This window comes from Salmo trutta, chromosome 31, assembly GCF_901001165.1.
Source record: "Salmo trutta chromosome 31, fSalTru1.1, whole genome shotgun sequence".
In the NCBI taxonomy this organism is placed as follows: domain Eukaryota; kingdom Metazoa; phylum Chordata; class Actinopteri; order Salmoniformes; family Salmonidae; genus Salmo; species Salmo trutta.
Window position 1 is genome coordinate 33,774,502 of NC_042987.1, and position 62,089 is coordinate 33,836,590.

At 43.8% G+C, this 62,089-nt stretch overlaps 2 protein-coding genes across 3 annotated transcripts; both read left to right on the top strand.

The window, feature by feature from the left end:
• Positions 1-13,454: 13,454 nt before the first annotated feature.
• On the top strand, positions 13,455-18,735 carry LOC115169262 (calcium-activated potassium channel subunit beta-2-like). The gene is made up of 5 exons (XM_029724723.1): positions 13,455-13,554; positions 15,812-15,940; positions 16,157-16,327; positions 16,731-16,926; positions 17,873-18,735. Exons 1-5 carry the CDS (start codon positions 13,544-13,546, stop codon positions 18,155-18,157), a joined length of 792 nt encoding a protein of 263 aa, XP_029580583.1. The 5' UTR covers positions 13,455-13,543; the 3' UTR covers positions 18,158-18,735.
• A 10,925-nt stretch (positions 18,736-29,660) lies between these two features.
• LOC115170061 (phosphatidylinositol 4,5-bisphosphate 3-kinase catalytic subunit alpha isoform) lies at positions 29,661-51,276 on the top strand. 2 transcript variants are annotated; one of them, XM_029726304.1, is made up of 21 exons: positions 29,661-29,965; positions 30,885-31,295; positions 31,485-31,694; positions 32,154-32,404; positions 32,817-33,062; positions 36,903-36,988; positions 37,335-37,440; positions 37,917-38,069; positions 38,422-38,556; positions 38,919-39,043; positions 39,267-39,348; positions 39,566-39,730; positions 42,582-42,685; positions 43,364-43,535; positions 43,772-43,878; positions 44,067-44,188; positions 44,527-44,605; positions 45,378-45,548; positions 45,949-46,066; positions 46,716-46,867; positions 47,156-47,426. In XM_029726304.1, exons 2-21 carry the CDS (start codon positions 30,944-30,946, stop codon positions 47,424-47,426), a joined length of 3,207 nt encoding a protein of 1,068 aa, XP_029582164.1. In that variant the 5' UTR covers positions 29,661-29,965; positions 30,885-30,943. The 2 variants fall into 2 exon arrangements, with proteins under 2 accessions (XP_029582164.1, XP_029582165.1); XM_029726305.1 differs by lacking the exon at positions 29,661-29,965 and having other exon boundaries at positions 30,944-31,295; positions 47,156-51,276.
• The last annotated feature ends 10,813 nt before the right edge of the window (positions 51,277-62,089 follow it).

The window sequence follows — 62,089 nt, forward strand, 5'->3', positions numbered from 1 at the left end:
CGTGTTTATTTTGAACAAAAAAAGCTAACACGATCAACGCCAACACAAACGGCGTGGGTAAATTGCCAAGTGCCCAAAACAGATGCACAGCATGCAATTAATAACAAGTAATAAATCGCCAGCACATCCAACGATAAAATACAACCTGACGTAAAATAATCCCGCACAACACTGGGCGGGCTAACCAGGCTTAAATAACCAAAATCAAAAAACCAAATGAGGGACAGGTGCAAACAATAAGACATACCAAACGAAAAGGAAAAAAGGATCAGCGGCGGCTAGTAGGTCGGTGACGACGACCGCCGAGCGCCGCCCGAGCAGGCAGGGGAGCCACCTTCGATGGGATTCGTGACACTGGGATATGAAATTATGTATGTGAGGGGTTTGAATAGGAATAACAACACTTCCTGCTTACTTGTTGGTTGTGTGTGTGTGTGTGTGTGTGAGAGGGGGTTGATATTGCAGGACTATTAGATAAGGGTAGAGAACTGACCTCCGCTATTCTCAAAGCATATGTCTGGGATGTGAAATTATGTATGTGAGGGGTTTGAATAGGAATAACAACACTTCCTGCTTACTTGTTGGTTGTGTGTGTGTGTGTGTGTGTATGTGTGTGTGTGTGTGTGTGTGTGTGTGTGTGTGTGTGTGTGTGTGTGTGTGTGTGTGTGTGTGTGTGTGTGTGTGTGTGTGTGTGTGTGTGTGTGTGTGTGTGTGTGAGGGGGTTGATATTGCAGGACTATTAGATAAGGTTGCCAGGGATATGAGCACAGCGGTTAAACTTGGTTAAATATGCGGAGGACCTGTTAGCATTGTGTAATTGCTTGGATACAGCCACGCCAATGAAGCATTCACCAGCTCCCTTGGCAACAGTAGTATTGCATACATTCTCTTTTAGTTTCTCTTTGAGTGTGTGTATGGGCTGGGCGGGGGTTGGAGAGGGAGGGAAAACAGGACAAATCCTTTAAAACAGAATAGATGTGTGTGTAACATTGCTATAGGCTACTGTGATTGGTCTCTTCCAGATACAGAAGAGTAGCTGTCGTCGCCCACTATTATAACATCCCCACCATGACCAATGTCAGTGATGTGGCCCAGTGTCGACCTATTGACAACACTGTATCTAAAAATGAAGGGTTCCTTCAAAACCAAGTCTACAGATGAACATATGTCATCATCTCAGTAATACCTGTACATACAGAATACGGCACTTCCTCACGCACAACATGGTGCATTATCCCCATCATCATGCTCATCCTGTCCCCAGTGGCTGCATGGCTTCACTTCCAGCTAGAGACAGACTACTGCATGGCTCCAGTTCCAGCTAGAGACAGACTACTGCATGGCCCCAGTTCCAGCTAGAGACAGACTACTGCATGGGCCCAGTTCCAGCTAGAGACAGACTACTGCATGGCTCCAGTTCCAGCTAGAGACAGACTACTGCATGGCCCCACTTCCAGCTAGAGACAGACTACTGCATGGCTCCAGTTCCAGCTAGAGACAGACTACTGCATGGGCCCAGTTCCAGCTAGAGACAGACTACTGCATGGCTCCAGTTCCAGCTAGAGACAGACTACTGCATGGCTCCAGTTCCAGCTAGAGACAGACTACTGCATGGCTCCAGTTCCAGCTAGAGACAGACTACTGCATGGCCCCACTTCCAGCTAGAGACAGACTACTGCATGGCTCCAGTTCCAGCTAGAGACAGACTACTGCATGGGCCCAGTTCCAGCTAGAGACAGACTACTGCATGGGCCCACTTCCAGCTAGAGACAGACTACTGCATGGGCCCAGTTCCAGCTAGAGACAGACTACTGCATGGGCCCAGTTCCAGCTAGAGACAGACTACTGCATGGCTCCACTTCCAGCTAGAGACAGACTACTGCATGGCTCCACTTCCAGCTAGAGACAGACTACTGCATAGCTCCAGTGCCTGCTTAGAACTAGTTATTTTTAACCCAACCAGGGGGAAACAAAGGGGACGAATCAGATTTCATCTTCCATTTCTCTATTGTTGTTTCACCTCCAAATCTGGCCCATGAAGAAAGCATCCGGTTCGTCTGCAATCCTTCTTCCTCTGCGGTGATTATGTTTAGGCCTGGTCACCTATACACAACAAATGCCCTTTCTTCTTCTTTTCCTCCCTGGGCTATATTGGGCCAGTGTTCCCACTGTTTCCTCGCTATGTGATGGGAATGGGGATGGTTATTTTTGGGCCTAATAGCGGAGGTCAGGATTAAAAAAGACATTGTTTTCCAATGGGTAGGCCCAACAAAGCAGATTCATACAGCTTTTTACAGCTCTTGAGGGAGGTTGTAATCTCCTATCACAGAGTAGACATTACACTGCTATCAGAGGGAGCTAAGTAGCTCATTAGGCAGGGGCTGACTGTCCCTTGGGAGGAGAGCTTGGAGGGAGAAGATGGGCGTATCATCAGAGGCTAGTAGTGAATAATAGTTATGGATGGAAGACCGGTAATGAGCTAATCAAAATCCACGATGGCTGCAAGGGGTTTGCAGGGGAATCCCCTAAGCATATCTACTGTATCTTACGGAGAACCAAGGAGAAGCCACTGAGGATTCCTTACAATGTCTTACTATAATGTGACTCTGGATAAATAGAAAAGTGATCAATCATTGCTTTGAGTTAATAAAAAATACTACAGCGTATAATAACCCATATACAAAATATAGAATATATATACACAATATATGCAGAATGTACATCATTTTATATATACTGAATTTTCACAACCAACATTCGCATACCCTAATGAAACAATAGATTTGCATATGCCATTTATTTAATTTGAAATGTTATCTCAAAGTTGTATAATAAACATATTTCAGTTGTTAATCAGAGGATAATAACAGTAAATCCCCTGTGTGGGAAGCTGCTTTGCATTTTTCTGATTCTGTGGCAGCAGAGACACCTGGTGGCAAAACAGGAATATTATTTCCTGTTCGACAGCTGCAGACACACTACAAAAAAAAATTGCTATACATTGAGCCACCACAGTTAATTGTGCCTTGATGCCTTAACCGACTCATTTTAAGCATGGGGGTATTGAACTTGTCACTCAAGTTACCCACACAGGTATGACTAGCATGCAGTTGACTCGGGTTTGAGTTTCAGTGACATAACCCCGCTACCTCTCATTTAGAGTCCACACTGTGTTGGAGAGGGACACTTTTGACAGTTCAATCCAGGGCCGGCTCCAGGCATATGTGACATAAGGGGTCGCTTAGGGGCCCCAGGCTTGCTTAGGGGCTCCAGGCTCGCTTATGGGCCCCAGACTCAGTCAGTGTCTCAACTTACTATTGCAAGGTGCAACTCTGAAATTTGGTTGTGCATCATCAATTATTCTCTCGTTATGTCAGACACTGACTCACTCAATTAGCCATGTCAGCTAACAATATTTAGATTGGTCAATTAATCTAGCCACTAGCCAGCTATCTAAACTTGTAGTAATCATAGCTGAATACCGACTGGTCACGCAGGACAAGTGCCCAGGGACCCTGACCTCCAGGGGGCCCCCATTGATTTTGTTAGTCACTCTCACTCAGATATCATGGTATAAGTCATGATATCCTGCCAAATCTCACTTAGAACCCCCAAAAGACTAGTAGCCGGCCCGGGTTAAATTCCTTCTGATGGTCCTGAATGATCTCCTCTGGTCCTAGATTATTATATCAGTATTCCAGCAAGATTTCACAGTAAATTGTTGTCTGATGTGCAAATGCACAAGGTAACAAGACACATTCCAAAAGATGTTGTAACTTGTGGGAAGTGTTACATGTTAATTAAGATAACAAGATCATGTCAGAGCTGCCCATGTTACACTGGATGACAGGTTTTATGACACTGAATGACACAGACACAATAAATGCTAAATGTGACAACATTCAGACAATAAGAAATTGTGTCAACCATTTACTTTTACATATCTAATTTGCCACTACGTAAAGATACTACCCAGTTTAGAGTTGGGAAAAGACACGGAGAGGGCATGGTGAGGCTATCCATAGGGAGTCTATTTACACTGAGGGTTATGACAAAACAACACCAAAATATGATGCATGCCGTTTGTATTGTTTCATATCAACACTTTGACTGATCATATGATATTTGACATATGTACTGTATGTCATGCCAACACGATTACTCAGTACTATCCGATTCCCATTCTTCACTCTGTACACCTTTGGTTGTGACATTCCACTACCCACTGGGCACACCATGTCATTTCAATGTGGAAATGTGGGTAGTTTTTGGTTGAGATGATGATCAATGAGATTTCCTCAGCACTACAGACAGCCATGCCCTCCTCAGCACTACAGACAGCCATACCCTCCTCAGCACTGCAGACAGCCATGCCCTCCTCAGCACTACAGACAGCCATGCCCTCCCCAGCACTACAGACAGCCATGCCCTCCTCAGCACTACAGACAGCCATGCCCTCCTCAGCACTGCAGACAGCAATGCCATCCCCAGCACTACAGCCAGCCATGCCATCCTCAGCACTGCAGACAGCCATGCCATCCCCAGCACTACAGACAGCCATGCCCTCCTCAGCACTACAGACAGCCATGCCCTCCTCATCACTACAGCCAGCCATGCCCTCCTCAGCACTGCAGCCAACCATGCCATCTCCAGCACTGCAGCCCTACCAGCCAAGGGGATGACAGATTTGCAGCCTGACCAGCAACCACCAGCACTCTAGCCTGCTAAACCTCAGCCTAGAGACTGCCAGACAGCCATCCGACACTCCAGCTAGTGGTTCTCCTGGACCAGCCATCACCAGACTCAACGCTGGTCCTTACCAGCCATCACCAGACTCAACGCTGGTCCTTACCAGCCATCACCAGACTCAACACTGGTCCTTACCAGCCATCACCAGACTCAACACTGGTCCCTACCAGCCATCACCAGACTCAACACTGGTCCCTACCAGCCATCACCAGACTCAACACTGGTACTTACCAGCCATCACCAGACTCAACACTGGTCCCTACCAGCCATCACCAGACTCAACACTGGTCCCTACCAGCCATCACCAGACTCAACACTGGTCCCTACCAGCCATCACCAGACTCAACACTGGTCCCTACCAGCCATCACCAGACTCAACACTGGTCCCTACCAGCCATCACCAGATTCAACACTGGTCCTGGACCAACCATCACCAGACTCAACACTGGTCCCTACCAGCCATCACCAGACTCAACACTGGCCCTTACCAGCCATCACCAGACTCAACGCTGGTCCCTACCAGCCATCACCAAACACAACGCTGGTTCCTACCAGCCATCACCGGACTTAACGCTGGTCCCTACCAGCCATCACCAGACTCAACACTGGTCCCTACCAGCCATCCCCAGACTCAACACTGGTCCTTACCAGCCATCACCAGACTCAACACTGGTCCCTACCAGCCATCACCAGACTCAACACTGGTCCTTACCAGCCATCACCAGACTCAACACTGGTCCCTACCAGCCATCACCAGACTCAACGCTGGTCCTTACCGGCCATCACCAGACTCAACACTGGTCCCTACCAGCCATCACCAGACTCAACACTGGTCCCTACCAGCCATCACCAGACTCAACACTGGTCCTTACCAGCCATCACCAGACTCAATGCTGGTCCTTACCAGCCATCACCAGACTCAACACTGGTCCCTACCAGCCATCACCAGACTCAACACGGGTCCCTACCAGCCATCACCAGACTCAACACTGGTCCCTACCAGCCATCACCGGACTTAACGCTGGTCCCTACCAGCCATCCCCAGTCCCTACCAGCCATCACCAAACACAACGCTGGTCCCTACCAGCCATCACCGGACTTAACGCTGGTCCCTACCAGCCATCCCCAGTCCCTACCAGCCATCACCAAACACAACGCTGGTCCCTACCAGCCATCACCGGACTTAACGCTGGTCCCTACACTGCCTGCTGCACTTGCAGATTTTACATTTATATTTGAGTCATTAAGCAGACACTCTTATACAGAGCGACTTATAGGAGCAATTAAGAGTGACTTATAGGGGCAATTTTTCACCTAGTTGTCTTGGAGACTCAAACCAGCAACCTTTCATTTACTGGCCCAACGCCGTTAACCCCTAGGCTACCTGCTGGGCCTGGACCTGACACCAAAACCCACTCTCCAGCCAGAGTCCCAACTGGCGTCCCATCCAGCATCCGAGCCTCCAGTATCTCTCCTGGACCTGCCATCGTCAGACCCGACCACAGTTCTGGCTCCAATGTCCACCGCTCTACTCAAAGACCTTTCCAGCCCTAATCTGGGCCCACATGCCAACCCAGTACCAGCTCTGGGTCCGATGTCCGGCCCTGTCCTGGACTCACCGACCGACTCAGATCCAGTCCTGGGTCCAATGTCCGGCCCTGTCCTTGGCTCATCAGCTGACCAAGCGTCACTCCAGAGTCAAATCAAATCAAAATCAAATTTATTTATATAGCCCTTCGTACATCAGCTGAAATCTCAAAGTGCTGTACAGAAACCCAGCCTAAAACCCCAAACAGCAAGCAATGCATGTGAAAGAAGCACGGTGGCTGGGAAAAACTCCCTAGGAAAAACTCCTGAGAAAGGCCAAAAACCTAGGAAGAAACCTAGAGAGGAACCAGGCTATGAGGGGTGGCCAGTCCTCTTCTGGCTGTGCCGGGTGGATATTATAACAGAACATGGTCAAGATGTTAAAATGTTCGTAAATGACCAGCATGGTCAAATAATAATAATCATAGTAATTGTCGAGGGTGCAACAAGCACGTCCGGTGAACAGGTCAGGGTTCCGTAGCCGCAGGCAGAACAGTTGAAACTGGAGCAGCAGCATGGCCAGGTGGACTGGGGACAGCAAGGAGTCATCATGCCAGGTAGTCCTAGGGCTCAGGTCCTCCGAGAGAAAGAAAGAAAGAAAGAGAGAATTAGAGAGAGCATATTTACATTCACACAGGACACTGGATAAGACAAGAGAATACTCCAGATGTAACAGACTGACCCTAGCCCCCCGACACATAAACTACTGCAGCATAAATACTGGAGGCTGAGACAGGAGGGATCAGAAGACACTGTGGCCCCATCCGATGATACCCCCGGACAGGGCCAAACAGGCAGGATATAACCCCACCCACTTTGCCAAAGCACAGCCCCCACACCACTAGAGGGATATCTACAACCACCAACTTACCGTCCGAAGACAAGGCCGAGTATAGCCCACAAAGATGTCCGCCACGGCACAACCCAAGAGAGTCAGAGTCCATTGTCTTCACCGGCCCCTGAGAACACATCACTGCTAGACCCACAACCAGCACTGGGTCTAATGTTCAGTCCTACTCTCAGGATGGTGCCAGATCTAGGGCCAGCCCTGGGCCTGCCTCCGGCTCCCAACCTGGATGACCATCCAGCCCCCACGGGAGAGCCACCAGCAACTTGTCCCTCACTGCCCACTCCATCCATGTCACTGAAGGGGTGACGACATGGGTCGGCGGGACTTCCACCTCAGCCAGTGACTTACAACTACTGGCCTTCACAGGGCGGGAACTAAGGACACACAGCCGTGCCCTTGTGTGAGGGTTTTACTGAGGTCCATTTTGGGGCGGCTGTGAAAAACCTCCCTCTCTCTGGCCCATATGGTGGTGGTCTTTTTCAAAAACTGTTACATTACTTTGTAACTTTAGTCTATTTACTGTATTACAAAAGTCATATCAAATTGCATTAGGTCGACAATGCAACTAAATATCAACATTTAAAGGAGATATATCTAATACTTGTATAGTTCCATCTGAGCCACTGGCTTAGTCCCATTCTTTAGCTTTTATTTTTGGTTTAGTTGGAGACGTGAATCCAACATATCATTTGTTAACTTGTCGACAAGTTAATAGGCTATTTACTGTACTTCAAAATTCATATTGAATTGTGTTGTATATTGAGATGTATATTTTGTGCCACTGTCACGTCCTGGCCAGTAAAAAGGGTTATTTGTCATTGTAGTTGGTCAGGGCGTGACAGGGGGTGTTTGTTTTGTGTGGTTGGGTATTGTGGGTTTAGGTTCTAGTTTTCTTATTTCTATGTTTATCTAGCTTTTCTAGTTCTATGTCAGTTTTGTCAATGACCTCCAATTAGAGTCAGCTGGTTGTTGTTGTCTCTAATTGGAGGCCATATTTAGTTGTGTGTGTTTTCACTGGGTTTTGTAGGTGGTTGTTTCTAGTATAGTCTATGCACCTTACTGGACTGTTTTCGTCGTTTGTTTTGTATTGATTAACTGTTTTCTTTAATAAATAAGAGGATGAGCACTTTACCCGCTGCGTTTTGGTCCCCCTTCAACGACGAGGGTTACAGCCACTGAATTAGTCTGACTTTAATTCCAGTTTGTCTACAAATTAATAATTGATATCTCAACCAAAAATGTGCTTTAAATAAAGTTTTATTTGATTTAGTCCTATTCTTTAACTTTGATCCAGCATATTGATAATTAACTTTAAGATTAAATTTGACATCAACCAGAGCTTGAAACCCTAGGTCTATATGTGTTGCCTATTTTAAGTGGAATCCTGGGTTGAACTGAAACAATAGTGGTTGATGACTTCGCAAATGCTATATAGGCCTAAATAGCATCATTGGTGATATATGAATTTTAGAGAGTATGGTTATATTTAATTTGCTCTGTTAAAACTACCCTTTGGAATGACTTTGACAGTAACAGTGATTTTATTTAGTTATAAAGAAACCTCTCAATATTCATTCTCATGGTAGCATATTGGTAATAATCAGAGACAAATATCAAAGCTAAGCAGGTTTGGGCTTGGTTAGAACCCTGGATGGGAGACCAAATAAATTGCTGTAGATAAATACACTCCTCACTAGGAGGTGCTGCCCAGTCTATTGTTTTTAACATTGAAGAGCTGACATTGTTTCAAAGGTACAAATTCAACATATTGCGTACAAGATTTGTCTACGTTGAAAATTGGTTACCATGATGACATAATTCTGTGGTTGAAATTTCACCCTCAAAACAACAGTTTACTACGTTGATGACTTTTTCCAATCCAATGTATTTTCCACATAGATTCCATGTCACAATACGTTGACAAATTATGTTGAAACAACGGTGATTCAACCAGTTTGTGCCCAATGTGTAGTTTATTCTGCTTCATGCCGGGAGCATTGCGATTGAGCACGTGTCTTTCAGTGGAGCATATGGCTTTCAGTGGAGCATGCCTTTCAATGGAGCACGTGTCTTTCAGTGGAGCACGTGTCTTTCAGTGGAGCACGTGTCTTTCAGTGGAGCACGTGTCTTTCAGTGGAGCATGTGCCTTTTTAAAGACTAAACACTGGGACACTTGGCCACTGAGCAATAACCACTCGAAGGACATGGCAGAAAATACAACCTGAGACATTGTCTAAGAAGCAGATGATGTCATCCCCAAGCAGTCAGAGGCAGATTATTAGCATTGGCCAGCTTTGAAATGCACTGTGGCCTGTGGTGAGTGTAAAAATGCCAGGCCTTATGCTGAGACTTACCACGCACTAAACTATGGACCATCAAAGACAATTTCCCAGAGGGGTTGTAACCAAAGAAATAAACCCTATAACTAACATCATTATCACTCACTTTCCTTTGCTTATGATTAATATGCCATGGCAACTCAAACTCGTGTGTCACGGCTGTTCGAAGGAGCGGACCAAGATGCAGCGTTTTCGTAGTTCCAAATATTTATTAAAAGTGAAACCGAATGCAATACACTAATAACTTGAAACCAACAAACCGTGACGCAGAGAGGACAACACACTACTCAAAAGACAATAACCCACAATGAGGAAAAACCCCTACTTAAATATGATCTCTAATCAGAGGCAATGAGGATCAGCTGCCTCCAACTAGAGATCAATCCCAAACAATCCCAACATAGAAATAGACAAACTAGAACCTAAACATTGAAATAGAAAACATAGATAAACCAAAAACACCCCCTGTCACGCCCTGCCCTACACTACTATAGAAAATTACATCTTACTAGGGTCAGGACGTGACATCATGTGTAATGTCAACCCAAATGTCATGTCAACTCAAACTCATTTGTCTTGTCCAGTCAAACTCATGTGTAATGTCAACTGAAACTCATATGTCATGTCAACTCAATCTCATATGTCATGTCAACTCAAACTCATGTGTAATGTCAACTCAATATTATGTGTAATGTCAACTCAATATTATGTGTAATGTCAACTCAATATTATGTGTAATGTCAACTCAATATTATGTGTAATGTCAACTCAATATTATGTGTAATGTCAACTCAAACTCATTGGTTGCTGATGTAAGTGTATTTCAAGCATACTTTGAACATCACATTTAACAAGCGAAAAGTACAAGTTGGAAAATTGACATTTATAACACTTTCTAATGGTTTGACATGAATAAAAGCATCAACACATCAACAGAGACTGACACTGAGACATTCAACAAATTCAGAGGTGTGGTGATTATACTGTAATACAAAACTCAAAGTTGGGAAAGCATTTGAGAGTAGTAAATAACCTTAGTAAAGTAGCATGGAGTTTGTCACACAAGGTCAGCAGCGTTAGGAGGACATGGGAATTCAGAGAGATAATGAGAATGCAGAGAGATAATGGGAATGCAGAGAGATAATGGGAATGCAGAGAGGTACAGCAACCGTTACATTATTCAATAACATGGAGGATGTATAGGCTTATCCTTAATTACGCTCTCAAAATGGTGGTCACTGTGAAACGTATGCAACCATCTATAACCAATATGTTCTTCTCCATGTTTATGTGTAGGGGGCTCTATGATGGTGTGAGGGCAGAATTTGGGGTGAGCTGTTGTAACTTCTCAAGGGGACATGTTCTGTGTTGGACTGTCAAGCCTTTCATAGACTCCTGGTATGTCTGCACCCTAACACAAGGCCATTGTGTTCCGGAACATTTTCTTATATAAAGAACTGTTGTGTAAACAATATGATTGTATCGTCACCTCCCACAATATAAGAGACATGGAACCATTTACTCTTTGAGTTCTTCCCTGTGAAACCAGAGGTACATCTCCACTGCAGCTGCTTGTACTAAAGATTTTTCTATTATATAATTAAATAGTCTCTGATTTAATCTTTGGATCTAATTTTCCACAACAATGGTTAGTTGAATACTGTCTCACATTTTCTCCAGTAAGTCCTGAAATGAATATATATAGATTACGGAGACGTAATTTATAGAGCGGCAAGTGAGGGTGCTCTCGAGCGGCAAGATGTTCTTTACCATTCCACCATCAGATTTGCCACCAATGCTCCTTATAGGACACGTCACTGCACTCTATACTCCTCTGTAAACTGGTCATCTCTGTATACCCGTCGCAAGTCCCACTGGTTGATGCTTATTTATCAAACCCTCTTTTCTGAGATATCTACTACAGCCCTCATCCTCCACATACAACATCCGTTCTGCCAGTCCCATTCTGTTAAAGGGCCCCAAAGCACACACATCCCTGGGTCGGGGACAGTTTTATCTCCATCTCTTCATTCAAAGACTCAATCATGGACACTCTTACTGACAGTTGTGGTTGGTTCGCGTGATGTAATATTCTCTTTACCTTCATGCCTTTGTGCTGTTGTCTGTACCCAATAATGTTTGTATCATGATTTGTGCTGCTACCATGTTGTGCTGCTGCCATGTTGTGTTTCTACCATGTTGTTGTCATGTGGTGTTGCTACCATGCTGTGTTGTGATGTGTTGCTGCCATGCTATGGTGTTGTCTTAGATCTTAGTGTTGTGGTGTCTCTCTTGTCGTGATGTGTGTTTTGTCCTATATTTTTTTGTTTAATCCCAGCCCCCGTCCCCGAAGGAGGCCTTTTGTCTTTTGGTAGGCCGTCATTGTAAATAAGAATTTGTTCTTAACTGACTTGCCTAGTTAAATAAAGGTTAAAAAATAAAAAAAATATATATACAGTACCAGTCAAAAGTTTGGACACACCTACACATTCAAGGATTTTTTCTTGATTTTTACTATTTTCTACATTGTAGAATAATAGTGAAGACATCAAAACTATGAAATAACACATATGGAATCATGTAGTAACCAAAAAGTGGTAAACAAATTCCTCAAAGTAGCCACTCTTTGCCTTGATGACAGCTTTGCACACTCTTAGCATTCTCTCAACCAGCTTCATGAGGTTGTCACCTGGAATGCATTTCAATTAACAGGTGTGCCTTGTTAAAAGTTCATTTGTGGAATTTCTTGCCTTTCTTTCCAATCATAGATACAATATGACTACATAGGCCTACAAACATTTACAATTAATAGAAAAATCACAATAATCACAAGAATGGCTTCAGATCAAAGTCTACGTTGAGACCGAAGGGAGCAAGAGTCCTTAAATTAAAGATCCAGGCAGCCTCTCGTTTTAACAACAAATTGTCGAGGCCACCCCCTCTCCTAGGGAGGGTGACATGTTCGATGCCGATATAACGTAGGGACAAAATCGAGGGGTTTGCTTCCAAAAAGTGGGCCGCAACTGGTAAGTTGAGTTTTTGCGCCTAATGGTGCTACGATGCTAACATCTGCTAACAATGTGTATGTGACCAATAAAATTTGATTTGATTTGACTTGTCCCGAAGCTACTCCTGCATTGTCTTGGATGTCTGCTTAGGGTCATTGTCCTGTTGGAAGATGGACTTTCACCCCAGTCAGAGGTCCTGAACGCTCTGGAGTAGGTTTTCATCAAGGATATCTCTGTAGTTTGCTCCGTTCATCTCCCTCGATACTGACTAGTCTCCCAGTCCCTGCCACTGAAAAACATCCCCACAGCATGATGCTGTCACCACCATGCTTCACAGTAGGGATGGTGCCAAGTTTCCTCCAGACGTGTCACCTGGCATTCAGGCCAAAGAGTTCAATCTTGGTTTCATCAGACCAGAGAATCCTGTTTCTCGTGGTCTAAGACTCTTTCGGTGCCTTTTGGCAAACTTCAAGCGGGCTGTCGTGTGCTAAAGACCATGGCCCTGGCTGCTGCCCAATTGAATATGCATGGGACTTTTAATGGCAGAAAGCTGTGTGCTATTAAGTGGAATGCTCAGTGACCATGATTCAGTGTGCCAGCCTTGGCAAGTTGTTGATGTTAAATGGGAGGACACAATGAGTTTGTGTTGACAGGGGTTGCATTCATATGGTTCATGCTCCAGGAGCTACGTCTTTCATGACAAGTTCATCGACATTAACACCTTTTATCCATGCTCATCTATCATCCTGTCTCACCTTATTAACGTTTCTTTGTGTTGCAAAATGAGATGTTTGTTTAGCTGGTGGCGCTGCACCTGAATGTCCACTATATTAAAGGGACACTTCTGTCCTATTCAAGTCATTTGTTCTTCTTCCTGGTTATGGTGGATCACTACTACATACTTACTGATGTCGTAGGATAAATACTTCGTCGTTCCTTTTGAATTGTATAAACCAAATAATATTTTGTCAACAACTTGGCTTTCACACGTAGTGAATTTGACAGCAGTCATGCAACAGAGGTAGGCTTTCTTTTGCTCCATCTCTATCTTTGAGTTTTCATACATAGTGAATTTGACGTCAAAGTTATGCAACACATGCAGGCTTTCTGTCTTTGAGTTGCACAACTATCTTGAAACAACAGTAGAGTATCTTTTAACACGTGTCTCTGTGATGGTACACATTAAAGCTATGTTTCAAACAGTAGTGTTCTAGTTCAGAGTAGTTAACAGAGTAGTTAACAGGGTAGTTAACAGGGTAGTTAACAGGGTAGTTAACAGGGTAGTTAACAGAGTAGTTAACAGGGTAGTTAACAGGGTAGTTAACAGCGTAGTTAACAGGGTAGTTAACAGGGTAGTTAACAGGGTAGTTAACAGAGTAGTTAACAGGGTAGTTAACAGGGTAGTTAACAGGGTAGTTAACAGGGTAGTTAACAGCATATTTAACAGCTTAGTTAACAGAGTAGTTAACAGAGTAGTTAACAGGGTAGTTAACAGGGTAGTTAACAGGGTAGTTAACAGAGTAGTTAACAGGGTAGTTAACAGGGTAGTTAACAGGGTAGTTAACAGGGTAGTTAACAGAGTAGTTAACAGGGTAGTAACAGGGTAGTTAACAGGGTAGGTAACAGGGTAGTTAACAGGGTAGTTAACAGGGTAGTAACAGGGTAGTTAACAGGGTAGTTAACAGGGTAGTTAACAGAGTAGTTAACAGGGTAGTTAACAGAGTAGTTAACAGGGTAGTTAACAGGGTAGTTAACAGGGTAGTTAACAGAGTAGTTAACAGAGTAGTTAACAGGGTAGTTAACAGGGTAGTTAACAGCGTAGTTAACAGGGTAGTTAACAGGGTAGTTAACAGGGTAGTAACAGGGTAGTTAACAGGGTAGTTAACAGAGTAGTTAACAGGGTAGTTAACAGGGTAGTTAACAGGGTAGTTAACAGAGTAGTTAACAGGGTAGTTAACAGGGTAGTTAACAGTGTAGTTAACAGGGTAGTTAACAGCTTAGTTAACAGGGTAGTTAACAGGGTAGTTAACAGGGTAGTTAACAGGGTAGTAACAGAGTAGTTAACAGAGTAGTTAACAGAGTAGTTAACAGCATATTTAACAGGGTAGGTAACAGGGTAGTTAACAGGGTAGTTAACAGCATATTTAACAGCATATTTAACAGCGTATTTAACAGCATATTTAACAGTGTATTTAACAGCATATTTAACAGCATATTTAACAGCGTATTTAACAGCGTAGTTAACAGGGTAGTTAACAGGGTAGTTACCAGGGTAGTTAACAGGGTAGTTAACAGGGTAGTTAACAGGGTAGTTAACAGCTTAGTTAACAGGGTAGTTAACAGGGTAGTTAACAGGGTAGTTAACAGGGTAGTTAACAGGGTAGTTAACAGAGTAGTTAACAGGGTAGTTAACAGGGTAGTTAACAGGGTAGTTAACAGGGTAGTTAACAGCTTAGTTAACAGGGTAGTTAACAGGGTAGTTAACAGGGTAGTTAACAGCTTAGTTAACAGGGTAGTTAACAGGGTAGTTTACAGGGTAGTTAACAGGGTAGTTAACAGGGTAGTTAACAGGGTAGTAACAGGGTAGTTAACAGGGTAGTTAACAGGGTAGTTAACAGCATATTTAACAGCGTAGTTAACAGGGTAGTTGACAGAGTAGTTAACAGGGTAGTTAACAGGGTAGTTAACAGGGTAGTAACAGGGTAGTTAACAGAGTAGTTAACAGGGTAGTTAACAGGGTAGTAACAGGGTAGTTAACAGGGTAGTTAACAGGGTAGTAACAGGGTAGTTAACAGGGTAGTTAACAGCGTAGTAACAGGGTAGTTTCCCAAATTCGATCCTCAAATGTATTTTTAACACTACACAGCTGATTCAAATTATCAAAGCTTAAAGATTAGTTGATTATTTGAACAAGCCATGTAGCGCTAGGAAAAAAATAAAGAAAAAAACGTGCACCCCTTGGGGTCGCGAGGAACGAGTTTGGGAAACCCTGCAGTAGTATATCTCATTGCCAACTCTCCAGCAAGATGAACTGTTGGGGATTGTCTGAGCACAAACAGGTATATAGAATAGAGCAGTGATTCCCAACCAGGGGTACTTAGCCTATCCACAGGGGGTACTTGAGAAGACTCATGAAACCATAGGCCTTCTGGTAAAATGCACATGACGGGGTACTTCAGGGGTACTCCGGTAAGAGCAACATTCAGCTGGTGGTACAGTAACCAAAAAAGGATGGGAACCACTGGTCTAGAGTGATAACAGACTGTTATTTTGTGCAGGTCATTCCATCAGTCTTTTTGCACCGCTTCTTCTGTGAGAAGAGGAGGTAGTGGGACATCTGGAAAGAGGTTCTTTGTGACAGGTGCCAAAAGTGCGAGATGGGCAGCATCAGGAGAAGGAGCGACGAGGTACACTGTCACTCTTAAAAACACAATTTTAATTATTCATTTTAATATATTTTATGCTGACATGCAGTGGGGGTTCTTCCAAGAAGGAAACAGATAATGGTTCTCCTGATTTAAATTGAGAAAAATGTCAACTGATTCAACAAACTAAAAAAAATCCTCTTTGTAAAATGAATTGAAATGGACTTGACCCCAACACTGGCCTGACCACTACCTCAGGTCCATCTACCAGAAATTCCGAGATGTTGACCTGCTGGACAAGAAGAAGACGGTGACAGCTATGAAGGCTGGGGAAGACCGGGCTATTCTCCTAGGCCTGGGCATGGTCATTGCGTCGGCCATGATGTACTTTGTCCTGGGCATCACTGTACTGCGCTCCTATGCAGACAGGTACTGGACTATCAATCTGACAGTTTTGTGTGTATTTTCATTGTTTTGTGTGTATTTTGTACTTTTGGGTGGACTCTGCTTTCGCTGATTCTGAAAGACTGCAATTCAATCAATCTGCCTTTTTAGTGTTGATGCGGTATGTTTGTTTGTCAGTCTTTTCTGTGTGCAAGTCACTGCACAGCATGCCACAGTATTATGGAGGGTTATCAGCACCAATTCTAAAATGCAATGCTTAAATGCTAAATTGAAATGTGAAAATTACGCATCTACCTCTCTACCTGGTATTTTTACACCCCGACATCTTTCTGAAATTTTATTTGAATACGGAGAAAAATCTATATTTACATGCCACTGTGTAAATCCTACAATAGCCTTGAGTTATTACCTTTATCTCTCCGTATAGTGTGTGGACAGAGGGGAGTGTCTGTATCGTGCTCAACTCCACCATCACGGCAGACATGAACTGCTCTTACAGCTGTGGCTTGGACTGCTGGAGAGGCTCCAAGTACCCCTGTCTGCAGGTCTACGTCAGTGTCAACACCACGGGCAGGGTCAGCCGCTTATCCCACAATGAGGAGAGCTGGGACGCCAACTTTGAGGTGAACGGAGGGTCAGAATGGAGGTTGTAAAAGACTGGATAGCGTATGTTGACACGGGGCTTGTGATATGCTGACCACACCGCTCGCGTTGAAAAATATATGTACACATACATGTTATTCAATAATTTAATCTAATCTGCTTGCGTGCGTCAACGAGCATCTGAGTAGCCAGGCGCTAACATTTTTGATGCTTGATACACTGCAAGTCCCCCCTCTCCCATCTCCTCATTGGTTTTTAGGAGCATATACTCACGTGGGTGATTGAAAGATGAACTGAGGTCCACACTCCAGTCCAGTTTGTGGTGGTAATGCACTTTAAAGTTGGTTGCCAACCGCCATATAAAGTCCACAGAAGAAGAAGAAGACTGAAGGAGGAGAGATTTACTACAAAATAACTAGGTTTCCCCTTTTATCTGTGAATTAATTGTCAGAGAATAGAACACATGAGTTTGAGTGATTCAAAATGGGTATAAGTTCTACAAACATTCAGAAAAAAAGGACCTTGTGCATTTCATGTAAAATAACCACGCAGTGTTTATATCCCATGACAAATTAGCTAGCAACAGCAAGCTAGCTAGCTAAATGGCCCTGAATGTTTCATGTGTTTTGATCTGTTCCCAAATGAATATGGTTGGTTAGAGTTCATTTTGATATTTGAACCTGCGTGTTCTGATTGCAGACAGGGCACGCATGCGCGTGCCCTGTCTAGCCGGCATGTGAGCTAGCAGGCCTGCTTCTTCCTGTTCAGGTGATCTGGGAAACTCCTAGCCCTATGCATGACTCATGATGTGCTATGTACCTGTTTCTCTCAACAGGAACAAATGTTTATACAAATAAATATTTATGTTGACTATAAAAGGATGCTTACTAATCCTGTAGGTTATGTATGCATGCTGAAAGCCCCCGAACTAACATCAATGTCACCCACCCACTTTTCTATTTCCAGTGTTTCTACGTGCCAAAGTGCCAGAAGGACACCAATGCCATGCACCACATTATCGTGAACATCTCAGAGCGCCTGAAGCCGCACCACCAGGTCCTGTGCTACTATGACCCCAGCGACCAGCAGGAGAGTGCCCTCCTGACCCGGCAGTACGGCCACAGTCCCGTCTTCCACTTGCTCTTCTGGCCCTCCTGTATGCTCACGGGGGGCACTGCCATCATCTTCATGGTCAAACTCACCCAGTACCTCTCCATTATGTGCGAGCAAGTAATCAAGATCGAAAGGTGAAGCTTGCCGGCGTGGCAGCTGAGAGCGTCAAACATGGCCGCCAGTCCGGACAGATGATGACATGAAAGGGATTGTTTCAACCGAAACAGGTGGCTGGACTGGCTTCTGTTCTGAAACTGACATCTTGGAAAGCAGATAAATGAATGTACGACCCCTGTTGCCTGGAATGCAACTTGCATGTTTTCTTACTGAATATGTAAGGTAGAGGTAGAATATGAAGAATCGAATGGGGAAAATGCTGAATGACACCATCAACATATTTTAGGGCTCAGCTATAGCTTATATTATTTATAGTAAATACCATTTTATTGTTCAGTCTGTCATACAGAACTGTCATTCAGAAAAATCATTGTCTTGTGTTGCTCTGATGACAACCCCAGGAAAGCTGCAAACTCCATTCTGTTTATTTTTAATACATTTTGCTCTGTATGCAATAAATTGACCTCTCAAAACATATACATGCACTTATGCCTTCCCATGGTGAGGCATATCAAAATTAAATAAATCATTTAATGGTGAATCAAGTAATTGTTTACAAATGATGCAACTGTAATAAACCCTACATTCTTGTTCAGAAATTCCTTCCTTTGAGGGCATTTGGCATAACAGCCTTTGAGCCTTTCCTTGCTTGAGAAAATCTTCACCCCTGGCTTTGCATAAGACTGGCTTTGGATAGAAAATACATTTCATGGCTGTGTTAATCACATGTTTGATATTGTCGGTTTCACTGTTCTCCCTTGTTATGACACACGTGTTGTTTGCTTGGCCAACTGCCCGCTTCCATCTCCCTCTTACAGCAATGGAACGCAGAGAATATTTTACAATCAAGCAAGGGGGTTTCCTTGAATTTGCCCCCCTTTGCTGTCCACTTCATGACAATGTTATTACCCCCTGACCAGAAGCAGCGTAGGCGGCCTATTCCATTTTAAATTGGGAGAGATAGCTATAAGGAGTGCCCAGTAGACCTAATGGCTGTCAGACAGTTTCGGAAGATACATCTGCGTTTATGAAAATGGCGTCCCTTGGAGGACAAGAACAAGATATATGTCAGGAGAAGTGCAATATCATATGGAGACGTATACTTGGAATACTACAGAGGAGTAATGGAAGGAAAAAGAGAGGCAGAGGAGGACGAAGAGAGAGAGGGAAGACGAGGGGGAGCTTGAATCGGGTTAAAAATGGCTGTAAAAAAGGGAGATCTGTTAAAGAAGAATGGTAGAAAGTGTAAGCAGAGGGAGCTGTTCGCCGGATTGAAGACAGGAGGAGAATTGGAAGTGAGTGAGGGCAAAGTATTGGAGGTGGTAGGTGTGATGAAGTTCTCGGTGCCCGAGGATTGCACCAAGGGTCAGGATAAATATGAGTCAGTGACGGTAGGAGGGTAATTTTGTGATAAATGAACCCTTGCCTTCAGGCTGATCCATTTGTGGTTTCAGGGTGGCTGAAAACAGTTGGATGCTGTGGAATCAGTGAAGGTGGTAATTGTCTTGTGATAATTGTTTGTGTTTCTGCTGGTCAGAGGGAGCAGGTGCTCTGCGGTAAACGAATGGGGACAAAAGATGTGAATTGTTTTCTTTCAAGAAAAGGGCGCCATTGACAGCAGTGATTTCTGGGATAGAGGTAAAGGCAGTGGTGTAAAGTACTTAAGTAAAAATACTATAAAGTACTACTTAAGTCGTTTTTGGGGGTATCTTTACTTTACTATTTATATTTTTGACAACTTTTACTTTACTACATTCCTTAAGAAAATAATGTACTTTATACTCCATCATTTTACATGACACCCAAAAGTACTCGTTACATTTTGAATGCTTAGTAGGACAGGAAAATGGTCCAATTCAGCACTTATCAAGAGAACATCCCTGGTCATCCCTACTGCCGCTGATCTGGCTGACTCACTAAACACATGCTTCATTTGTAAATTATGTCTGAGTGTTGGAGTGTGCCCCTGGCTATCTGTAAATAAAAAAACAAGACAATGGTGCCATCTAGTTTGCTTAATATAAGGAATTTGAAATTATTTATACTTTTACTTTTGATACTTAACTATATTTAAGCAATTACATTTACTTTTGATACTTAAGTATATTTAAAACCAAATACTTTTAGACTTTTACTCAAGTAGGATTTTACTGAGTGATTTTCACTTTTACTTGAGTCATCATCTAATAAGGTATCTTTACTTTTACTCAGGTATGACAATTTGGTACTTTTTCAGCCACTGGGTAAATGTATCAAGGCATAAGGCAAGACCAAAATGCAGGCACAGGAGGCAGATGGTTGGAGTCTTACAATGTTTATTAATCCAAAGTGGTAGGCAAGAGAATGGTCGTGGACAGGCAAAAAGGTTAAAACCAGATCAGAGTCCAGGATGTACAGAGTGGCAGACAGGCTCGTGGTCAAGGCAGGCAGAATGGTCAGGCAGGCGGGTACAAAGTCCAGAAACAGGCAAGGGTCAAAACCGGGAAGACTAGAAAAAGGAGAATGCAAAAAGCAAGAGAATGGGAAAAATGGAAACATACACATGACGAATTGGCACAGAGAGACAGGAAACACAGGGATAAATACACTGGGGAAAATAAGCGACACCTGGAGAGGGTGGAGACAATCACAGGAACAGGTGAAACGGATCAGGGCGTGACAGTACCCCCCCCCCCTCCAGCTGACCGGGGTGTTGGCGGTGGAAATCGATGATGAGGGCCGGGTCCAAGATGTCTTTAGCAGGAACCCAGCACCTCTCCTCCAGGCCATAACTCTCCCAGTCAACCAGGTACTGGAAACCCCTGCCCCGTGGTCAAACCTTCAGGAGGCGTCTCACCGTATACGCTGGCTTGCCACCGATAACCTGGGGGGAGGGATGGGCCTGGAGACAGAAGACAAAGGACAGTGAGACACAGGCTTAATCCTAGACACATGGACGGTAGGGTGAATACAGAGGGAACGGGGTAACACAAGACGGACAGCAGGGGAACTCAGGACTCTGGAGATGGGAAAAGGACCAATGAACCAGGGAGACAGCTTGCGGGACTCTACCCAAAGGGGCAGAACCCGAGTGGAAAGCCATACCCTCTGCCCAATGCAGTAGCGGGGAGCTGGGGTCCGGCGACGGTCCGCTTGTAGACTATACCTGGACTTGGTCTTGAGAATAGCCGCCCTGGCTCTTCTCCAGGTACGTTGACAGAGGCGGACAAACATCTGGGCCGAGGGTACACTTTCACGCCTGCTCCCGATCTTCCTCCCCCTCCCCCAGCCGGCTTGCCCAACGCCTATGTCTCGGCCGGTATGTGGCGGCCCTGAGGGGGGGGGGGGGTACTGTCACGCCTGCTCCCACTCTTCCTCCCTCTGGTGCTCGAGGGCGCCAGACTCCCCAACATTACATACTCAAGCCACCTTCAGTACGCACACCTGCCTTTCCCCGTCACACGCATCAGCGCTCATTGGATTCACGTGGACTCAATTACTTGTGTAATTTCCTTCCTTATATCTGTCTGTTTCCTAGCTCTGTTCCCTGCTTCGAGATTAATTGTCTCATGTTCGTGTCACCCGTGTTCCGACGCGGTTCCTGTCTTGTTTCCTTGTTTGTCCCTGAATAAATGTCTGACTCCCCGTACCTACTTCTCCTGTCCGGCGTCGGTCCTTACAAAATGAAAGTTGAGATTCCTGGTGTTTGTGATGCTCGTCGTTTGGTAAGACGCAGAGAAACAGTGGTGGTGAAACAGAAGAGTCGTTGTCTGTTCTTTTGAGTTTTGATGTTGAGTCTTTGCTTAACAAAGTGATGTTAGGGTATATAAGTTATAATGTATGAGCTTTTGTGCCAAATACATTATTTTGTTACAGGTGTCAAGCTTATGGGCATGTGGCAACAGTGTGTAGGAGAGAGGTTCCTAGGTGTGATATATGTGGAGAAGGGCATGAGACAAAGGAATGTGTACCATTGGGGAAAGTAATGGTATATGGTAATAGTAAGGGTGCCATGGGGCTGTGGATCAGAAATGTCCGGTGTGAGAGAGGCAGGTTGAGGTTTCCAGGGTTAGAGTAGTGCAGAAGTTCTCATATGCTGAAGCAGTGAAGAAAGTAGAGGAAGATGAGTCAAGGGGGAGGGATCCTGAGAGGAGTGGTGTGAGCTGTAGATCTCTACCAGTACAGAGGGATAGGCCAGCAAGTGATATATTCTTCAGTAAGATTGGATTTTTAGCATTTATTTTTATTTATTTAATTTAACCTTTATTTAACTAGGCAACTCAGTTAAGAACAAATTCTTATTTACAATGACGGCCTACCAAATGACAAAAGGCCTTGTGCGGGGACAGGGGCTGGGATTTAAAAAAATAGGACAAAACCCACATCATGACAAGAGAGACAACACAATACAACATAAAGAGAGACCTAAGACAACAACATAGCAAGGCAGAAACCCATGACAACACAGGATGGTAGAAACACAACATGACAACAACATGGTAGCAGCACAACATGGCAGCAGCACAACATGGTAGAAGCATAAAACATGGTACAAACATTATTGGGCACAGACAACAGCACAAAGGGCAAGAAGGTAGAGACAACGAAACATCACGCAAAGCAGCCACAACTGTCAGTAAGAGTGTCCATGATTGAATCTTTGACTAAAGAGATTGAGATGAAACTGTCCCGTTTGAGTGTTTGTTGCAGCTCGTTCAAGTCGCTAGCTGCAGCGAACTGAAAAGACGTGTGACCCAGGGATGTGTGTGCTTTGGGGACCTTTAACAGAATGTGACTGGTAGAACGGGTGTTTAATGTGGAGGATTTGGGCTGCAGTAGATATCTCAGATAGGGGGAAGTGAGGCCTAAGAGGGTTTTATAAATAAGCATCAACCAGTGGGTCTTGCGATGGGTATACAGAGATAACCAGTGCAGTGATGTGTCCTATAAGGAACATTGGTGGCAAATCTGATAGACAAATAGTATTTTTATTTAACCTTTATTTAACCAGGTAGGCCAGTTGAGAACAAGTGCTCATTTACAACTGCAACCTGGCCAAGATAAAGCAAAGCAGTGCGACAAAAACAACAACACAGAGTTACAGACGTTCAGACGTAACAGACGTACAGTCAAAAACACAAAAGAAATCTATGTACAGTGTGTGCAAATGTAGAAGAGTACGGAGGTAAGGCAATAAATAGGCCAAAGAGGTGAAATAATTACAATTTAGCGTTAACACTGGAGTGATAGATGTGCAGATGATGTTGTGCAAGTAGAGATACTGGGGTGCAAAAGAGCAAGAAGAAAAATAACAATATGGGGATGAGGTAGTTGGGTGTGATATTTACAGATTGGCTGTGTACAGATACAGGGATCGGTATGCTGCTCTGACAGCTTAAAGTTAGAGAGGGAGATATAAGACTCCAGCTTTAGTGATTTTTGTAATTTGTTCCAGTCATTGGCAGCAGAGAACTGGAAGGAAAGGTGGCCAAAGTAAGTGTTGGCTTTGGGGATGACCAGTGAAATATACCTGCTGGAGTGCGTGCTACGGGTGGGTGTTGCTATGGTGACCAGTGAGCTGAGATAAGGCGGGGCTTTACCTAGCAAAGATTTATAGATGCCCTGGAGCCAGTGGGTTTGGCGACAAATATGTAGTGAGAGCATACAGCCAACAAGAGCATACAGGTCGCAGTGGTGGGTAGTATATCAGGCTTTGATGACAAAACGAATGGCACTGTGATAGACTGCATCCAGTTTGCTGAGTAGAGTGTTGGAGGCTATTTTGTAAAAGACATCGTCGAAGTCGAGGATCGGTAGGATAGTCAGTTTTACAAGGGTATGTTTGGCAGCGTGAGTGAAGGAGGCTTTGTTGCAAAATAGGAAGCCGATTCTAGATTTAGTTTTGGATTGGAGATGCTTAATGTGAGGCTGGAAGGAGAGTTTACACTCTAACCAGACATCTAAGTATTTGTAGTTGTCCACATATTCTAAGTCAGAACCGTCCAGAGTAGTGATGCTAGTCTGGCGGGCGGGTGCGGGCAGCAATCGGTTGAAAGCATGCATTTAGTTTTAGTAGCATTTAAGAGCTGTTGGAGGCCACGGAAGGAGTGTTGTATGGCATTGAAGCTCGTTTGGAGGTTTGTTAGTACAGTGTCCAAAGAAGGGCCAGATGTATACAGAATGATATCGTCTGCGTAGAGGTGGATCAGAGAATCACCAGCAGCAAGAGTGACATCATTGATATATACAGAGAAAAGAGTCGGCCCGAGAATTGAACCCTGTGGCACCCCCATTGAGACTGCCAGAGGTCCGGACAACATGTCCTCCGATTTGACACAATGAACTCTATCTGAAGAGTAGTTGGTGAACCAGTCGAGGCAGTCATTTGAGAAGCCAAGGCTATTGAGTCTGCTGATAAGAATGCGGTGATTGACAGAGTCGAAAGCCTTGGCCAGGTCAATGAAGACGGCTGCACAGTTCTGTCTTTTATCGATGGCGGTGATGATATCGTTTAGGACCTTGAGCGTGGCTGAGGTGCACCCATGACCAGCTTGGAAACCAGATTGCATTGTGGAGATGGTACGGTGGGATTCTAAATGGTTGGTGATCTGTTTGTTAACTTGGCTTTCAAAGATTTTAGAAAGGCAGGGCAGGATGGATATAGGTCTATAACAGTTTGGGTCTAGAGTGTCTCTCCCTTTGAAGAGGGGGATGACCGCAGCAGCTTTCCAATCTTTGGGGATCTCAGACAATACGAAAGAGAGTTTGAACAGGCTAGTAATAGGGGTTGCAACAATTTCGGCGGATAATTTTAGAAAGAGGGTCCAGATTGTCTAGCCCAGCTGATTTGTAGGGATCCAGATTTCCTAGCTCTTTCAGAAGATCAGCTGTCTGGATTTTGGTGAAGAAGAAGTGGGGGGGGAGGGGCTTGGGCAAGTTGCTGCAGGGGGTGCTGAGCTGTTGGCTGGGGTAGGGGTAGCCAGGTGGAAAGTAAAGCACATCTAGCCGCTCGAGAGCACCCTTACCTGCTGATCTATAAATTACATCTCCGTAATGCAAAATGGCGCCAGAAGAAATGGCAGCAGTTTTACGGGCGCCCAACCAATTGTGCTATTATGTGTTTTTTTTCGTCATTATTTGTAACTTACAGGACAGCTCACCTTCTTCAACCAGCAGGACGCACAGGACATTCTCTGAACACCCAACAAGGCCAACATCCCAGTTGTTTTCAAGAGGAAGAGACGCAGGTACAGAGGACACAGAGCGGGGTGCCTCGTAAGGATCCGCAGAAGGCGAGTGGGAAAGCTGTCATTACCGTCAATATTACTCGCCAACGGAAAAAATCATTGGACAATAAATTAGACGAGGTACGATCACTCAGGTACCAACTGGACATCAAAAACTGTAATATCTTATGTTTCACGGAATCGTGGCTAAATGATGACATGGATATTCCACTAGCGGGATATACACTGCACCGGCAAGATAGAACAGCACACTCCGGTAAGACGAGGGGGGTGGTCTGTGCATATTTGTAAACAACAGCTGTTGAACGAAATCTAAGGAACTCTCTAGATTTTGCTTGCCTGATGTAGAGTATCTTGTGATAAATTGCAGACCACACTATCTGCCTAGAGAGTTTTCAGCTATACTTTTCATGACTGTTTATTTACCACCACAGACGGATGCTGGCATTAAGATCGCACTCAAACAGCTGTATAAGGAAATAAGCAAACAGGAAACCTCTCATCCAGAGGCGGCGCTCCTAGAGGCTGGAGACTTTAATGCAGGGAAACTTAAATCAGTTCTACCTAATTTCTATCAACATGTTAAACAACAACAGTTCTAAATCACCTGTACTCCACACACAGAGACGTGTACAAAGCTCTCCTTCGTCCTCCATTTGGTAAATCCGACAACAATTCTATCCTCCCGATTCCTGCTTACAAGCAAAAATTAAAGCAGGAAGCACCAGTGACTCGGTCTATAAAAAAGTGGTCAGATGAAGCAGATGCTAAACTACAGAAATGTTTTGCTATCACAGACTGGAACATGTTTCGAGACTCTTTCAATGGCATTGAGGAGTACACCACATCAGTCACTGGCTTTATCAATAAGTGCATCGAGGACGTCGTCCCCACAGTGACTGTACGGACATACCCCAACCAGAAGCCATGGATTACAGGCAACATTCGTACTGAGCTAAAGGGTAGAGCTGCCACTTTCAAGGTGCGGGACTCTAACCCAGAAGCTTATAAGAAATCCTGCTATGCCCTCTGACGAACCATCAAACAGGCAAAAAGTCAATACAGGGCGAAGATTGAATCGTACTACACCGGCTACGACGCTCGTCTTACGTGGCAAGGCTTGCAAACTATTACAGACTACAAAGGGAAGCACAGCCGCGAGCTGCCCAGTGACACAAGCCTACCAGACGAGCTAAATCACTTCTATGCTCGCTTCGAGGCAAGCAACACTGAGGCATGCATGAGAGCATCAGCTGTTCCGGACGACTGTGTGATCACGCTCTCCATAGCCGACGTGAGTAAGACCTTTAAACAGGTCAACATTCACAAGGCTGCGGGGCCAGACGGATTACCGGGACATGTGGTCCGGGCATGTGCTGACCTACTGGCAGGTGTCTTCACTGACATTTTCAACATGTCCCTGATTGAGTCTGTAATACCAACATGTTTCAAGCAGACCACCATAGTCCCTGTGCCCAAGAACACAAAGGCAACCTGCCTAAATGACTACAGACCGATAGCACTCATATCCGTAGCCATGAAATGCTTTGAAAGGCTGGTAATGGCTCACATCAACACCATTATCCCAGAAACCCTTGACCCACTCCAATTTGCATACCGCACAAACAGATCATGCAATCTCTATTGCACGCCACACTGGCCTTTCTCACCTGAACAAAAGGAACACCTATGTGAGAATGCTATTCAATGACTACAGCTCAGCGTTCAACACCATAGTACCCTCAAAGCTCATCACTAAGCTAAGGATCCTGGGACTAAACACCTCCCTCTGCACCTGGATCCTGGACTTCTGACGGGCCGCCCCCCAGGTGGTGAGGTTAGGTTGCAACACATCTGCCACGCTGATCCTCAACACTGGAGCCCCCCAGGGGTGCATGCTCAGTCCCCTCCTGTACTCCCTGTTCATCCACGACTGCATGGCCAGGCACGACTCCAACACCATCATTAAGTTTGCAGACGACACAACAGTGGTAGGCCTGATCACCGACAATGACGAGACAGCCTATAGGGAGGAGGTCAGAGGCCTGGAGGGGGGGCCAGAATAACAACCTATCCCTCAACGTAACCAAGACTAAGGAGTGGACTACAGGAAAAGGAGGACCGAGCACGCCCCCATTCTCCTCGACGGGGCTGTAGTGGAGCAGGTTGAGAGCTTTAAGTTCCTTGGTGTCCACATCACCAACAAACTAGAATGGTCCAAACACACCAAGACAGTCGTGAAAAGGGCACGACAAAGCCTATTCCCCCTCAGGAAACTAAAACGATTTGGCATGGGTCCTCAGATCCTCAAAAGGTTCTACAGCTGCAACATCGAGAGCATCCTGACTGGTTGCATCACTGCCTGGTACGGCAATTGCTCGGCCTCTGATCGCAAGGCACTACAGAGGGTAGTGTGTACGGCCCAGTACATCACTGGGGCTAAGCTGCCTGCCATCCAGGACCTCTACACCAGGCGGTGTCAGAGGAAAGCCCTAGAAATTGTCAAACACCACAGCCACCCCAGTCATAGACTGTTCTCTCTACTACCGCATGGCAAGCAGTACCGGAGTGCCAAGTCTAGGACAAAAAGGCTTCTCAACAGTTTTTACCCCCAAGCCATAAGACTCCTGAACAGGTAATCAAATGGCTACCCGGACTATTTGCATTGTGTGCCCCCTCCCCCCACTGCTGCTACTCTCTGTTTATCATATATGCATAGTCACTTTAACTATACATTCATGTACATACTACCTCAATTGGCCCGAGTAACCGGTGCCTGTATATAGCCTCGCTACTGTTATAGCCTCGCAACTGTATATAGCCTCACTACTGCTATTTTTCACTGTCTTTTTACTGTTGTTTTTATTTCTTTTTTGCACTGTTGGTTAGAGCCTGTAAGTTAGCATTGTACTGTAAGGTCTACACCTGTTGTATTCGGCGCACGTGACAAATAATCTTTGATTTGATTTGATTTAATCTAGCAGGGGTAGGATAGTCATCTGAATCAGGGTTAGTTTGGCAGCTGGGGTGAAGGGGAGCGATTACGATAGAGGAAATCAAGTCTAGATTTAACTTTAGCCTGCAGCTTTGATATGTACTGAGAGAAGGACAGTGTACCGTCTAGCCATACTCCCAAGTACTTGTATGAGGTGACTACCTCAAGCTCTAAAGCCTCAGAGGTAGAAATCACACCTGTGGGGAGAGGGGCATTCTTCTTACCAAACCACATGACCTTTGTTTTTGAGATGTTCAGAACAAGGTTACGGGCAGAGAAAGTTTGTTGGACATTAAGAAATCTTTGTTGTAGAGCGTTTAACACAAAATCCCGGGAGGGGCCAGCTGAGTATAAGACTGTAAAATCTGCATATAAATGGTTGAGAGAGCTTCCTACTGCCTAAGCTATCATGTTGATGTAAATTGAGAAGAGCGTGGGGCCTAGGCTCGAGCCTTGGGGTACTCCCTTGATGAAAGGCAGTGGCTGAGACAGCAGATGTTCTGACTTTATACACTGCACTCTTTGAGAGAGGTAGTTAGCAAACCAGGCCAAAGACCCCTTAGAGAAACCAATACTCCTTAGCCGGCCCACAAGAATGGAATGGTCTACCGTATCAAAAGCTTGGATATAGTAATGGATATCATCTGTACTGCAGAAATGGAACGTAAGTTGCAGAAAATTGAAGTTGTGGTGGCAGCTGCAGAGGTATTTGGGTGTATGAGATTTGACCTCAAAAGAGTTACAGGGTGTGTTGAGTGGTGGTGTCCTGTTCTTTCAGGCTGTTGGCCTGAGGTTGGGTTAGATATATTAAAATAGTGGAGTTGGGTGGTGGGTTTTTAGTGAGTGCACGGTTAGATGGTAGGGTATTTGTTGATTTATTCGTATTTTTTAAATGTAAAAATAATTACAATTCAAGCAAAGTATAAGGGATGTACACTCCAGTCTAGTAGGTGGCCGTAATGCAACATTTATTGGATGCTAACCGCCATTAAACCTCATAGAACAAATCGTAATGGCTCTGGTGGACTGTAGGTCAGGGTTTTGTTCAAGTCCAGCATTAAAACATTCAATTCAAACCATCAGTGGAACCCACCCCTGGTCCTCCCTAATAGCAATCCCTGGTCACCATCACCATCTTCCCCTGGCCTACTATTAAATGCATTTTTTACTTGAATTGTGTTGCCATGCTGTCAGAATTGAACAATTTTATTTCAAGAGTGTGTTTTCTTACAAGTTTAAACAGTATGTCAAATGTATAAAATGCTATTGGTGAAATGGAATACAGTGTTTGAATAGAACGACAGAGAACATTCTATGCATCGTTCCTTCGAGGTCAAAGCCCGATGCCACGGGGGCCTATGTATGGGGCGTTACTAACGAGAAGACAGGCAGCTAGCTTTGGCTAAACGAACACTAGCGGCTTGTGAGCCATCAAAATGCAGTATATTTCTCTATTGGGCTGGACATCACACCATGGAATGTAATGAACTTATTCCTTGGGGGAAAACTATATATTATAGCCAACGACGTCTTTGTTGAGAAATCGGACTGCCCTGAGACTTGGATGGAGGTGCAAGCAAGCGCTACGACTGAGGAGGTGTAGAACGGGTACGAATTGGGTTTGTTTAGCTAACGTTAGCTAGCTATTATCGGGAGGAGAAAGTTGCCTGTTATGAGTGAAAACAGGGCGTTACTTGCGCGAGACAATAACCAAACGGTTGTTTGTCTACAGATGCCGGGTATTTAATCATAAAAGAGAAAAGGTGTCAAAATACATATAAAATAAATACATACTTTTCAATGAGACAACAGTACGGCATAGTTGCATAATAAGGCATTGGACAATTAGCTAGGCTAGCTAAGTCGGCACAAACAACTAGCTAATGGCTAGCGGTTTGTCAGCTAATATTAGCAAACTTGCTAGGTAGTAGCACCGGTGTTTTAGCTAGCTAGGTTAAGTGTTTAAGCTAACTCTGTAACTAGACACATTCTAGCAAGGAAAAAGAAAATAACAATTGCCGGTTAGTTCTTGACCTTTTGCCATCCTAATACACCCATATTTGGCTGAATTAATATGTTGCCAAATTAGCTAAACAACTAGCTAACTAGTTACTTTATTAGCAAGCTAGCTAACCAGCTAGCTACTGTCTTCAAATTCCATTGGCATTGCTTGTTGTGACACAGCTTGTTCATTAGCTAGCTAATGATTACAGTGATTGAGCTGTCAACCTCTCCACTTAGCTACTAAACTACCTATTGTTGTGTGAAATATTTTCTTCGAGCAACATATGTCCTTTTTCATGCTTGAGCTGCCCCCATGCATTTAACGTTACATTTTCTGGGACAATGAACAATTTGAGTTCATCATTTTATAATGTACTGTAAACAACCGCCTGATTTATAATATGATAGTTATTCGTTTTTTGCACTTCCACTGTCATTCAATATATTTAGCTAGCAGTATGGAGATTTTTGTTAAACAGGTCCACTGCATCTTATGGAATTGTCCCACTCTCTCTCTGTCCAGTTGGTCGACCTGTCTCATCCTAATTATTAGCATAGTGAGGAGCAGCCGACCTGACCACCATGCCTCCCAGACCGTCTTCTGGGGAACTATGGGGCATGCACTTGATGCCCCCGAGCATCCAGGTGGACTGCCTTCTCCCAAATGGGATGATTCTGACATTGGTGTGCACACGCGAGGCAACACTCATCTCGGTCAAACACGAACTCTTCAAAGAGGCCAGGAAGTATCCTCTCCACCACCTCCTACAGGAGGAGACCTCCTACATCTTTGTCAGCGTTACCCAAGAGGCTGAGCGAGAGGAGTTCTACGATGAGACAAGGAGACTGTGCGACCTCAGGCTTTTTCAGGCCTTCCTGAAAGTCATTGAACCAGTGGGCAACCGAGAGGAGAAAATACTCAACCGAGAAATTGGTATGTATGTCTCTCGTGTTCTTTATACTTGGTCACTGATGTCACATAGACGCTTTCTTTGAGTTTAGTGTGACATCTGGCTGTTTTCAAATACAGCACTCAAATTTCATTAATGAATACTGAGTGTGATTAAGCTTGATACAATGTATCTTGAAGCGAGTACATGAAATGTTATTTTTCTTTGTACAGGTTTTGCAATAGGAATGCCTATATGCGAGTTTGACCTGGTCAAGGACTCGGAAGTGCAGGACTTTAGAAGAAACATATTGAATGTCTGCAAGGAGTCTGTGGACCTCCGAGACACTAATGGACCCATCAGTAGAGCATTGTACGTCTACCCTCCCAATGTAGAGTCGTCAGTAGAACTGCCCAAGCACATCTTCAATAAGCTTGACAAAGGTAGGAAATGGGAGACAGTGACACATGAAGACGGTTTTGGTCTGGGAAAGGCAAAATGTCCCAGCCACGTACAGCCTAATATTCTATAAACAGACACTATTGTAAACATTGACAGAATCACCGTCCACTTGTTTTAAATATGTTTTTGTGATTTTAATAAATTAAAATAAAATGGAATTTGTCACATGCGTCGAATACAACAGGTGTAGACCTTACCGTGAAATGCTTGCTTACAAGCCCTTTACCAACAATGCAGTTCAACAAATGGAGTTAAGAAAATATTTACTAAATAAACTAAAGTATAAATATTTTTTAAGTAATACAATCAGACATGGTGTGACATTTCTGATTGGATGGTGGAAGACTTGAACATTTACCTCGCTTACTTTTGCCATGTTACTGTAATAACACATTTATTCAGGACCCTGGGACTGACCTCCGTATTCTTTTCTCCCCCAGGTCAAATCATAGTGGTCATCTGGGTCATCGTGTCGCCGAGCAACGACAAGCAGAAGTACACCCTGAAGATCAATCACGACTGCGTGCCGGAGCATGTGATCGCAGAGGCCATCCGCAAGAAGACGCGTAGCATGCTGCTGTCCCACGAGCAGCTCAAGATGTGTGTGCAGGAGTATCAGGGAAAGTACATCCTCAAGGTGTGCGGCTGTGACGAGTACCTGCTGGAGAAGTACCCCCTTAGCCAGTACAAGGTAAACACAGACCCACACACATTGCTCTGACACGTACTCCTCATCTTGAATAGGAATACAATTAAACATCTGCTGTAGTTCGACTCTTGCCGGTGTGTTTTTAAATATAATAAATAAATATGATACCAAATAAATAATTCCCAAATGCTGCTTTTTATGGCAACAGTCTGATCTGAAATGTTGGCATTTGAGAGGAAGAAACAAGTAACACTTTTACAAGCGTACTCTGTTAGGACATTTTTCCTTTGAATCCTGTCTGAAGCCTTTTAGAATGACTGGCCAATGACTAGCTAGCAATGTTACACAGGTAAAAGCAGATGCGAAAAACATAGGTAGCCATTTGTTGCATGTTCAATTACCTCTGGCTTGGTGTAGTGTCTAATGTCCTTATGTCTATGCCTTTCCTTTCCAGTACGTGAGGAGTTGCATCATGCTAGGGCGCATGCCCAACCTCATGCTAATGGCCAAGGATAGCCTTTACTCCCAGCTGCCCATCGACACCTTTACCATGCCCTCGTACGCCCGACGCATTTCCACGGCAACGCCCTATATGAACGGCGAGACGGCCACCAAGTCCCTGTGGACCATCAACGGCACGCTGAGGATCAGGATACTGTGCGCAACCTATGTCAATGTAAACATCAGGGACATTGACAAGGTACTGTACTTGAGGATTTTTGGGTTGTGTTCAGTAGAGCATATCGTAATGAAATGTTTTGCAACTGATAACGAATACCTGTGTTTAGGGCTGTGGCGGTCATGCCATATTTGTCAGCTGGTTATTGTCATGCAAAAGATTGCCGGTCTCACGGTAATTGACCGTTAATTAACAAACACGTTTAGCATCTCCAGGCATACAAGCCTCTGATGCCTGCCTTTGGAACATCTACATTTTTAAAAAGTCTAATAAATCCATTGATTATACACCAACACAATAAATGCATTATTTATTTTAGGCAGGTCTAAAGAAACATGATATGAAGAACATGTATTTCAGAAGAACAGAATATGAGTTGGTCTACTGTATGTTATCTGGATATGCGCCATGTTATAGGCTGTAGGCTTGTTAGCATACAAGGTATGCTTATAAGTCCTGTGACATTATTTTATAGTAAGCAAGAAAATAATTCACAAAAAAAAATTGGTGCTCTGTTCTTTGCCTCACGCTGTTCTCTCAAGTGATCATATTTTCACCCATCAATTTAATCTTTACTAATATGTGAAATTAGTTTCAATTTAGATTGCCACATAATCAAATGGGCAGGGGATTTTTTTTTTTTTTAATCCATATGCACTGGAAAAGGCCATTTTCCCACCAGTACATTTTTCACTCAAGTTGGGTAGGTTACTCCGGTCATTTAGCTGTGCCACAGGTGATATTGTGCCCAAACTCTGTATGCCATAGGCTCTCCAACCCTGTTCCTGCAGCTACCCAGTGCTTAGTTTGAGTCTCTGCGCATTGGAGAAAGGAATGAAGGAGAGGGGGGGGGGGGAGACAGAAACGCAGTGGTTAGATATTCTGTAGCTGAAGATATTGTCAGCCTATTAATTATATACAAAATAAAAAAGCCCTCTTACTAGGCTATTCAAAATCTAAAACAAATTCACTATAATTGTAGGCTAAATCTCAATTTGAGTTATTTAGGCTAGACCAATTATGTTCCGAAGAGATCTTAAATAACTATGTTGGGGTATCTTTACTGTGTGTGAATGTTTTTCTGCCATGTGTAATATGCGGTAGACTATGTATTATATAACAGCACAATCATTATTTTAATTCAGTTATTTTTGGGGGGGCTTGGGCTCATATTTACTCATTTCATATGTAAATACTTTATTCTATTCTACTGTATTTTAGTCAATCAAATCGAATTGTATTTGTCACGTGCCGAATACAACAGGTGTAGCCCTTACTGTGAAATGCTTACTTACAAGACCTTAACCAACAATGCAGTTCAAGAAAGAGTAAGAAAATATTTACTAAATAAACTAAAGTAACATTTTCTTTTTAAGTAACACAAGAAAATTACATAACAACAACGAGGCTATATACAGGGGTACCTGTACCGAGTCAATGTTTGGGGGTACAGGTTAGTCAAGGTAATTTGTAAAGTGACTGCATAGATAATAAACAGTGAGTAGCAGCAGTGTAAAAACAAAGGGGGGGGTCAATGTACAGTAAATAGTCTGGGTGGCCATTTGATTAATTGTTCAGCAGTCTTATGGCTTGGGGGTAGAAGCTGTTAAGTCGCGTTTTGGTGCTAGACTTGGCGCTCTGGTACCGCTTGCCGTGCGGTAGCAGAGAGAACAGTCTATGACTTGGGCGACTGGAGTCTTTGACAATTTTTTGGGCCTTCCTCTGACACCGCCTATTATATAGGTCCTGGATGGCAGGAAGCTTGGCCCTAGTTATGTACTGGGCTGTACACGCTGCACTCCGTTGCGCCTTACGGTCAGATGCCGAGCAGTTGCCATACCAGGCGGTGATGCAACCAGTCAGGATGCGCTCGATGGTGCAGCTGTAGAACTTCTTCAGGATCTGGGGACCCATGCCAAATCTTTTCAGTCTCCGGAAGGGTAAAAGGTGTTGTTGTGCCGTCTTCACAACTGTCTTAGTGTGTTTGGACCATTCTAGTTTGTTGGTGAAATTCTCGACCCGCTCCACTTCAGCCCCATCAATGTAAACGGGGGCCTGTTCGGCCCTCCTTTTCCTGTAGTCCACGATCAGCTCCTTTGTCTTGCTCACATTGAGGGAGAGGTTCTTGTCCTGGCACCACACTGCCCGGTCTCTCACCTCCCGATAGCCTACCTCATCATTGTCTGTTATCAGCCCGACCACTCTTGTGTCGTCAGCATACTTAATGGTGTTGGAGTTGTGCTTGGCCACGCAGTCGTGGGTGAACAGGGAGTACAGGAGGGGACTAAGCACACACCCCTGAGGGGCCCAGGTGTTTAGGATCAGCGTGGCAGATGTGTTGTTGCCTACCCTTACCACCTGGGGGCGACCCGTCAGGAAGTCCAGGATCCAGTTGCAGAGGGAGGTGTTTAGTCCCAGGGTCTTTAACTTAGTGATGAGCTTTGTGGGCACTAGGGTGTTGAATGCTGAGCTATAGTCAATGAACAGCATTCTCATAGGTGTTCCTTTTGTCCAGGTGGGAAAGGGCGGTGGGGATTGAGATTGCGTCATCTATGGATCTGTTGGGGCGGTGTGCGAATTGAAGTAGGTCTAGGCTTTCCGGCATGATGGCGTTGATGTGAGCCATGGCCAGCCTTTCAAAGCTCTTCATGGCTACCGACGTGAGTGCTACGGGGCGGTAATCATTTAGGCAGGTTACCTTCACTTTCTTGGGCACAGGGACTATGGTGGTCTGTTTGAAACATGTAGGTATAACAGACTCGGTTAGGGAGAGGTTGAAAATGTCAGTGAAGACACTTGCCAGTTGGTCAGCGCATGCTTTGAGTGCATGTCCTGATAATCCGTCTGGCCCCGCGGCTTTGGGAATGTTGACTTTTTTTAAGGTCTTGCTCACATTGGCTACGGAGAGCGTGATCACACAGTCGTCCGGAACTGCTGGTGCTCGCATGCATGCTTCAGTGTTGCTTGCCTCGAAGCAAGCATAAAAGGCATTTAGCTCGTCTGGTAGGCTTGCTTCACTGGGCAGCTCGCTGCTGGGTTTCCCTTTGTAGTCTATAATATTTTTCAAGCATTGCCACATCCGAAGAGCGTCACAGCCGGTGTAGTGGGATTCAATCTTAGTGCTTTATTGATGCTTTGCCTGTTTGATGGCTCGTCTGAGGGCATAGCAGGATTTCTTATAAGCATCTGGATTAGTGTCCTGCTCCAGGAATATGTTCCGGGATTCATCCAATGGCATTGAGGAGTATACCACCTCAGTCACCGGCTTCATCAATAAAGTGCATCGACAACGTTGTCCCCACAGTGACCGTACGTATATTTCCCAACCAGAAGCCACGGTTGGGAAATGTACGTACGGTCACTGTGGGTACAACGTTGTCGATGCACTTTATTGATGAAGCCGGTGACTGAGGTGGTATACTCCTCAATGCCATTGGATGAATCCCGGAACATATTCCTGTTTGTGCTAGCACTCCGACATTGCTCGTCCTAATATTTATTTTACTTTTAGATTTGTGTGTATTGTTGTGAATTGTTAGATATTACTGCACTGTTGGAGCATTTCGATACACCCGCAATAACATCTGGTAAATATGTGTCTGTGACCATACAATTTGATTTGATATATAGCCATATGAACAAGTTCAGGCAGTACCCCTTTACAAAAGGTTTTCTCCCCACTGAACACGATCCTGTTGTCAGTTCTGTTGTACATGTCAGTGCAGGTCCTCGTGAAGAAGAGGAACAACATTTAGATGTAATATCTGAATAGATCCGGTTTGGGCCCTAATGTCCTGGATGTCAGTTTCTGTATCAAAGGCATCTATGTAAATTATTGATGTGTCCCTGCTATTGATCTAGATCTATGTCCGGACTGGGATCTACCACGGTGGGGAGCAGCTGTGTGACAATGTGAATACTCAGCGCGTGCCATGCTCAAATCCCAGGTATGCCATCCAGCGTCATAATAAACTGTGCTTTCTTAATGAAGTACTTGCTAAATCACATACTGCAGGTCTTTACAGTTAGACCATTTTTACTCGCATATGCGCCCAAGTATTTTGCTGTGCGACCTGGATTTTTAATTTAGGAGCACCAGTGTGCCTAGAAAAAGGTAGAATCATACATTTTATTACCTCATATTTTGCATTGTGCTCCTAAATGTCTTTCGGTATGCCTTTATTTTTCAACTTAGGCTCACATGTGCTCCTTGTAAAATAGCGAAGCCTGTTGTTAGCTTCATAAGTACGTTTATTTGATTGATTGGTGAAATGTTCTTGTTGTCCATCCCAGGTGGAATGAGTGGCTGAACTACGACATGTACATTCCAGACATCCCACGTGCCGCCCGCCTCTGTCTGTCCATCTGCTCTGTGAAAGGGAGGAAGGGGGCTAAAGAGGTGAGCTCTCCCTCCTGCCTACCAGTGCCAGGAACTTAGTTTGACCAAACCAAAAGTAACTTTTTCCCCCTGTCAGAAACTGTCAGAGGTCTCAAACTCAAAATACCAGAGGGCCTATGTCAGGGGGGGCCAATGTCGGTCTTACTGTTGTCAGGGGGGGCCAATGTCGCTCTTAGTGTTATCATGGGGGGGCTATAGCGAAGCAGCTTTTGGGCCTGATGTGGTCCTCGGGCCGCCAGTTTGAGACTCCTGTTGCAGATGGATACGGAAAAAAATACATTAGCAGTACATTTCCTGGCTTTGACCAATCCTGCTGTTGTCTTTGTGCAACCATCGCCTTCAATTTTATCCTTCCATTGCTTGGAATGCTGTATCCTTTAACAAAATAATTGAACTATTTACATTAACCACGATTCCAATCCAACTCCATACGTTTGACTACAATACAATCCAACGTTGCTCTATTGTTGCTGCAGGAGCACTGTCCGCTAGCCTGGGGCAACATCAACCTGTTTGACTACACCCACACTCTAGTGGCCGGGAAGATGGCCCTCAACCTGTGGCCTGTGCCCCATGGCCTGGAAGACCTGCTCAATGCCATCGGAGTCACTGGCTCCAATCCAAACAAGGTCGGAGGTGTTAGCTAGCTCGACTACACACACACACACACGCGCAGAGACCGATGCAAAGACACTTTCTCAAAGACACTCAGCTAGAGTGGCGAACGATAAGCCGTACACACACACATCTACACACACCTACAGAGACAAAGTTACACACACCAACACGACCCTAAATCCATTCACATACAGCTTGAGCGGCTAGCAATAATCCTCCCCTCTAGCTGTCTAAGCCTCTTATCTCCCTTATTAATCACTAATTGACGCGCCACCTAACCCCTCAATAGGACACCATGGTTCTCTTCAGGCAATTTTGAATGACCCCTTGTGACCTTTTCATTATATTACTATGGGCCCACAGGAAACCCCTTGCCTGGAGCTGGAGTTTGATCACTTCAGTAACCCGGTCAAGTTCCCCGACATGCCGGCCATCGAGGAGCACGCCAACTGTAACATATCCCGGGAGCTGGGCTTCAACTACTGCCACACCGGTTTGGTAATTCCCAAGTGTTTGTGTTTCTAAGTCAATATTAACATTGTACGTTAATCTCTGTTGATTTAATGCTGTTGACAAGTTGGGTGTACTAGAGACGTCACTAGCAGTCACGCACAACCTGAGACGTCTGTGGTTTCATATTTCATTCATAGTGTCTATCCCTGAGGCATGTTCATTAGGCGCGAAACAGGAAGAAAAAAATCATTTGGAAAGAGGGAGGGTACTACCTGAGTGTGTCCAATAAGAACACAGATTTTAGTTTTCTGTTGCAAAACGTTGTACAATGGAGTGTTTATTGAACACAACCCTGTTTCCCACCAGTATTGTTGTTTAATAAGCAGCATTAATGGTCTCTGTTGCAGAGTAACAGACTGGCGAGGGACAACCCCCTGACGGACAGTGACAACGAACAGCTGCGCTTGGTGTGTAACAGAGACCCACTGTCTGAAATAACTGAGCAGGAGAAGGACTTCCTGTGGAGGCACAGGTAACAAGCAGTGTGTGTGTGTACATACAGTGGGTATGCTTCGTCAACAAATGCATATTTGTTATGAAAAACTTGTAAACAAAACCCTCGCAAGATCTATCTAACATTTCTTACCTGAAATAGTTTGGTTACCTGCTCAAGCTACTCAACGAGCTCTTCTACTAACAGGCCCAGTGTGTGATGTTAGGAGAGGAAACTAATGCACTATTCTCTCCTCCTGTAGACATTACTGCGGCACTATCCCAGAGATACTTCCCAAGATTCTCCTGGCAGTGAAATGGAACTCCAGAGATGAGGTTGCACAGGTAAACAGTCTCACATTTCAACTGCTGACACTTGTCTTTTTTATAGCCTAGCATTACATGGGCTATTTGCTGCATATGCATTTTAATTGATTTGACTCATTTAGCCATTTGGTTCCATTTCTGAGACGGTCATGTCAGTAAAAAAATGTTTTTTAAATTTCCTCCAACTTTGCATTTTATTTTAGACATGCATTTTTAGATTTGTTCTTTGTCCCAGATGTATTGCCTTCTGAAGGACTGGCCAGCCATAAAGCCAGAACAAGCCATGGAGTTGCTGGACTGCAACTTCCCCGATCCCATGATTCGAGACTTTGCCGTGAAGTGCCTTGAGAAATACTTAACAGACGACAGACTCTCTCAATACCTCATCCAGCTGGTCCAGGTACAGTAATAAATACTTAGTAGATAAACTCATTACCTCATTCAGCTGGTCCAGGTACAGTAATAAATACACTAGCGTTCAAAAGTTAAGGGGTCACTTAGAAATGTCCTTGTTTTTGAAAGAAAACCAATTTTTTTGGTCCATTTAAAATAACATCAAATTGATCAGAAATACAGTGTAGACATTGTTAATATTGTAAATTACTATTGTAGCTGGAAACGGCAGATTTTTTTATGGAATATCTACATAGGCGTACAGAGGCCCATTATCAGCAACCATCACTCCTGTGTTCCAATGGCACGTTGTGTTAGCTAATCCAAGTTTATAATTTTAAAAGGCTAATTGATCATTAGAAAACCTTTTTGCAATTATGTTAGCACAGCTGAAAACTGTTGTGCTGATTTAAAGAAGCCTTCTTTAGACTAGATGAGTGTCTGGAGCATCAGCATTTGTGGGTTCGATTACAGGCTCAAAATGGCTAGAAACAAAGACCTTTCTTCTGAAACTCGTCAGTCTATCTTGTTTTTCTTTGCAGAGTTGCAAAGAAAAATCCATATCTCAGACTGGCCAATAAAAAGAAAAGATTAAGATGGGCAAAAGAACACAGACACTGGACAGAGCAACTCTGCCTAGAAGGCCAGCATCTCGGAATCGCCTCTTCACTGTTGACGTTGAGACTGGTGTTTTGTGGGTACTATTTAATGAAGCTGCCAGTTGAGAACTTGTGAGGCGTCTGTTTCTCAAACTAGTCACTCTAATGTACTTGTCCTCTTGCTCAGTTGTGCACCGGGGCCTCCCACTCTTCTTTCTATTCTGGTTAGAGCCAGTTTCCTCTGTTCTGTGAAGGGAGTAGTACACAGCGTTGTACCAGATCTTCAGTTTCTTGGCAATTTTCTTGCATGGAATAGCCTTCATTTCTCAGAACAGGAATAGACTGACGAGTTTCAGAAGAAAGGTCTTTGTTTCTGGCCATTTTGAGCCTGTAATGGAACCCACAAATGCTGATGCTCCTGATACTCAACTAGTCTAAAGAAGGCCAGTTTTATTGCTTCTTTAATGACCACAACAGTTTTCAGCTGTGTTAACATAATTGCAAAAGGGTTTTCTAATGATCATTTAGCCATTTTAAAATGATAAACTTGGATTAGCTAACACAACGTGCCATTGGAACACAGGAGTGATGGTTGCTGATAATGGGCCTCTGTACGCCTATGTAGATATTCCATAAAAAATCTGCCGTTTCCAGCTACAATAGTAATTTACAATATTAACAATGTCTACACTGTATTTCTGATCAATTTGATGTTATTTTAAATGGACCAAAAAATTGTTTTTCTTTCAAAAACAAGGACATTTCTAAGTGACCCCTTAACTATTGAACGCTAGTGTACCTACCAGACAGACTCTCTGAATACCTCGTCCAGCTGGTCTAGGTACAGTAATACGACCCACTCATAGTCTGTGTTGTGTAGAGACAGAATGGCCACATAGAAACCACATACTATTTTTAAAATGTTCTTTGACTCAACATGAATGCCACTGCCATCTTGATAGTTGGGGTTTTGACACCATCTGACAATGTTTAAATAATTAACACTACGTAATGACAGAATTCAATATGACCCCTTTAGGCTAACTGCTTTATTTTACATGGTGGCTTTATTCCGTCTGATCTCTTTCTGTGGTTTGCTAAAGTAATCCTTTTTGCTTTACAGTGTATTCAGACCCCTTGACTTTTTCCACTTTTTGTTACATTATAGACTTATTCTAAAATGGATGAAATTGATGAAGGAAAAAACAATCTACCCACACTACCCCATAATGACAAAGCAAAAACAGATATCTGTTTTTTAATAAATTAGCATAAATTTAAAAAATATCTTATTTACATAAGTATTCAGACTCTTTGCTATGAGACTTGAAATTGAGCTCAGGTGCATCCTGTTTCCATAATCCTTGAGATGTTTCTACAACTTGATTGGAGGCCATCTGTGGTAAATTCAATTCCTTAGACATGTTTTGGAAAGGCACACACCTGTCTATATAAGGTCCCACAGTTCACAGTGCATGTCAGAGTAAAAACCAAACCATGAGGTCGAAGGAATTGTCCGTAGAGCTCCAAGACAGGATTGTGTCAAGGCACAGACCTGACTTTCAATCCACATAAATCAAATCACATTTTATTTGTCACATGCGCTGAATACAACAGGTAAAAAGACCTTACCATGAAATGCTTACTTACAAGCCCTTAACTCAAATTTCTTGAACTGCATTGTTGGTTAAGAAAATATTTACTAAATAAACTAAAGTAAAAAATAAAGTAACACAATAATGAGGCTATATACAGGGGGTACCAGTACCGAGTCAATGTGCGTGGGTACAGGTTAGTTGAGGTAATTTGTACATGTAGGTAGGGGTAAAAGGACTATGCATAGATGGTTAACAAAGAGTTGCAGCAGTGTAAAAACAGGGGGGGGGGGGGGGGGTCGGTCAATGTAAATAGTCTGGGTGGACATTCGATCCCCTACATGGACATTCTTCTTGCTCGTATCTCATTTAGGCTACACTGGTTTCCAGTTAAGATTTTACATCTATCAGCTCCTACGGAGAGGTAATGAACTCAACAGTTTAATGAATTGGACAAGTCGCTCCTAATTTTAGGCTCCTGCTATTAAGGAGAAGAGCACGAAGGGTGAAATCGACTATTCACCTCAAATATTTAATACATTTTAGAACAAGGCTGTAATGTAACAAAATGTGAAAAAAAGTCAAGGGGTCTGAATACTTTACGAATGCACTGTATGTGGGTGTGTGTTGTAAACGTGCCCTGTTTTTATTTTCTGGCCATCAGGTTCTTAAGTACGAACAGTACCTCGATAACCCGCTGGCCCGCTTCCTGCTGAAGAAGGCTTTGACCAATCAGCGGATAGGACATTTCTTCTTTTGGCATCTAAAGTGAGTTTGTTTTCCGGTTGTTTCCACAGTGTGTATTATGGATGGCTTGATGTTGCCACAGGCAGCTGGAATGCCATTCTGCTGGTATAATACATCTTTCTCCAAGGTCCTCTAAAAAGCTTAATTTGTGCATATCAGGGTTTACATAAAGAAAAGCTGACCAAGGGCAATTCGTCAGATCAAGTTACACATTTATTTTCACTGTGTGTTCATGCATTTATTTGTGTAATCACAAGACGTGTTTTGGAAATGTTTTTGCATACATTTCTATGGGTCATGCAGTTTGAGAAGTCTTGCTTCAACGTTTTGTATGAGGGTGCACAATCAGGGCGATATATGATTAAATCTCATATGATGGTATTTGACATTGACGATATATCTTGAAGGTCAAGACTATGCTGTATTTGAACTTTATAAATCCATACTGTGCAGTTTTATCAGTTGGGCTGTATCTATCTGTTAAATGAAGTCTAAATGAATTAACTAAGCCTTATTTTTTTCACCATACTAAGATTATTGAATGAAAATGCGACTAAAATATATATATATGTTTTATTATTATCTACTTACTAATGGTGCAAAACGATTTATATTGGATATTTGGAGTAGCATATCGTAGAAGAGGTCTGCTGCTGAACTGTAGTTCACAATCACATAAGTTATTGTCTCTGCCTCCAGGTCGGAGATGCACAACAAGACTGTGAGCCAGCGGTTTGGCCTGCTGCTGGAGTCCTACTGCCGGGCCTGTGGCATGTACCTCAAGCACCTGAGCAGACAGGTGGAGGCCATGGAGAAACTCATCAACCTTACCGACCTCCTCAAGCAGGAGAAGAAGGACGAGGCCCAGAAGGTCAATTTGCGCTGTGGTCAAGGCCCTTCCACTTCACTCCCTAACATGGAAGCCTCAAGAGATGACCACGTTTTTCTTATCCTCAATACAACACAAAAGAACAACACACAATCGTACAACAAACTAGAGATACTAAGCAAAACGAGTGGAACTGCTCTACAAGCCAACAGGCCCAAATGGTCTTCAAGACTATGGACTCCTTGCAGTAAAGTGACGATCTCTCTCTCTACCCTCAGGTTCAGATGAAGTTCCTGGTGGAGCAGATGAAACGGCCTGACTACATGGATGCCCTACAGAGCTTCACCTCTCCACTCAACCCAGCGCACCAGCTGGGAAACCTCCGGTATATACGCTTTTTCAATCCAGAAAGCGCAGTAGACATGACCACAAACGTCCACATATTTCCCCGGAATGTTTGAACAAGGAAACCAAGAAATGTGTCCTGTGAAATTGAGGGTTAATGACAGGTCAAGTGTTTTCTTAACGTTATTCTCAGCGCCTCCGTGTTGATACAATGTTTATCTGTTTCAGCTTGGAAGAGTGCCGGATGATGTCATCGGCCAAGCGGCCCCTGTGGCTCAATTGGGAGAACCCTGACATGATGTCAGAGCTGCTCTTCCAGAGCAACGAGATTATCTTTAAAAATGGAGATGGTATGTCTCACTAATGCATATCGAATCACTCAACCCCCTTGACTCACTAGATGATAAACATGTTTACAGGATTCCATTTTACATGCATGTCCCCAAACTCAGTTTGGATTGCCCTGGCACCGATTCAACTATTCAACGTTGATCATTAAGCTTTGATTATTTGAATCAGCTGTGTAGTGTAAGTGCAAAAACCAAAACGTGCACCCCTTGGGGTCCCCAGGACCGAGTTTGGGAAACGCTGCATTTTAAAGTATGATCAAAGCTTGGACTGTTCATCATCTTGCTATTGCACTCCCCCACCCCCCCCCCCCCCCCCCCCCCCCCCCTGTCTCCTTCAGATCTGAGGCAGGACATGCTGACTTTGCAGATCATTAGAATAATGGAGAACATCTGGCAGAACCAGGGCCTTGATCTCAGGTACTGTCTCTTTGTAGCCGCTCAGCAGCAGCATGCATGAATAGTCGATTTCACCCTTCGTGTTCTTCTCCTTAATAGCAGGAGCCTAAAATTAGGAGCGACTTGTCCAATTCATTAACTTGTTGAGTTCATTACCTCTCCGTAGGAGCTGATAGATGTAAACTCTTAACTGGAAACCTGTGTAGCCTAAATGAGATACGAGCAGGAATGTCATTTATGTCCATGTAGGTGGATTGAAAGTCAGGTTGTTTTCTTATTGGTCTATTAACTAATTTATCACAGGCAGGCCAAAACTCCATCCCGCCAAAACAGGCTGACATTTCAGGCTGTCTTTTCAAACAGCTCTTACACTAAAAGGGCATTATTATAATTTTCACAATTCCACAGTATTATTCCAACCTCATAAGTTGGAATTCCATGACATAGACTGACCAGGTGAAAACTATGATCCCTTATTGATGTCACTTGTTGAATCCACTTCAATCCGTGTAGATAAAGGAGAGGTTAAAGAAGGAGTTTTAAGCCTGTGTCGATGGCTGGATAGACGGAGGCATAGATGTTGGACTGTAGTATTTTGAGGGATTTATAGACCCATCCAATCTTTTTCATGATCATATTTTGTAAGTTACTTTTCTTAAATTGTTTGTAAATATTGTATATTTTTGTTGGAATTGGGAATTTGTATGATTGTGTGCAGGGCTTCTTGGTCTCAAATGGGATTTCCTGTTTTAAATCAATCGAAATATATCCTATTGCTTCCTCTGTCATTCAGGATGCTGCCGTACGGTTGCCTGTCCATCGGCGACTGCGTGGGCCTGATAGAGGTGGTGAGAAACTCCCACACCATCATGCAGATCCAGTGTAAAGGAGGCCTGAAGGGGGCGCTGCAGTTCAACAGCCACACGCTGCACCAGTGGCTCAAGGACAAGAACAGGGGGGAGATGTGAGTGATGCCTGGGCTTGGTTCCAATAGCCACACTTGAACACTACATAGAATGCATGCCCAGTAGGCCTACGTAGCTTCGTTCTTCTACATTGTTTCATTCTAAGCAATCCTAATTAATTCTAAATGATACTATTGTAATGGATAGAGATTTGGAGAGACATTTCATAGTTCCAAGCAGAGAAACTATTTGGAACAGTCCGTTGCTTATGGGGGGACAACGTATCAAGTTTATTCTCCACAGGGCAAGGTTTCCTGGAATTGCTTAGGAGTGGATTGTACTGTGTTTGGTATTCCTATTATTACAACTTCCTCTTCAGTTAAATGCCATAGGGTTATGACAACTTCCTCTTCAGTTAAATGCCATTGATTCACGGAAAACCCATTAAACTGTGTCCAGGTACGACCAGGCCATTGACTTGTTCACACGGTCATGTGCGGGCTACTGCGTAGCCACCTTCATCCTGGGGATCGGTGACAGACACAACAGCAACATCATGGTCAAAGATGATGGACAGGTACTTCACAGACTAACGGCCCTGCTACACTATAGCCGTCAGCCGTTGAGGAAATGCTTCCTTCTAAATCAATGAAAGCTGCTTCACTGCCCACACTACGTCACATCCAATGGCAGGATCCAAGCTCAAGAATCTGAGGTTCAATTCTTGACGCACGCGTTCATTCTATTTTGTGAATTTAAATAAAGTACATTTTGGTTGCATATGGCTTCGACTATACACCACTGGTTATTTTACTATAGATTTATGATGTCAATAAGCTACTATGTTCACAATGTAAACAAAACAACTTGTGTAATTACAGGGTCATTTAGAACTACCACTAGCAACAATGAAATGAGTACTTGAGAAAAACTGGACCTAAGCTATTGTACTGACACATAATTGATGACTGTGGTGCAGTAGGGGAAAATAGAGTAAAGATGCTCCTCCGCTCTCAAAACAACACGCTCTATGTAGCAGGTAGAACTGGTTGAAAGGTTCCTGGAATAAGCCGGAAACTCGGGAATCCTCCAACCAGGATTTCTGAAAAAACGGTTGAAGTTTGGGAAAGTTACCAGATTTTTGCAACCCTACACACTACTCTTTTCTCTTGACGTTCCCTGGTTATAGGTTAAATTAAAAATATATATATATTTTCTCCTTGCAGCTATTCCACATAGACTTTGGCCATTTCCTGGATCACAAGAAGAAGAAATTTGGCTACAAGCGAGAGCGGGTGCCCTTCGTCTTGACACAGGACTTCTTAATCGTCATCAGTAAAGGAACCCAGGAGTGCACCAAAACCAGGGAGTTTGAGAGGTACAGTTTCACTATTTTGTGTTATGTTAGCTTTCCTATAAGTGAATATTAGGTGTTAGGTTCACTACCCTAAAGGGCAAGGTACGTGTTTGAGTATATGATACGGTACCCTTTTGACTTCCTTTGCTTTAAATGGATGTGTACATGTCATTGTGTTACAGAATGATATCATTACTCCAACCGGTAATACAATGCAACTTTATTTATCTCACACACACATCTAACCCAGCTAGGTTCAACATTTCCCAGACTAATTGTCCCTCACCGTTGTCCTTCCATTCCCACCAGGTTCCAGGAGATGTGCTACAAGGCCTACCTGGCCATCCGGCAGCACGCCAACCTCTTCATCAACCTGTTTTCCATGATGCTGGGCTCGGGGATGCCCGAACTGCAGTCCTTCGACGACATCGCTTACATCCGCAAGACCCTGGCATTGGACAAGACGGAGCAGGAGGCCCTGGACTACTTTATGAAGCAGATGAATGACGCCCACCACGGCGGCTGGACCACCAAGATGGACTGGATCTTCCACACAATCCGCCAGCACGCCATGAACTGAGAGGGGCCATCTGCCCGGAGAGTAGCAGCAACGCAGAGAGGACAAGGGCGGATCTCTACACCATCCGCCTGGACTGTGTGTCAACGGAGAGACTAGAGCGGATCTCTACACCGTCCGCCAGTTAAGCACGCCAAGAGCTGAGATGGCAGAGCGGACAACGCTAGCGTCCACGGATGGAGCTATGAATGGATAGAGCCATTGGATGAATAGAATGAATTGAGAGGCTAGAACGGATTGCTAGATCATCTGCTAACTTCTGAGCTCTGAGGGAAATGCACATCTGCATACCATCCACTAGGAGGCGCCAAAAGTGGATATTAGGGATGCATCGATAGGGAAATTACGGGCTGATGCGATAATCATATTTACTGGACATTATCTTTCTCATATTGGTATGGCAATATGGCCACAGTTTTCTCTTTGTAAAATTAGGGGAACAACTACGATTGTAAACAACCGTTTTGCAAAAGTTATGTCATTTTTAAGATGAAGCGATCTATTGTATTATCAGCCGATACCGATATGATGGCCGTTTTTTTTTTCTTCTCCCTATATCAAAGCCTGCCCAGGGTCATGTTCTGCTAACACACCAGGATACCGTGAAGACCTGCCCAGGGTCATGTTCTGCTAACACACCAGGATACCGTGAAGATCTGCCCAGGGTCATGTCCTGCTAACACACCAGGATACCGTGAAGACCTGCCCAGGGTCATGTTCTGCTAACACACCAGGATACCGTGAAGACCTGCCCAGGGTCATGTCCTGCTAACACACCAGGATACCGTGAAGACCTGCCCAGGGTCATGTCCTGCTAACACACCAGGATACCGTGAAGACCTGCCCAGGGTCATGTCCTGCTAACACACCAGGATACCGTGAAGACCTGCCCAGGGCACGCAACGGAAAATGGTTTGATACGGAAAACAAAAAAATTATTCTTATTGGACAAATCTTGGCAGTCTCTTTCTCTTTCAATCATGTTTTCTTCCTCTTGGTGCCCATTGAACACGACCCAGAATACCAGCAGCATTGTTAATTCCCAGTGATGGATGGTTGACAGACACTAGGATGTCCTTTTCATCGTCTGCTGTCAACTCTAAGACTAGCGAACAGAACTCTGACAAATCGTGTTTGATCTCAATTGACGATCACACATCTTGTGTGTCCCCAGATGGAAACGGTCATGTTTCGTCATCTCAAAGTTTGAGATTTTGTACAGAAGTATCCCAATGGTCTTGTATGCATACATTATTCCTTTTTAGTCTTCATTTTCTACTGAGCCAAAGTACTATATAGAGATATATATCTCCTACTACGTCTGACTTATCAGTCTTACCATGAGTCACTACTATTCCAATCCCTGTGTATCTCCTTTGTAGCACTGATCTCTACAGTATTTGTTTGTTTGTGTATCAGTATTATGATGCGTGTGCAGCGTTCTGGCGTAAAATGGCTGCCGTCCAGCACCCAGTTGGATGCAACACAGAAGTTTACGATGACCGACACAAAATAACTGTAAATTCATTGAATTCATCCTCTTCATTTTGTTGTTTTTTTCAGGTTGTATTTTTAAAGGGAAATAGGGGGCAAAATGGATGTGCAATGTTATAGTTCTGTTACACTATGCAATTTGTGATCTTTATGTACTGTACTGCAAAGTAGAGTCGATGGGAGTATCTAATCATATACACAGCATTAAAGGTGTCTATTAACTGTACAGACAAGACAGTACACAGAAGACGAATGCACAATTATGCACTGACAGTATCACCGATTTCTTCCCTGACAGGATGACTCTGGAAGAACTGTTAAAAAAAAAAAAAAAAAAAAAAAGAGCCTCTTGTACCCTGCCTTTCACTTTAGTTTTTTTTTTTTCAGATCTAACCGTAGATTTTAGAAAGCGTTTGGAACCACCGTAGATTCTAGAAAGCGTTTGGAACCACCGTAGATTTTAGAAAGCGTTTGGAACCACCGTCGATTCTAGAAAGCGTTTGGAACCACCGTAGATTTTAGAAAGCGTTTGGAACCACCGTAGATTTTAGAAAGCGTTTGGAACCACCGTCGATTCTAGAAAGCGTTTGGAACCACCGTAGATTCTAGAAAGCGTTTGGAACCACCGTAGATTCTAGAAAGCGTTTGGAACCACCGTCGATTCTAGAAAGCGTTTGGAACCACCGTCGATTCTAGAAAGCGTTTGGAACCACCGTCGATTCTAGAAAGCGTTTGGAACCACCGTCGATTTTAGAAAGCGTTTGGAACCACCGTAGATTCTAGAAAGCGTTTGGAACCACCGTAGATTCTAGAAAGCATTTGGAACCACCGTAGATTCTAGAAAGCGTTTGGAACCACCGTAGATTTTAGAAAGCGTTTGGAACCACCGTCGATTCTAGAAAGCGTTTGGAACCACCGTCGATTCTAGAAAGCGTTTGGAACCACCGTAGATTCTAGAAAGCGTTTGGAACCACCGTAGATTCTAGAAAGCGTTTGGAACCACCGTAGATTCTAGAAAGCGTTTGGAACCACCGTCGATTCTAGAAAGCGTTTGGAACCACTGTCGATTCTAGAAAGCGTTTGGAACCACCGTCGATTCTAGAAAGCGTTTGGAACCACCGTCGATTCTAGAAAGCGTTTGGAACCACTGTCGATTCTAGAAAGCGTTTGGAACCACCGTCGATTCTAGAAAGCGTTTGGAACCACTGTCGATTCTAGAAAGCGTTTGGAACCACCGTAGATTTGTTTTCTTTGTTGGTGAATTGGAATTTGCTTCATCCTATATTTTCAGAATACAAGTATGTATAGATTTGACCCTATTCCAGACTTCCCCAGCATTCTATGTCATATGAACTCCCTATTCAGTAAAGTTGTTAAAGATCAATAAAATTAAAGTGTAACAGGTGAATTTGTGGTTTTGCCTTCCCTGACAACTGCCCTTTTTTAAGTGTGGATTCTGCAGTTCTCTCATTGCATAAATATACTTTTATTAGTCAGTTGTTTGCTGGTTTTTACCAAATGACATGGTGTGTGTTTCTGTGCAGGTTAGATGGTTGGGCAGGTCCCATTCAAAACAAGACAACTACAATAACCATATTACAAACAATATGCAAGCGCTATCATAGAACATTTTTCCTTTTAATTTTCGTTGTGGTTAAATGTCATCCTTTTCTTTTCACTGCTAATGCATGAGGTCCCTGAAGATCTTTGTTCAACCAAGTGTTGTTTACTTCAAGTTCATGTTTAAATGACATTTTGTTACTTGTGAGGTACAATGTCGTCACACCATGAAGATAAGCAATACTATCCTGGGGCCAGGGATAAATGTCTGTCCCCCATGAACTATATGTGTGTAAATCGCTTTCCTTGAGTAACTACAGAGGTAATATATTTTTGTATTCTAAATGTAGACTAACTCAAAATATAATCACTAAACAAAAAAAAAAAAGTGGAATTATGCATAGTACATCGTTTCACACCCCACTAGACAGCTTGTAGTTATTGAAATATGAGACACTAGTGATGAAGGACAACATGAGTTTGGTAAGGAGGAGAATGTATGGAGTGGAGTTTCACTGAAGGTCTGCTGTTCTGGCTATGAGTACAGTGTAAAAGCACAACGATGAAAAGCTATCCTGCATGTTTTCAAACCCACTATTCATAAGTTATCTATTCATCCCTGTAAATATCGTTTGACCTGTACTATGCACTCATTTTTCTTTCATGCTAATTCATGTACCATGTCTGGATAGAACCCTGTATTCATTCACTCATTGTACTGTTTGCTTAAAAAAAAAAAATAATAATAATCTATCCCCAGATATTTTGAGAACCAATAAATGTAATTTCTAATGATCCATTTCTTGCCTCATTTTATCATTAATCTCATAATTAAAAAGAAAAATATATAAAAAAAAAAAAAAGAATCCTAAATTGTTTCAATTTGATACATTTAGTGTCAGTAAGATCTAGCCTCGTCCCCAGGCTAACTGCTACCCCATATCAACAAAGTACCTGCTATGAGTAACCAGACCAGGAAAAATGTTCCTTCAAGTCAGCAAATTCAGACATGCAGTAGGAGTTCCTATAGTCCTAGTGCATGAAACTAACATTCCAGGAGATTGTTGGTAACGTAATCATCCTCTTTTCCATTTCACACTACATCAGCCCATTGACTTCCTTCCATACAGTGGGAATCACCTACACAGTATATAATCTCCATGTCCTGTCACTGGCTATGTTCCAATACACATTGTAGTATGCCACTGTCACCTTGACTTGAGTTATCCTACATAGGAGAGCTAGACCACCTTAGGAGCTGGTAGAATTTGCCCTGTGTGTTTTTTTGTCAGTGTCTGCCTACCCGCTGCTGCCTCACTACCCAGCTCCAGTCTCTGGTTGAGCTTCGCCAGGCCACCAGTAGAGCCCCAAAAAAATGCATAACTAACCCAAGATAGACCACAGCTTGTCATTTCCAACACAGGACGCAAAGGCCTTCCTACCTGTTTAGGTGGGGTTTGACCAGAGTGATCCTAACCAGAAAGTACATGGTGAAGCCCAGGATGATGATCTGTCCTCCCCAACACGGGAGAATATCACCTGGGCCTTGGCCCTGTCCCTTCCCCTACCCACACCTGTTCCTGGAGGATCTTCCTGTGACATAGGAACACATACACATACAAGCATATGGAATACACACAACAAACACACACAAAAAATACAGGTGGCCACTAAAGGGTTTCCTACCCGACTGGGTGTGTTCTGCCAAGCCTCCTTGCCATGTTGGTCTCCCAAGTTGTTGGTGGAAAGACTGAACTGTCCAATCACATTTTATGTGACCGTGACATCAGGAGTTTCATAAGCATACGTTTATGAATCAATTATTCATGATTTTACTATACCTAAACAACTTGTATTATTCATGTAAAAGAAAAGCATGTGGACATGTGGAGATATTAACTCAATGACATAATTGTTTAACACCCCCAGGGCATCCGGCCCACGCCAGCTTGTGAATGGGGATAGGCAACTCAATAACGCATTAGTCTACAGTACAGTTAGGCTTATGTCCATTAGTAACCTGAGTCTGAGCATGATAGAGGAGTAAGCCCTATATTTTCTGTGATGGAGGATTTACAGTATATTACAATATGTTTGACCATGACGTGAAATCACAGGAGGCTGCTGAGGGGAGGACGGGCTCATGTTAATGGCTAGAATGAAGTGAATGGAATGGTATCAAACACAACCATTTATTCCATTCCAGGCATTAGTTTGAGCCTGTCCCCCCCAATTAAGGTGCCACCAGCCGTCTGTGTGTGTAATGCATTCATCTTATGATAAAGGGCCTTTGGAAAGTATTCAGACCCCTTGACGTTTTCCACATTTTGTTACATTACAGCTTTATTCTAAAATGGATTCAATAAAAACACTCCTCAGCAATCTACACACAATACCCCATAATGACAAAGCGAAAACAGGTTTTTAGACATTTGCAAATGTATTAAAAATAAAAAAACAGAAATACCTTATTTACATAAGTATTCAGACCCTTTGCTATGAGACTCGAAATTTAGCTCAGGTGCATCCTGTTTCCATTGATCATCCTTGATGTTTCTACAACTTGATTGGAGATAAATTCAATTGGTAAATTAAATTGATTGGACATGATTTGGAAAGGCACACACCTGTCTATATAAGGTCTCACAGTTGACAGTGCATGTCAGAGTAAAAACCAAGCCATGCGGTCAAAGGAATTGTCCGTAGAGCTCCGAGACAGGATTGTGTCGAGACACAGATTTGGGGAATAGTACCAATTCCACAACTCTATTCCCCAATTTCCAATGTTTAACTGGGGCAATAGGCTTAATGGGGCCATCATCCCTCTAATTGGCTACATTTGTTCCTGGACCAGGTTGAATATTGCCGGTGCAACATGTGGAGGCAAAACTTGATACGCAATAGCCAGAAAAGCCATTTTATTTGATGGATTATCATCAAAAGAAGAATTGTACATTTCTCACTATCAGTGGTGTAAAGTACTTAAGTAAAAATACTTTAAAGTACTACTTAAGAAGGTTTTTGGGGTATCTGTACTTTTCTTTACTATTTATATTATTTTTACTTCACTACATTCCTAAAGAAAATAATGTACTTTTTACTCCATACATTTTCCCTGACACCCAAAGGTACTCGTTACATATTGAATGCTTAGCAGGACAAGAAATGGTCCAATTCACACTATCAAGAAAACACATGGTCATCCCTACTGCCTCTGATCTGGCGGACTCACTAAACACACATGCTTCATTTGTAAATGATGTCTGAGTGTTGGAGTGTGCCCCTGGCTTTTGGGAAATAAAAAAATAATAAAAAAATGGCACCATCTGGTTTGCTTAATACAAGGAATTTGAAATGATTTATACTTTTGCTTTTACTTTTCATACTTAAGTATATTTTAGCAATTACATTTACGTTTGATACTTAAGTATATTTAAAACCAAATAGTTTTAGACTTTTACTCAAGTAGTGTTTTACTGGGTGACATTCACTTTTACTTGAGTCATTTTCTATTAAGGAATCTTTACTCAAGTTTGACAATTGCGTACTTTTTCCACCACTGCTCACTACTATATTGATGTTTCAGTTAAGTGCATTGAGTATAGTAAGTTAATTTCAACTGCTGACACTTCATATTCCCACAGTGAATAAAAACATGTCATATTATTTTTATGTTTTTGTACGCTTTTGTCATATTCCAATCTAAAACATGCATAATATCAAACACTAGAAATGTTGCTCTTTGAAATGTGGTTATATGGTAAGAGAGACGTCTAATTCATACAGTCCCTGTCTCTCTCTCTCTCTCTCTCTCTCTCTCTCTCTCTCTCTCTCTCTCTCTCTCTCTCTCTCTCTCAGCTGTCATCCTCCCTACACTCGTAGACAAAAATTGTTTCAAAAGGATTCTGCGGCTGTCCCCATTGGAGAACCCTTTTGGTTTCAGATAGAACCCTTTCTGTTTTCAGGAATAACTATTTTGGGTTCCATGTAGAACCCACTGTGGAAAGGGTTCTACATGCAACCCAAAATGGTTCTGCCTGGAACCAAAAGGTGCTCTTCAAAGGGTTCTCCTATGAGGACAGCCAAATAAACATTTTTGCTTCTAGATAGCAGCTTTTTTTCTAAGAGTGTACAATAAAGAGGCGCCTCCATATTTCCTGGTTCCTGGCCTGTCTGCGTTTACCATAATCCTCTACTTCAACGTCATTGAGATTGTTGGTGAGCTTCACAGCTTATAATTGTTTCCAGGCACAGGAGCCTGCGGGCTCATGGCACATGAAGGTTCTGTCCCAAATGGTACCCTATTACCTACATAGTACACTACTTCTGACCAGGGCCCATAGGGTGCCATTTGGGACGCACACAAAGAACCAAGTGATTTATTGAACTGAGACATGAACAACTTGGGAGTCATAAAGAAAAACATTAAATTCCATTCAACCCTCTCAGCTAGCTTGCTGATGTGATGTTTCAGAGACAGTAAAGAAATGCAGGGATTTGGGGTTGGAGTCCTTGGAAAGTTAAATATTTGGGTTAGCCTTTTGTTTTACTTTTGATAATATGTGTAGACTTGTTACCAGATTAAGATTTTGTGGTGTTTTATGAATAAATCAACCAAACCTCCAACAGCAGTAGTGATCAAGTCCATGTGACAGTGCACCCCTTTGCACTCATGACAACAGCAGTAGGCAATTCATTCCTAAAACCAATTCAAAGAGTGCTTAGTGCCAGCGTCAGATGATACAACTAATGGTGAAATGACATATTTTCTCCCTTAGGTAACCTGTATTTTATGGGATACTCAAAATGACTACTGTTGTCCAGTCTACTTGTAGCAGGTGAGACAAATACAAATTCTGGAGTGTTAGTGGTTTTTCTGTTGCTGCACTGTAGGCCTATACCCAGTCATTTGAACGGTAAGGAAATCATTTACATTTGTGTGTGTGTGTGTGTGTGTGTGTGTGTGTGTGTGTGTGTGTGTGTGTGTGTGTGTGTGTGTGTGTGTGTGTGTGTGTGTGTGTGTGTGTGTGTGTGAGAGAGAGAGAGCGAGAGAGAGCTTGATAGAGAGAGAGATGGATGCCCTGTTATTTTTATAGTCAATGATTCGGTCACACAATCTAGACCTATTTAATCTATGTGTTGATGCCACAGGTCCTGGTGCAGGAGCAGGCTCCTCCATCTTTGGCTTCCTCACAAGTCCTAACGAAATTCTTGTTTGAGGAATTGCTCTTTTCTAAGAAGCTATTTTTGTTTATTTTTGACCATTTTGATTGAAAATAATCACAGTAAGGTACTTAATTGTTACCCAGAAATGATTTGATATTGAGATAAAACAGCTGCATTGGACCTTTGAGTTTAGGTTAGTGCCTCCCTGATTTTAAGCAGGTTGATGTTTATTGGGAGGACTCTTGTCATTGAGGTCGAACTGAGAAATTTCCGCTAGGTGGGCCAGCTGCAAAGTAAAAACTGGCTGTATTAACTAATCAATATTTTTTGTATTGCTTTTTGTTCTTAATTTAAGGTTAGGCTTAGGCATTACAGTTAGCTGTGTGGTTAGGGTTAGGGTTAGGGTTAGGCATTACAGTTAGCTGTGTGGTTAAGGTTAGGGTTAAGGTTAGGCATTACAGTTAGCTGTGTGGTTAAGGTTAGGGTTAAGGTTAAGGTTAGGCATAACAATTAGCAGTGTGTTTAAGGTTAGGTTTAAAGTTAGCCATAGGCATTACAGTTAGCAGTGTGGTTAAGGTTAGGTTTAAGGTTAGGGTTAAGGTTAGGCTTAGGCATTACAGTTAGCTGTGTGGTTAAGGTTAGGGTTAAGGTTAAGGTTAGGGTTAGGCATTAAGGTTAGGGTTAAGGTTAGGCTTAGTTTTAAAATCAAATTTTATACATTTGTGGCTGTGCCTCCAGAACAAGATTCACGACGAAAAACGCTAACCTGCTGTTTTTAAGTCTGTTTTCTTCCTTTTGATGCCTAATGAACACAACCTCGGTATCGTCTCTGTTTGCAGGGTCAGCGTTTACCATCACCACCACCATCACCACCACCACCATCACCAGTATCACCATCACCACCACCAGAACTACTATCACCATCCCAACCATCACCACCACCACCATCACCACTATCACCATCACAACCATCACCATCACCACTATCACCACCATCACTACTATCACCACCATCACAACCATCACCAACACGATCACCACCACCACCATCGCCACTATCACCATCACCACCATCACCACCGCCACCACCAGAACCACTATCCCCATCACAACCATCACCATCACCATCGCCACTATCACCACCATCAACATTACCACATCACCATCACCACCATCATCACCATCACCACCACCATCATCACCACCATCACCACCATCATCACCATCACCACCATCACCACCATCATCAACACCATCACCAACATTCTCATCACCATCAACACCACCATCATCAACACCATCACCAACACTATAACCACCATCACCATCATCACCATCACCATCACCATCATCATCACTGCCATCACCATCACCACCATCATCATCACTACCATCACCACCATCACCATCACCATCATCACCTCCATCACTACCATCACCACTATCACCATCACCACCACCACCATCACCAACACTATCACCACCATCACCATCAACACCACCATCACCATCATCACCACCCCCATCACCACCATCATCACCACCATCACCATCACCACCATTATCAACACCATCACCACCATCATCACCATCACCACTACCATCATCACCTCCATAACCATCACCATCATCACCATCGCCACCATCACCACCACCATCACCATCATCACCATCACCACCATCACCACCATCACCATCACCACCATCATCACCATCACCACTACCATCATCACCTCCATAACCATCACCATCATCACCATCGCCACCATCACCACCATCACCATCGCCACCATCACCACCACCATCACCATCATCACCATCACCACCATCACCACCATCACCACTTAAACCACTAACACCATCACCACCACCATCACCACCATCATCATCACCATCACCACCATCACCACCACATAATCACCTCCATCACCAACACCATCACCGCATCATCACCACCATCACCATCACCACCATCATCAACACCATCATCAACACCATCACCAACGTCACCATCACCACTATCACCATCACCACCACCACCATCATCACCACCATCACCAACACTATCACCACCATCACCATCAACACCACCATCACCCTCATGACCACCACCATCACCACCATAATCCCCTCCATCACCATCATCACCTCCATCACCATCACATCACCACCATCATCACCGCCATCACCATCATCACCATCACCACCATCACCACCATCATCACCATCACCACTACCATCATCACCTCCATAACATCACCATCATCACCATCACCACCACCATCACCATCATCACCACCATCACCACCATCACCACTAACACCACTAACACCATCACCACCACCATCACCACCATCATCATCACCATCACCACCATCACCACCACCATAATCACCTCCATCACCAACACCATCACCGCATCATCACCACCATCACCATCACCACCATCATCAACACCATCATCAACACCATCATCAACACCATCACCAGCGTCACCATCAGCACCATCACCATCATCACCATCACCACTAACACCACTAACACCATCACCACCACCATCACCACCATCATCATCACCATCACCTCCATCACCACCACCATAATCACCTCCATCACCGCATCATCACCACCATCACCATCACCACCATCATCAACACCATCATCAACACCATCATCAACACCATCACCAACTTCACCATCAGCACCATCACCATCATCACCATCACCACTAACACCACTAACACCATCACCACCATCATCACCATCCCCATCACCACCATCACAATCATCACCACTAACACCATCACTATCATCACCACCATCATCAACACCATCATCAACACCATCATCAACACCATCACCAACGTCACCATCAGCACCATCACCATCATCACCATCACCACTAACACCACTAACACCATCACCATCACCATCACCATCCCCATCACCACCATCACAATCATCACCACTAACACCATCACCATCATCACCCCCATCATCAACACCATCACCAACGTCACCATCATCACCATCACCACCATCACCACCATCATCAACACCATCACCACCATCATCAACACCATCACCAACGTCACCATCATCACCATCACCAACACCATCACCACCATCATCAACACCATCACCACCATCATCAACACCATCACCAATGTCACCATCAACACCATCACCACCATCATCACCACCACCACCACCATCATCACCAACGTCACCATCAGCACCATCACCATCATCACCACTAACACCATCACCATCACCACCATCATCATCACCACCCTCACCATCACCACCACCTAGATAGTCAAGCCTCCAAGGTTTACCCACTACAGCTCTATGCTTCATGAATACTAGCCCACACAGCAAACATCTGTTCTTATGCATGTATTTTCAATCTCCTGTTCAGAGTTAGTGGGTACATTAAATTAACACTAGCCTGCAGTATATGATGTTATTAAACTTGCATATGCATACTAATTCATAACTCATATATACATACTTTATAAAACCAATGTAACACTTGAAAACATTTGGAAACATTTGTAAAACACTGCACCCTTAACACCCTCACAAATTAAAATGCTGAAATGTTTTACTCAACCATCTCAGCACCCCTCCCTGCCCTCTTCCTCTCCTCCCCCTCCTCCAGACCTTCATGTGTCTGATGTGGATCCTACTCCTGTTTGTGGTGCTGGCCCTGTACTGGGACATACCACCTGTCAGCTCCGGGGAGGAACGTATGGCTGTGGGAGAGATCAAGGAGGAAGAGGAGGAGCTGTTGGTAGGGTCTGAAGAGACCCTAGAGACGTACGGGGCGATCTGGGACGACCACATCGAGACCTTTCCAAGAAGGTGTGCTGTTAGTTTCTCACCATCTTGTCTGTTGAGTAGGAAGAGATGTCACTGTCTATTAGTGCATGTTAGGTGTCTCCTGTATCGATTCTGTCTCAAGTATCTGTTATGTGCCAGCTTGTGTGTGTGTGTGTGTGTGTGTGTTATTCCTCATTCTCTCTGTTGAGTTCACACTCTTCAACCAGACAGCGCTGGAGGTGAGAGCATCAGCAAAACTGTACCTCTCACAAAACCAGCCTAAGCAAGGAGTACATCGTTTTTTTACTATCATAAGACATTTATACAATTTTGACTTTGCAGCTTGGTCATAGAGTGGGTGCTGGGAGCCCTTTCCCATCAAAGGTGCATTTGTAAATTCACTCTGGCTAGCTCAATTCACTCTGGAGATCTTCGTTGGCTATACTTGGCCTTGTCTCAGGGAAGTAGGTTGGTGGTTGAAGATATCCCTCTAGTGGTATCGGGGGATGTGTTTTGGCAAAGTGGGTGGGGTTATATCCTACCTGTTTGGCCCTGTCCGGGGGTATCGTCAGACAGGGCCACAGTGTCTCCCAACCCCTCCTTTCTCAGCCTCCAGTATTTATGCTGCAATAGTTTATGCGTTAGGGGGCTAGGGTCAGTCTGTTATATCTGGAGTATTTCTCCTGTCTTATCCGGTGTCCTGTATGCTCCCTGTAATTCTCTATTTCTCGCTCTCTCTCTTTTTCTCTTTCTCCTTCTTTCTCTTTCTCTCTCTCTCTTTCTCTCGGAGGACCTGAGCCCTAGGACCATGCCTCAGAACTACCTGGCCTGATGACTCCTTGCTGTCCCCAGTCCACCTGATCATGCTGTTGCTCCAGTTTCAACTGTTCTGCCTGCAGCTATGGAACCCTGACCTGTTCACTGGACGTGCTACCTTGTCCCAGACCTGCTGTTTTGGACTCTCTACCACACTTGCTGTCTAACTCTGAATGATCGGCTATGAAAAGCCAACTGACATTTACTCCTGAGGTGCTGACCTGTTGCACCCTCTACAACCACTGTGATTATTATTATTTGACCCTGCTGGTCATCTATGAACGTTTGAACATCTTGGCCATGATCTGTTATAATCTCCACCCGGCACAGCCAGAAGAGAACTGGCTACCCCTCAGAGCCTGGTTCCTCTCTAGGTTTCTTCCTAGGTTCTGGCCTTTCTAGGGAGTTTTTCCTAGCCACCGTGCTCCTACATCTGCATTGCTTGCTGTATGGGGTTTTAGGCTGGGTTTCTGTACAGCACTTTGTGACATCGGCTGATGTAAAAAGGGCTTTATAAATACATTTGATTGATTGATTGATTGATTGATACTCCAGTAAACATCAGCCAAAAAGCGTAATCAAATTATTGCCTGTAACACAGTTACAGTCATTAACCCCTTAAACAACATGAAACATGTATAACCAGCTGTGCTATAATGGTCAGAGTGAGGGATTCTTTCATTTGTGCCTTAAAGTAGCTTGCAAGCTTGCCAACGTTAGCCAGTTAGCTTGGGTACTTGACTGAGGTCAGAACGCTCGGATCAACCCAACTCCTCCGCTCTGAATTTACGATTTCCTAACAGACAGTCTGACAACACTCTGTATTTATGAACGGCCCAGAGTGCACTCTGACACTCCACAGTGAATTTACAAACGCAGCCCAAGAAGTAAATAAATGGTGACGTAATTTCCCTGTCTTCCCGTCCCTCTCTAGACCATGGTGACTGACCCAGAACTTCAGCGAGCTGGCCAACAGCCTGATGTACAGCCTGTGTGGAGGCTGATCCTGGGCTTCTTCTTGTTGCGTTGGTTCAGCTGCCAGGTGGAGGATCGCATGGTGCTGGCTGTCTGCAGCGCAACCTGAATCTTCCTGGCCAACCCCCAGGGTGAGTGGGTGAGAGTAGGGTGAAGTTACCCCTCGACTCTGCCCCACTAATGGTTAATGTTAGGGTTGGGGGAGGGGAAGATCTGTACCTAGGGGAAATTCCACCTCAGAGCGAGTGGCTGAGAGAGCCTGCATGTACCACCACCACCCACTGTGTGTGGCATGTCATTCCATCCCCACGGTCGAGACTCTAAAGTCACAGCAGAGAAAACACAAGGTGGGAGTCTGACTTACATGGTCACCGTTTGACTCATGACATGGCAGTTTGACTCCGTATCACTCCTGTTACATAAGCAGATGTGATCATTGCATCTATTGGATCCTTGAGCTGGATAAAATCCTGATTTATGGTTAAGTTTAGACCTGTTATTTCCTTGAAGGAATACAAAGATTGATATTAAAGATTTATAAAAAATGAATTAATGAAATGTTTTAGCTTTGTTTGTGTTTTATTAAAGGTCCAATACAGCTGTATTTTCAGTTACATTTTTTTTTCTGTGATTGTTTTCAATTAAAATGGTCAAATATAAACAAAAATAGCTTCTTAGCAAAAAACTATTTCTCAAACAAGAATTTTGCTAGGACTTCCTGGTAAAGGTCTGAGGGGGGAGAGGAAAACTGAAAACTAGCTGTTATTAGCAGAGAGGTTTGGAATTCGCTTTCTTATTGGTATATTAACTCATTTACCACCTGGTGATGT

What these genes read in the sequence shown, in the direction of transcription:
- LOC115169262 (XM_029724723.1), top strand. An exon ending in CTGCGCTCCTATGCAGACAG is followed by an intron (nt 16,328 to 16,730) that starts GTACTGGACTAT and finishes CTCTCCGTATAG; the next exon opens with TGTGTGGACAGAGGGGAGTG. An exon ending in GCTGGGACGCCAACTTTGAG is followed by an intron (nt 16,927 to 17,872) that starts GTGAACGGAGGG and finishes TTCTATTTCCAG; the next exon opens with TGTTTCTACGTGCCAAAGTG.
- LOC115170061 (XM_029726304.1), top strand. Translation starts at nt 30,944, where the DNA reads ATGCCTCCCAGACCGTCTTCTGGGGAACTATGGGGCATGCACTTGATG. An exon ending in GTGCCATGCTCAAATCCCAG is followed by an intron (nt 36,989 to 37,334) that starts GTATGCCATCCA and finishes TGTCCATCCCAG; the next exon opens with GTGGAATGAGTGGCTGAACT. An exon ending in CCAGAGATGAGGTTGCACAG is followed by an intron (nt 39,349 to 39,565) that starts GTAAACAGTCTC and finishes TCTTTGTCCCAG; the next exon opens with ATGTATTGCCTTCTGAAGGA.